Below are 71219 nucleotides of genomic sequence, written 5' to 3' on the forward strand. Positions count from 1 at the left end.
AAAAAAAAAAAAAATACGCATTTGCATACAAAAACACGAAATTTCCGGCGATAAAAAGTACACGATTTTACTTCATAAAAAAAGATGAATAAACAATTTTAAGTAGTTTTAATATTTTACATTGGTTGATGGAAAATTAAGCCCAATGTAACATGGCCAAAGCAGCGCCAATTACAATAATGGAAGAGCTAATGAAAGCGGCACCATCGCGGGCAACGGGGATTTGGGTGCTATTGGCGGAAATGAAGTTACAGCCGACACCTTCGCAGGTGAAACAGTTCGTTTCATCCACGCAGAGTTTGTTAGCTTGAGCGGAGGACAGGCAACCGCGTTGGAAGGAATTTGTTTTGTTCTTACCTGAAGAAAGTAAAATGTATTATATATCAATAATTCAATTTCTTATGGACTATGAAAACAAATAACATACCATCGTTTCTAACGTAGCATTTGTCGCCCAATTTGTAAGTCGGGCATACGGTGGGTCTGGCATAGACATTTGTAGCACAGTCGCTAGTCGAATTACCCGTGCATTGCAGACACTGAGAGCGACTCTGCGGGAAAACGAGACGATTGCAACCTTCAGCAAAGGAGCAAATCAAGCACTGCAACTCATTATGGCAAGCAACCGCGGTGGCGTTGTCCAACTCAGAAGCGCAGCCACGTATCGTGTTACCGTCTGAATGGTGGAAAAAATAAAGATGATAATAATTTGCTAACATTTAAAAAAATTAAAAAGTTCTATGGCAACTCACTGAGTACTCGCGTATAGCAAATGGATGTGTTCACAGCGCAAGTTTTAGCCAAATAATTTTCGGGATCTGTTGCACATTTTGGGTCGGTAGCAGAGTTACACTGCACGCAGGCATCTAAAAAATAAATTGATGAAAAATAGATTTAATACGGTTGGCATAAATGATATTAACTTAAGGGGTTACATGGGTTTACGGGTTTTAAAAAATCGAATTTTTTCATTGTCTGTCATTTGTAAAAATGTATGCTAAAAATCCAATTTTCAGATTTTTTCCTCCCTCCATGTTCTTAGTTAAGTTTTTAAGTAAAACTCTTTAGATGATCTTGTAAGGAGTTATCTTGCCAACACGGGTAGAGGAATCACTGGAAACGGCGTCTCAATGGCCGAGTTTTAAAATATTTTTTTCTCAAAATTTCTTTATTAATAGTAGATATATGTTTGTAACAATAAAACATTCGAATAAAATATTTCATTTTTTATATGAGAAATAACTGTTGAAAAAAGGCTGTTTTTACCGGAGGAAACCCATGCAACCCCTTAAGGATTATATGCACTTGCAAGTCCAAAAAATATGTTTTTTGTTCACGAAATTCTGTTTAAAATTATCTCAACTCCAAAACACTATTAAATAAATTTCTCACCGACTTTGAAAACAAGGTTTCAAGAAGAACGCCTTAAAAGTTTTGGGGGCAATTACACAAAGTAAAAAATCCTTACAAGTAGCAAAACGAAGAATACATTTTTGAAAATAACCTCTTTTAAGCTCATTTAATTTGGAACATGTTCCATGTTTACAGAATTTCATTACGTAATAGTTTCAAAGTTCATTTGTAAATATATTAATGCAATTATTTGTCAATTTTTTTATCATTCCGGAAATGACCTAATGCTAATGCAAACGAACATTTTGCGTTGTACTACTCATATCTAGTTAAGATAAGCGCTGTTTTATCTCAGTTTGCCGATTGTTTCAGGGACTGAGTTTTACTAACTACCAGTGATTGTATTACTAATAAAAGTAACTAACACTACAAAGCACGTGCATTTGTGGTTAAAAATGCGCTTTGCAGGGCAAAAAGCTTATAGGTGTGGCTATCGATTTGTCGCTTTTGATTGTTATCAGGAATAGCGGTGCTATACATATTGCTTTTTAATGCCACAAATTTTCTGAACTTTCTCATGCGTAGCTCAGCATTAAAGTGAGCCAAAAAACAAAACTATTGAATTTATGGCTAAAGTAAACATATATAATGTGAAATAATATCCCTGCAAGGCATGATTTTTAGCAACTTTTTTAAATATGTCGTCGTTTAGCATGCAAAGTTTCTTATATAAATAGCGGTCAAAGCCGTCAGTATCTAAGATGCTCCCCTAGTACAGAGTACGACACCAGATTCAGCCCAAAAACTTTGAAGCATGGCGATTCGAGTATCATGGTTTGGGCTGTATGAAAGCCCGGTCTAGGCCCAAATCACAAGATTACTGGTATAATGGACCGATACACATACGTGGATATAATGGAGTATATTATGATACCATATGCTGAAGAGGACATACCGCTGAGAAGGATATTTCAGCAGGATAATGACCCGAAGCACACCAAAAGGGTGGCAGAGGAGTGGTTTCGGGTCAATGGAATTGAGGTCATGGATAGGCCAGCTCAATCCCCTGGCCTCAATCCTATTGAAAACCGTTGGGCAGACGTCAAGAAAGCCGTGTGGAATGATAAACCCAAAACCAAGAACAACTTGTGGACCGTAGTGCAGCAATCATGGCAAAGCATACCACTGAAAAGATGCCAGAGTCTCGTAGATTCTCTTGATAAGCGATGTATTGCTGTTATCAAAAATCATGGCCATGCCAATTAAAAAAAAAATTAGTACTTTACTACTATTTTACTGCTCCCAACAATTTTCATACATAAACACATCTTTGTAAACAAACATATCTTGCACATATTTAAATCTAAATATTTTTAGTAATAAACATAACCTGGAAAATATCATCCACTTTTACATTTAAATTTATGTTAAAATTGTTTGACATATTACATAATCCACTACTATTTCAGTGCTCGCAGCTGTATATAAAAAGGTGATCACTTAAGCTCTGTTACCAGTTTAAAACATTTGCTCCATTTCTTTTGTTTTTTTTTTTTTGTTTTCAATAAAACCTTTTCTCGTTTTTATAACTTTGCATTCTTTTCCATTCGATCGCTTCTGTTTCATTACTAAGTATTTTAAGTCCGAAAAATACAAAAAAGTGAACCCTAAAGCCTGTTGAGTTTGGTACTTAAAACACAATTTGTCTAATTAACTTTTTAAGCTGTTTGTCCGAATGAAAAAAACTATTTACCTAAACGTATACATAAATACATACATACACAATGTATAGGAAAATGTTTATATATGTATGTTATTTGCTCTACATGGGCATTAGTATGTGATGTATGGTATTGAACATTGTACACATAGATTCGATATAGAAGTCACAGATAAGATTAGCTCTATAAGTAAGTACACATTTTTAAATTTGGAAGTTATGTCACTTTAGTTTGCTTACTTAGTCACTATTTTATTTAAAAAAAATAATAATAATTAATTTTCAAAATACAAACTCAATATCTGTATAATTCATAATTCTGGTCTCCAAAATTGCAGTTTGAAAAATAATTTCACTTCACTACCATTTTCATTGCATGTTTATATGCATATATAACAGCATATAAATGTACATTTATATCAACCCATATATTAACATCAATTTACCACCATGCACATATGCCAAATAGGCCACAGCTGCTATCACCAACACGTAGTACTTCATTTTTTATAAATAACTTTCAATTTAGTTTAATAATTATAATAATAATTCGAAATCGTAATTCCACCAAATGCTTCCTTACTCGTTAGACTAAAATCGGTAACTGAATGTCAGCAGTCGAAGTAGTTATCAGCACCTGCTAATATGTAACTGTACATGTCCTCTTTATCAGTTCTTTGGCTGCGATAAGAAGGTAGTAAAGATAAAGATAACTTACTCACTCCATTTGTTGCGTATTTCTGTGTAAAAAAAATATACATTTTATGTATGGTGTTGTGGTGTTTCGAAAAAGCTTCATAACTGTGTCACATATACATTACAAATTATTTGTCTTTTTTAGAAGGGTTGCAATGTTGGTTTATAACTTCTACTTCTTCTTTTTGTAGCATTTATATCAACAAATAAGAAATAATTGTGTCTGCGGTTTGAAATAATTCGACCAACGGCGATAAAATGAAGCAAAATCAAATAGTTAATAGAGGGTTCCATATATTTAACAAAGTTTTTAAATGTTGTATAAACTGAAACGTTCATTTTCTAGCGTTCTTCAATAACCAATACCGTCGAAAGCTTTCATAAAAAATAAATGTGTCTACAACTTTACTGGAGCATAGCGTTATTAAAAAATTTCTTAGCCGCTGTTTCAAAATAGTTTTTAACCGGAAATGAGGACGTCCATTTTCACGGTGAAAAATTATTGCATTGTGTAAAATTGCGTAAATTCCGGTCGTTTTCCGGCAATCGCTCGCTTCGATTTGATGAGTTTTTGCGGGTTCTAGAAGCTCATAATCAAGCACGCTCTTCTGATCCCACCAAATACAAACTATTACCTTCGGGTCATGGATTATAATCGCCTTTGCCTTTCATTTGGTTCGACAAGTTTCTTATAAGATGTTTTGCGTTTGAAATTGTCGCAATTGATCAATCCACCAGTCACAATCTAATGCATAAAGGAATTCTTTTTGTAGCATTTCTGACATGGTAAATCGGTTTTTAAAGTCTCTTGGCTTGAGCTCATGCTTCCAGTTTCTTATCTTCAAAGTTTTGTGGCCGCCCAGAACTTCGGCTTCCAAGCCAAATTTTATCAGCTAAAACATGCTCGCTCTAACCTTTCACAAATATAAAATGACTTTCGGCTAATCTTTTCTACATATTAAAGTAATGGCAAAGAACTCGCCGCAAAAACACTCTACCGGGCCCAAAGTTCGACATATTTGAGTAAAAAAAATTGTTTACTACGCAAATTTCACGAATATAGTTACAAACCCAATATATTTTATTGAAAATTGGTGACTCGCTTACTGGCTAAATTGGATCCTTGGTGGTCTGCTTATGCCGAAAAGAAGGAAGAAGCCAAAAAGGAGGAGTCGGAGTCCGAGAAAGACGATGACATGGGTTTCGGTCTTTTCGACTAAATAATAATGTATACCGCTCACTTTTAGATAGAATTTCCATAAACTACATGATCGATTTGAAACTAGTCTAGTGTTATCATTCTCATTACATCATTGTGGGTAGCTAATTTGCATTTAGACTAGACAGCTAACACATTCACATATGTATCGGATCAAAAACTTAGCCCTCTCTAACCAATATAATGATTTTCGTCTTTTCTGTTTCTATTTTTTCTATTTTTCAGTTCTATTTTCTATACTTAAAGAATGTGACAAAAAAGTGCACGGAAATTGTAATTTAAATTCTTGGGGTAAATAATATTTCAATAATAAATAATAATAATAAATAAATAAATAAAAACATCTCTCGCGAACCCGTTCAAATGAGTTTTTTCTTCAAAAAGATTACGATTGTGAACGAATTTAATGCCAAAAACGCAATGAATACCATCGATCAACCACTGTATTCACCAGATTTGGCTCCGGGGGATTTTTCTTGACCCTCAAACTGCCGCTCCGTGGAACCCATTTTCAGTCGAACTAATCATCAGATCATTCATAAACCCACGTCTCGTGATCAACAATGATGCGCTTTATTATCAAGCATCTCTTCTGCAGCATCTACTCGACGTAGGTTTTGCAAAAGATTCTGGCCTTTTGGTACGAATTTAGTATTGACACACAAATTTTACCCGAAATATTCACCAAAAAGTGTTGATTAGATAGTCGATGTTATCAGTTCAGAACAGATATAGATCTGATGCCAACGGGTTGTTTTCCAAGTACTGTTCTATAACTTTTTCGATGTTATTATAATTTTTTTTTGTACCATTCAAATATTCATATTCGTGACAAAGTAGCCTCCCCAAAACACTTTTGCAACTGTTTCAAAGATTCCGTAGCCAATGTTCCATCGGAACACTCAGTATTCCAAGCAAAGTCGTTCGACTTCAAGGTAAAAATCGTATGACAGAACTTTCAAACAAACAGCTCCTAGCAGTCCTGGTGAATACCAAAGCAAGTATGTTGGGTGTTCTTCTATTCACTTGTCTAAATATAATTAACTGAATAAACTATACCAAATAACTTCCCCGAAGTGAGATGCTGACAACTGACCTAGAAATTCTTGTTAAATGTAATATTTTAATTTTTTTCGCATAATTATTGAGTATTCGACTATTAAAATACTCATCATTTATATTTCATTATTTATAATTTAATTCTAAGAATTAAATAAACAATAATATTTTTTATTCTTATGGTTTCTCCTAACATTTCTTTAAATGTGATTGAACACTTGCCATTACCTTGGCACTTGTTAATTTCGCATTCGTCATTGAATGCTAGGAACTTATAATAACCGATAAACTGTCCAAATATCGCGTCATCTGTGCGAAAGTAAACTTGGAAGTGTTTTATTTGTTTATCCTATCTAAAGCAAATATGCAATAATATATATATTTATGTATATATATTTATATATATATATTTATATATATACTTTTATACAAAGCAATCCATAGAATTTGAAGTAATAAAAACGGAATCTAATCTGCAATTTCTACCTGTATCGATTTCGATATTTTGTGCCAATTCGAAAAGTTAAGAGGGTCTTCATTACATAGTTTTCACTGTCGCTAATCCTTAATAATATAATATTAGTATACTTCTTTCTCGCAAATATTTCAAGTACTGCTTTATATTAAAACTTATTCTATAGAATACTTTAACTTAGCTGATTCTAGTTTTTAAACGATTTATAGTACATTTTTTGTCCAATATACACAAGAAGAAAATATGCAGAAGCAGCAAGAAATCTTATTCTTCTTCTGAGAGTAGACACCTCTTACGCGGTTATAGCCGATTTTTGGTTTTTTTTTATCGCGTGAAAAAAAGTACCTAAAATTCGGGCTTCTAAACCAGAATATCCCCTTAAGTGCAGTTAGAATTATTTTCTCCAGCAGCAGGTTGAAGAACCCGCACGTTAGGCAGTCGCTCTGTCTGAAACACGTTTGGTATCGCACGGGGTATACAAGATTCAGACATCGCGGGATAAAGGCAGCTCATTTTCGTGGTGTTCGCTGAAGCCACTGCAAGCCATTTCAATCGAGACTTATAAGAAGTGTATAGAAAATTAAATTGGGAGCTAGCATGATTGTATTGGCTACGGAGCCTGCTTTAAAAACGATATCAAAGATATATATTAAAATACGTTTAAATATTGGTTTTTTTTTTTGTCGATCCGGGTTAAATTTGATCAGATGCTATGTTTCTAATATTGGAAAGTGTTAAATAAGATATTGACTGATTTTCATGGGGTATAGAACGTGTCCTCGCAAAGCTAACTCGGTTACCAATTAGTTAATTAGTAATTTCATTGAAAAATATTGAATAATTTAGATATTTTTGATGAAAGTTAGTTAGTTTGTGAGGGTCTTATGATCGATTATATAGGAGTTCTTAAGTACTATAAATGGTATACCTAAACAAAAGCTCTGAGCGGCTCGTTTAGCGTTAACGCCGACGCGACATCCCTAAATAAAGTAGCAACTTTAAATTAAATTCTCACTTAAAGTCTTAAATTAGTATGTACAAAAGAAATGCAAAACTCATTATTTCATTAATAAGTACTAGCATTCAACAACGCGCGATAAGAATTTTTTCAGAAAAATGCAATTTCTTGGTTTTCTGCAACTAACTTTACTTCTTAACGCGCTTTCAACACCGAATATTTATTTATAAAAAAATATGGACATGAGGAATTTTGACAGTAATTTCCCCTTCCGACTTTATTTAGATTCGGAAGTTAGTCCCGTAAACTGACTACCTTAATGTTGCGATCCACTTTTTACTTTAAATACATTTTTTCAAGTTTGCTAAAAATTTTCAAAGATACCGACATTTTCTGCGTTTCCGCTGAATGTGGTAAAATCTACATTTTTTCACCACCTTCCACAAAGTGACACTTGCCAACAGCTGTTCGAATTTAATTGTTTACATGGTGAGAAAACTAACAAATTTGCCGATTCAGTCTGCTGCTTCATTAGTGTTAACCAAAAAAAAATTTGAATTAAACACGAAAATAACAAAATGACATTTCTATTATGTATCAGTGATTTGTCGAAACACCAGGAATTTAAAGAAATTGATACAAATAATAATGTGAAAGTACTGCCAAGAAAATTGCTTTGGGACCGCGTAATATCCTTGCGAGCAAATAATCACATCACAAGTACTGACACAGCATCTAATGATAAAAATCAACGTATATTGAAACGCTTATATATCGAGATTGATGGCATCAATGCATTCTACCTCTTACGGGAGCTGCAACAATTGACACAACTACGCCTACAGTTAAACACGAATCCAGCAATGCGTGGTATTGATATATTTTGGTTGCAATTAAGACCACCAACCAAAGAAGTAATTGACTACAAATGGTGAGCAAGTTGTTTGCATTATAACGTTTTATTTCTCAATTAAGTACATTAATGTGTAATTGGAAAATAGGAATCGTATGTTGTCACACACACTGTGGGAGCATATCGAAGTGGAATATCTAATGTCCTGGTTATCTACACTTGGTGGCGGTTACTCTGCTCTTGGAGAACAGTTTAGCAAATGTGTACGTTTTCCGTAATAATTCACAATTATTTATATTCAAACATGCTCTATATTTACTAGGCGGAGGTTGCCGGTAAAATATCTTTACGTCAATTCAATATTGGTCTAAGACTTGGCGATCCATTCCTACAAGCCAGGTGCAAATTATATTATAGCATATCACTTATACAAACTGGTCAACTAAGAAAAGCTAAATATATTATACGTGAACAATACAAATTCGCCAGAAAGCAAAAGGAGTTCGACGGTCGTTTAGTAAAAATGTGTCATGGTATATGGCTACGGCTGCAATACGAATACGGATTGCGCTTAAAGAGTAAGAAAAACTAGACGAACGCCGTTTTAGTGAAAAATTTATATTTCAATAGTGTACAAAAATGTCACTGTTGCTTTAGTATTGAGTTCAGTAAAAAGAATCACATTAAGTTGATTGAATACTTGAATTCTCCTAAAGCTTGTATGTAAAATGGCAACAATAAAGTGGAAAATAGTTCTGTACTTTTATTCAATATTTGTACAAAATTTATATTTTAGTTTTACTCCCAGATGTAGAAAGAGTTGCGGGGATTAATGTTGGTCAGTTGTAGCGGATAACTCATAAATCTTCCGCAGAATAATGCGACTCTATTTTTTTATAATTTCGATGACCGGAATTACGCTGTTTTATATCCGGTTTTAGACTTTCCATTTTTTATGAATTTAAGTAAAAATTTCCCAAATTCTCTAATAGCTATAATGCACGATATTTTGATTTATATTTAATCCGTAGTTATTTATTTTGCATTGTTTGACGAATGTACACAAACTATTCAATATATATTTATGTATTTATGTATAATATATATATGTATAAAAGTATTACGCATTTTTTCAGGTGTATGTTTATTAAGCTAGGGTGCCCATTGGGTCCCAAGCAGGAAGCACAATTGGTTCCATGTCAAAAACTTTAAGAATTTCGGGTGGTACGAATGACTTGTCAATCACAACTTCGAAACCGAATTCCTTAAACCATTCAGCGGTCATAACCAGATAACCCTTTTCACCACGGTCCTCACCCCACGAGTTTTCAACTCGCAATTTCTTTACTTCACCATTTTCCTAAAGAGAAAACCAGACAAATTATTATATATTAAATACATATAGGAAAAGCATTTTAAACTCACATCTAGGGAGACTGCAGTGAATAACATGGCATGGGTCATGGCTGATTCTCCAAAAATTAGGCGATCGGCCTTCGACAAAGGCGTTTGAATATCAACATCAAAGACTAGTTTAAAGTCATGTCTGTTAAGAGAAGAAAATATAATATATGTATTAATGCGAAATGTTATATTTTTTAAAATTTCGGTACTAACACATCCAAATCCTCAATGCCCTGCTTTGATGCAAAGCGTTTACTGACTTCACAACCAAACCAAACGGCCTCACCGGCTTTTAAGCTTTCAGCTACCAGCTGCAGTAGCTTCTCAACCGGTTGATTATTATAAAGCACTGGGCGGCCACCCACCACATTGCCAAGGCAATCCACTGTGTATGTTTGGTCGTAAAAACTGGATGGGCGTGGATCATTTACTAAACATACCTGTCGAATCAAATCAAATCCAATTACTGACTTTAAAATCATTAACAAACGAAAATAAAATTACCTTATGTTCCACATTAAATACATTTTTAACATAGTTTTCGTAGAACTCCAACGGCGTCACTGGCCCAATGGATTTATAAGCTTTGGATTTGTCATAATACTCCCAGGTGAAGCGTTCTGATGGAATGCCCAAACAGATACCAACTATTTTGTAGATACTAGCCATCATTTCATCAATCTTTTGAGTAACCTCTTCCGCGCTAGGATTTTTAGCCAAAAGATCTCGTAAGACTTTGGCATATTCACGTAGCTAAAAGACAAAATGTCAAATTGATTCAACTGTTTCTTGCACACATTGTTTTCATAATATATTCACCTTGCTCTTCAATATGGCATTCATGCGCATGCTTGCCTCACAACTGTATGTCTCTGGAAAGCATTTCTTTGGCATTAAACCATGTTTGGTTATTAAATTAACTAACATATCCCATTGGCCGCCATCTGAGGTTGGATCCTGATACAACAAAAACAAATAGCGAATTAAATTCAATACAATCATAAATATAACAGTAAATAATTACATTTAATAAAAATGAAACTAAACGGCCGTCAACCACTTCTTGGCGCTGAGCTGTCTTCACAATATTATTGAGAAAATAATTGCAACGCTCAATTTTGTCCCAATAAAATAGGTAACCCTGAGAAAATTCAAATTCATCTATATTTAAACTTTTCATAAATGGCAGGCGTATGCAATTTAGCGCAGCAAAAAGCCAACATCGGCCGGAACTCTTTTGATTGGTAATAGGTTTGCCTTCGCTCTCCACCTGAAACAAAAAATTAATAGCATTGGAAGTTACTGAGAAAACCACGAATTTACTTCTTTCGCTTACCTTGTAAGTAAATATATGATTAGTAGTTTCGAGGGATTTGCGCGACAAGCACACATCAAATGGATCCACTCGCGAGCAGACATTCTGTGCAAGAATGTTCTTCGGTTCGCTGTAGAAGTCCTTACGCCATTTGTCCAGTTTCTGAGGTGTAATCGCATTTGGATTGCTGGTAGTGGTGTTGATGTTGGCTGGAAATAAAGTTGCGGCAGTAGTTGAGTATTTTGCACGAGTAATGCCCAATAGTTTGTATTTGTAAGTAAATATGGTCGGTAAACGGTTTGACAGTTGTTGACGCCGTATCGTAGAGGCAAAACGTAGTGCAACTGAGACCAACCCACCCGACAAATGGCGAACGCATACAATCGCCAAGCCATGATGGCAAACACATTTTCATGCATAAAGGAATGGAATATAAAAATAAACCAAAAATATATAGATTTTAAAGATTAAATGTCTAATTGGCTTTGTTTGAGTGATTAGCGTACAAAAATTGTAAAAGAGTTAAAATTTTGGTTGTGTTTGCCATAATTTATGTACATGAAACTTGCATAGTATATGATTCATATGATGTATGTATGTACGTATACACAAAACATTCAGAATCATATGTTTTTTATTTGTGCAGCTTATGTTCAGTTTCTTTAATTATTTCTCTCTTGACTTTTTTCTTGCCAATGTGCAGTTGGAGGTCAATAAACTTCTAAAACAAGAAATTGTGGCACACATTTTTGAATTTTAAAGTCCCAAGGTCATTTCGCTTTTGCCATCATGGAGCAAAAATGTGACTACAGTTAAGACTGTGTGGTTATGACTTATTTCGATGCTTTGGCAATGTATGTATGCCTGATAGGTGGGCGTATTAGCGTTGCAATTAACATTATATATGCTATTGTTTTAATTTAATTTCATATATTGCAATTAAAGCTATACTGTAGCTAATTATTATCTATACAACTTTATATAAAGTACACAGAGATTACAGATGGCTGATAAAACAAGTCTGTAGTAGAAAAAAATTATATAAGTCATGTTTGTAAATGGTTGATAAAAATGTTGCCATAAACAATTTATACAATCTTATCTTAACTGCACTTTGTGTATATCGGTAAAAAGGAGAAAAATCTAAATATTTAATTTGTATGCACACAAGGAGAAGCTAACGACTTTTTAACCAAAGAATTAGGATAATAAGAAAAGAACTCGAACTCCATATTTTTAAAGGTCTCCGATGTTATTCTTCTGGGTTTTACAAATTTCGTGGCAAATAATTAAATATTATACCCTTTTCCAAATTTATACAATGTAGACATATAAATTTCGTTCGGGTTTTTTTACTTTCTTAATACATAATTTAAATATTTTCTAATACACTCTTCAACCATAAACTCAGTTTTAATTTTATATAAGCTTGTATATACATATGTATGTATATGCACATGGCTTAGACAAATATACTGACTGAAAAATACTTTAGTCATAAATTGTATGATGAGATTTTAAAATGCTTTGTGGGATGACTTTAGCACCGCCAATTAACATTGCTCACAAAATCGTCGCTCTTTAAACAAAAAACCCACGCTCGGTTAATACTAAAGACAATTTTCCGCATTAACTTGTGTAAATAATAAATTGCAAAATAATAATCTAACGAAGTTTTGCGTAGATTTTAAATGAAGTGTTTCTAAAATGCATAAATAAACGCCAATATATACAAACAGCGATAAACAAGTCAGCAGCTGAGGCATATGAATGACAAATAATACAAACACAATATTGTGACTTTAACAATAAGTAAATAATCGAAAGGTATTGCACAGACTTAATATGCAAAAATTATAGTATAGAATATTGGAGCGTGGGGCGTTGCATACCAATCGATCAGTTGGACACAGTTTTTTATCAATAGTTCATTTTGACAACAAGACGTTGAAATAACAGATGCAATCACCTACTACGAATTAATGACCAAAGCTTAACAAAAAAAAAAAAAACAAATATTTTACGCTGGTGGCGACAAGATTGCGATGTATTGATTGTAAATACCAGCACCAAAAATGTGTTTCAATTGTCGTTTCCACCACAGCTGCCGGTAGAGATTCGACATGTGTATACTTATATATTGCCGCCGAGTGCAACCGTTACAAATGAAAACCAGTTTTTTGATTTGCACGTCAATATCAGGAAAGCACGGCAACAGACAAAAACACAAAACCATTAAAAATACTGCGAAATCGGGCAGTAGAGTGCTTCTAAACCGTGATCGTACAGCTATCCGTGATCGGCAGCAAGACAAAATATAAAAACAAAAGTGAGTAAACAAAGGGTTCCGAAAACACATGAACGTGTGTTGTATACATATTATGTATGTTCATGTGTATAGTGAATGAATGTGGTTGCACCCCAGTCAGTTGGGAATGAATTTCTACATAGTGCCAGAGCAAGCGGGGGGTGTGGCTGTTGAACAAAGAGCCAGAGCCAGTTGGCGTCGCGAAGCTGGCTGAAATTGGCTCTTCACTACACGACACCAACACTATCAAACCCGCTGCTGCTTTTGAGGATGTCATCGTCTTGCAGTCATCTAAGCAAAGCGCTACGCAGAATGGAAAAAAATTAATAAAGCACACATACACATATGTAAGTAAAGAAAGTAATGAAATGCGGCCGCAAAATACAACGGAAGCAAAGTAAAAACAGCAATTCACTTCGCGAAATTTCAGAGAAATTTTACTTTCAATATCCAGCATTGCTACTTTCATTTTCATGGCTGTTTACTTGTTAACCAAAATGAAAGGATATTATTATTTTTATTATATGTATGTACGCCTTTCTTTTCCCTTTGCTGAGGCTTACGTGTGTGTATGATTTCATAATGTGCTTAATTAATAGCACACAAATTTACTTACACATTCTCCTTTTTTGTTGGGATATAAAACGTTTAACTTAGTAAATGAAATATGTTACAACGGTAAATGCACTTTTAGCTTAATAATTTTCGGGCTAACACCAAAACGGGGAATACAAATAAAAAGAAATAAATCACTTTTACTTCCACGATAAGCAAGTCAACAACAAAATGAGTTGCGCGACCGAAAACGACAGAACAATGACCAAAGAAACACCAAAATATATACACTTTGACAACAGCGCCCGCGCCAGTAGTGCATTTTACAAAATTTTCCCGGAGAGAGGGGAAATAATTATTAGTTTATAATTATTTAAAATTTTTGGTTTAACTTAAATAAGTTTTTATTTTAGTAATGTATATAAGTTACTGAATTATATTTAGATTATTATACAGTTTTCATAAAAAACCAAACAAAAAAAAAAGATTTCATTTCAAATTCCCAGATTGTATCAAATTACATTTTTGATCTAATATAAATTTATTGGTGTTTTAGATTTCTTGTTTAGGATTTTTAAGATAAATTTATATACATATATATTTATTTTAATATCAACTGTTCGAGTTCAGTGGTATAATATTGATTACGCAGAGAACGTACATTCGGCACACCCTAAACCTTCTCTATATTATACGTCCTCTGGTTCAGGACTAAACATGCTAAAAAAAGGTTTAACTGAGTGGCAACCTTTTTTTTATTTTATCATAAACTGACAGCACTCAATTAAACATAACAGCAAATGTCATTAAAAACACGAATTTGCAATCTTAAGTATTGTCAAACGGGAGTTTTAGAAAAGAAAGTAAACGTAAACAATTCGTCTGTCAAATTGATTTTCATAAACAAATAGCAGCAATATTGAATATTGTTTAATGTCTCGAATTTGTTATTTGTAAAGCCGTTTGCGGAGAATGTCTCTGCGGTACGTTTGTGTGGAGGTGCGCCATAACCTCCGTTGTGCCAATGTATTCCTCCAGTTTGACCACAGTCTCACTGAAACGGAATTCTTAAAAATTGTTGTAGAAAACGATGCACTGACCTTTCGAGAATACTCAACAGCGACCCGCGTGGCGCTCGGTAAATTTTTTACCGCGGAAGCACGTACTATAAGTAACTTGACTGTAGAAGAGTGCAATGCCAGTTTTCGTTTAACTATAACCAGTGAACCTGCCCAAGTTACTACTGATAGTACAGAAAATCCAATAAATAATAAAAGAAAAATCTATATAACTCCAAAGCCAAATATTGAAGAAGGCAGCCAGCACATAGTTTTGTGCAAGAATTGTAAATGTGAACTGAGTACTATACTTCAATGCCAAAGAGTTCGAGAATTTCCCTCTGGATCTATAGACGTAAACGAATTTTTTTGTCATCATGGACCGAAATTCGATGAAGTTTTGGTGCCACAATTAACTGACTTCTTTTATGGCTTTCAATTTGTTGTACTTAATTCGGAGTTGGCACAACAGCAGGTCAAAATGAAAGATAAACATGTTTACTGTCGGCGATGTTTGCAGTACCTGGGTGAAAATGTACTCAACGATAATGCAATGAAATTATGGATGGACACGTTGCTTTTAAAGTGTCAGATTAACGATAAGGATGATACAATAATAAATATTGTTAACGAGAAAGTCACTCCAACATGTCAGCTTTTACACAAAATTATTGAAGATACGGTAGTTACAGATGTTGCTGGGGAACCATTGCTTCAACAGATTCACTTTTGTAAAGTTTTGCTGGAAGCCACCTTTCCGTGCCGGAAACGCAAATATCTGCTATTACAAGTGTTGGAAAAGCATTTACAGGTGCTACGTAACACAAAACCATTGGCTCATGGCAGCCATAATAATAATAATGTGCTGCAAGTGCAACTTGAGCAATGCAAAAGTTTTAAATTACTGTACAGACTGTTGGATGAAACAGAAGACGAAGGTGGAGGTGATGACAAAAGAGGAGAAAAAGATAGTGGTGAGACCAGCAGTGCCAGTAGTACTAGCAGCGATAGCATGCTCCTGAAAAATTGGAAAGAGGATATGTCTATACATGTCTTAAAGGTATCACCTACACTCTTTGGCACACTACTAGACGAGTTGGATGAAAATGCTTTATTGCTTCCTGAATTGTACCGCTATACGCACGACCATTTTCAACTAAGTTATATATTCTACGAAGATTAGGAAAATAAACTTAAGCTTTGACATTAAACATAAAGATGTTACCACATATTATGTAATTATAGCGGCCGATTTAAATATCTTAAGTGTCAATATATGTATATACTTATATCCTTTTTTATTTATGTTCAAGAACTTGCAATACGCTTACTTGGCTAAGATTGTAATTAACATTTACTAGTATGATTTGTCTTTAAAATCTTTACACAATCAGGAGGGTATAATTTTAATTGTAACAATTTAAGAGACTTGATAATTTTTAATCTCTAACATTAATTATTCATAATTTCCCAGATATATTCTTAGGCAATGATATTTTGTTCGTGCCAGAGCTAAAAGGAAAACTATTAGAATTCTAATAAAAAAATGTAAGGCTCGAAAATTTTTCAGTTAAAAAAAAGTATGTTTTGTTTATAAACTAAAATGCTCACGTTGACAATCATGCTGTTTCGGCGTATTCGGAGGATCACCGCCGCCTCCAGATTGCATGGCTTTTGTTTTTGTGGTGTGCTCTTTTATAATAGTTGGGAATTTACTCGATTCCTTCAAGCGATTACAGAAAAATGTAAATAAGCGAAATCTTCTGTGCGCGAATATGTTTGCAAAATTTTAGGAGAAAATTGAAAACAAAGAAAATTTAATAAAAATGCTGTCGTTACTGGTTTGTTATGTATGCCGTCAAACTGTTTAAAATTTTCGAAATACAATTATGTGTGATTCAATCTTTAGGTGTCATCATAATTCAATCATTTAAAGTGTTTAGGTTTCTTTTGTTTTAAGTACTTTGGTGTCATATTTGAATTAGCTATATTTAATTACAGGGGATTTTAGGTTTTTTCTATTGATATTATGGGTATCTTATACAAATATAACTACTTTTTGTTACTTTAGAAGCCTTTAATTAACTAGTAAATTATTTTCTTCACTTTGTTGTTATTGCTCAAGCAGACAAAATAATATTTAACCAAAGGTTACCAATTTGCTTCTTATTTTTTCTGCCATCAATGCTATTAATCTTCTTTTGCCACCGATATTTTGAATATTTTTTGGGGAATATACACAAATTAATAATACAGATATTTGAATATACTTAAATTAGTTTCTTCGCAACTGTCTCTAAGCTTTAAATAAGAATAGTTATTCTCTCATATGTATTTTGCTATTCTATTAGTTTGCATCCCTATTAACTCATTCTTACTTTACTTTGCCATACGGCTCATTTGTTTTGATTGTTCCGACATTGAAATTTCCGCATTGTCGGCCTTGTTAATTAACGAGTCTAATTTGTCTAAGTGTGAAGTCATTTTTTTCTGTATATCCATCTTCGCTGTCCTAATTTTCTCCGTTGGTATGATAGGTTTTATTTCACCTTCAAATTCCTGATCTCGCACATTACCAAGATCCTGCGTACTATTTGTGTCGGAGTCGTTCTTCTCATCATTATGTTGACCACTAATGCTGCCTCCCGTTGCGGTGGTATTACGTCGACTAGCAGTTGCGGAGGAGGATGGTGTACCATCTGGCAAATCTACTGAGCCTCTCGCAAATATATTTGATAGACTACCACAAGCTGTTTGCTTGAAGCGATTTAATTTCTGTTGTGTCGATGATAATATTGTGTTCAACTCATCCAAACGCCCACCTACATTACGCATTTGGTCTTCCTGCTGTTCTAGAAGCTAAAAATAAAATTTCCTCGCATATAATATATTGCTTACTAAATGCATGCATGTATGTATGTGTGTGTGGGTAAATTGCAGCTCATTACCGCAGCCTCGGCGGCCTCTAATTCCTCTTGTTCACGTTTCAAACGCTCGGCCCGCGCCTTCTCGAATTCCTCCTCATTAGGCTTTTCTATGCCTAACAATTCTGCTCTCATACACTCGTATTCGTAGGTGCCTTCAGCCATTCCGAAATTGCAGTTTAGTTTTGATATATTTGGAGTTAAGCGTAAATAAAATGACGTTGCGTACGTTCCGTGATGTGGTTTAATGTTCAAGTGACAATCTTTATTTTGAGCAATTGGATCGATTATTTTGTCGCCACATGCCTCATACACCCGTAGCGGTCAAGGGGAAATAGTGTGTGTAGAAAATGAAAGCGTTGACGGTGTTACACATGTCAGTTAAATAGTAATAGATGTAGGCAGGTCAACGCATGCGCTAATTTCGTCATTTAAATTTAAGGTTGAATGCTTAACAATAATAATTATTTTATATTTTTATGTTGCTGTGAAAGTAACTGCGATTTATAAAAATTAACAATACTATTTTTGCTTGTCTTTTTTAATTACAAAAACTTACATATTTCAAATTAAATTTCTTATATTAAAGATTTTTATTTTAATATTCACTTAACTAAGTAGATTTCAATTTACATACACATGGTACATTGGATCAATCGTTATTTTGTTCATAAATCTGTATGTATGACTCTGTAAGCGTGATCATGGGTGGCAAAATTTCCGTTACATGCAAATCTTGCATTTCATACCACTGACCGTTGGCTTTGTGCAAAATATGCGCACGATAAGTGCCCTTTTTCGGCTCACCATCATGCACGATATTTGCTACCAAATTATATTTGGTATTTTTGAGTTGTTCACGATTCTTCATTGACAAAATATCGCCAAAATCCACGTTTCTGCAATTGTTCAAAATTTAAAATTTTTAAACAAAGAATAAAGAAGTAATAAAACTACTTACTTAATCGGAAAATTGACAATGGTGGGATTCTTCTCCAGGAAGAACGTATTCTTCGTGAAACGTTTGATATATAGTATAATATATTGTGGCAAACGCGTGATTTCGAAGCGCTTCAAAAAATTGTCTTTATACGTGTTATACTCTTTTTCGGTCGTTCCATTAAACTTTGCGAGTAATTGATAAAGGTTCACTTGTGGTATGATATTTTCGCGGAACTCGTCGGTGAACAGCGGTGGCGGGGGCAAGTCGCATGTCAGGTATAGAAAATTAGAATCTTCACATTTCTCCTGATATTCCTCTGTAGCTAAAAGTAATGATTTCTGCGTATCATCCAGCTCTACCGGCGGAATTTTGCGCGTATAAATTTTCATTTCACCCAAAAAGATTTTGTGTATGATTGAAGAATCGGGCTTTTTGTTGCCTTTCAGTGCACGATGTAGTGTGTGCAAGAACCAAGATAGAAAATCAATAGGATCACCTTGTTCCGTTATTTGAAAGCTCTTATTAGACCACAACACTACCGCCTGCAACATTTCGTGCGGCGACACGTGTGCTTTAAAATTTCGTGGGTTCCACATTTTTCGCATAAGTTCACCGAAACGTTGCACTAGGTTAAAGATAGAATCACCAGGTGGTCTTTTTATTTTCGCATAATTCTGTTCACGCAAGTAGTAATCACGTAAAGGACCCACGTGTGATAGCGCGTGCAGCACCACGTTACAGTAGTCGTTCGCTTTTATGTTATTTAAGCCCACAACACCGGGTAGATAAAGCGTGCCGTCGACTGTGCGTGAGTACTTCGGTTCGGAGCGATCCAGCTGTCTTATATCTTTGGGTTCAAAAGTGGGGTTCAGTACATATTTGATGTCGTCTAGCGAGGAGTCAATAATTTCATAATTATCTGGCAGACAGTAGAAACGTAATGTTTGTAGATTGAGAAAAACATGATGCGCCTCCGATACGGAATGTGTGTAAGCGTGCGTATTTGTGCCGCGCCCTTGGAAATATTTGCCGCACACAAGACAGGCGTAAACGTTTATGCGGGTTAGCGAGATTGAACATAACTTTTCAAAATCAAAATCCAGTAAGTGGCGATTAATCGTATCCAGATATGGACAAACACGATACTTTGGATTAAATGCAGACGGTTCAAGTTCTATAATTAATTCAGTAAAATTTGTAATATTTTCGTCAAAACAAACGCATTGCTTAGTTCTTACCATATTCATCATGCTCTTCCTTCACCTTGCCATTTGCGGCTAGCTTTGGCTCTACCTTCGGCTTTTTAGCAACCGGTTCAATACCTGTAGGAATTAACAATTGTTTTAAATAAAACAGAGTGAAAAAATTGTGCTTTTATATTCATAATTACCATTTGTTGACATTATAATGCTTTAATCGGCGTTAGTTATAGAATTGTTTATAAACTAGAAAATTGACGATCAGCTGATTGCGTCTAATTGGACTGTTAACCAGTAGTGTTTCGCCGTAATAAAAATTTCCCTAAAATATTAGAAGAGGACAATATTGCAATATATGTGCCACGATTAGAAAAAAAAAATTATTTATAGGTATATGTGTAATAAAACATAACATCGCAAATGTTTGTGTTGGTAAAAATAACAAAACAAAAATATACCCTAAAATTTACTAAATACATATAAATAAAAATTACAGTCTGGCATCCTTATTTCGGATAATAGCATAAAAATGACTGGTCAGGCGGCTAGTTTACAGTTACTGTGAGCAGTTATACAAATTAGTTGTTCTTTAGCAATAAAAGAAAAATTGCATAGTAATTGCCGAAATAATATAAAAAATTTATCAACTTTGCTGGAACAAGCATAAATTGTCATCTGAATATCGCTTCCTCTTTATAAACATACCACAAGTGAGCGGAGACATATTTTTTACTAAAAGTAGAAGATCTTCATTCCTAGGTATGCACGTGGAACAAACTAAGGAAAATATAATTTATTAAAGAAAAAGGGTTACTTAAGTTGAATGTTTACACATTTTTTTCTTTTTTTTCCAGGTGCTGGTGCTCGGAAATGTGGAAATTATGAGAAATTGAGGGGTTTAAAACGAAGTAAAATACAAATTTTGGATGCTGTTGGTATTAGCAAAATATTTTATCTCTATTGTCGAATATTGCAAATCGAAAATTAGCTAATGCCCTGCTTATTTTACACTTTGGGTAATTGACGGGTTTAAACCGAAGTAAAATAAAGGAAATGTGAGGCTTTTGCTGCAGTAAAATATTTTATTTCTATTGACGAATATTGCAAATCGAAAATTAGCTACTGGCTTGCTTATTTTACGCTTTTGGTACAAATTAATTAAAATAAAACTCTATAGTTGTGTGGTTGTTTAATTTATTTTGTAATTATTTATTTGTATATTTAGAAAAAGTAATTTTAAAAATAAATATGCTTATTTAAAATTTGGTAGCGTTCTCCTTATATTTTATTGAAAATTTCCTCAAAATTCCGCAAAATATCTAATAAATGCGGTATTTCGTTTTAAAACATCTGGCATCATTCGGTCCGGATAAAAATGCAACAACAAAAACTTGCATAATGGCACCCTACTGTGCGGTTATGGGCGCCTGGTGCATATGCTGCATTTACAAATTCGAATTCGCGGCGGCATTTTTGCAGGGCGGCTGCTTGCTGGGCACTTCTGGGTGCCTGGTGTAAATGGGAGTTGCTGAAATTTGGCGTTTGTGCACATTCACTGCGCGCAGCAGAAGTGTTGCATACTTTTAGGGGTTTTATTTATTTTCTCACCTGCGGGTTGATTTTCGTGTAATTTGCAATAAAACACATAATAAATGGATTAGATATATCAACTAGACTTCTTTATTGAAAATTTAGGTTATAAAATAACATTTTTTCTTCAAAGTAACAACCAACCAAATCAATTGAAGAAAAATATAGATTATACATACATTTTATGCAGATGAATTGTAAAATATGAGTACAATTTTTGACGATTTATAAAAATTACTGCAAAAATACATATGTATATATATTAAATTTGATACATACATGAATTTAGATATTTGCAAGTACGTATCTGTGTAACAATTTGCAATATTTTATTTAATTAATTTTCGTTGATTTTTCGATAAATTTAACTAGCTTGTTCGTATAAAAAGGCACATTATCGGTAATGATTTTCTTGTTTTGACTAAACTTTTAGAGACATACATACATATTATATATTCCAGCAATGCTTAAAACATTTTTTAGCGCTCTAAACAGCTGTATATAAGTAAATACGTCGATTATTTATAAATTTGATACAATATATGATTTAAAATATTAAAGAAATTTCAAATAGCTTTTCGCATATTACAAATTGTTCATTAACTGCAAACAATTTACCAAATACTTGCTGCCATCAAAATTGCATACTGCTTTAAAATTTCTCTGCTTTTCAATACTTATACTAAATTAGTATATTATTAGTAATATTACAGTGAAACCAAGTATGTATTTCCAAATAAACCCCAAACCGCATTTTCGACATCCTTTTTTAGTATGGGTTCACGGCCGCCAAGCCTACGCGCCCTCCGGCGCGCGCAAACACCGGCTCCGCATAGCTGTGACGATAGCCTTTTCCAAGATTGGCGATACCCTTTGTATTCGGTATCGGCGCACCGGTAATGGGTGGCGGCGGTGTGGGTGAAGGATAGTAATCTGTATGTTTCTCAGTTTGTCGCCGATTCGTGCGATGTTCTGTTGGACCTGCTGCGCGCACATCAGGCGAGTACTCACGTCTCAATGGTTCGCGATGTCGCTCGCGTTCGCGTTCGTCGCGTACATGTGGCGCGTCACGTGAGTGATCACGTAGGGCGCCGCGCTGTTCATACCGGTATGCATCACGGTAGGGATCACGACCATCTGTCATGTCGCTGGAGCGTTCACGCATTATGCGATGCGCGTCGGGTCGTTTGCCTGCCGATTCCCGTGGTGCACGCATATCTGGCGCGTGCTCTTGAAATGGACGCTCTCGGCCATGTTCGCGCAAGTGATGTTCACGTGGCGGCATCATTTCGCGTGGTGGTGGCATGTGGCTCTCCTCCCAGAGTTGACCGCGTGATCGTGAGCGCGAACGTGCAGCGATTGGTTGCGGTGGTGGCGAGTCATCGAGGCGTTCCTCATCACTCCAGTCAGCATATGAACGTCCGCCATCTGCGCGCTCAACTGAACCGCGTCGTCGTGGTCTAAAATCGGTGATGTCTTTCTCTTCGGCCAGATCGTATCGACTACCAGTGCGTTCCATAGCGCGGAATTTGTCCTTGGCATCTTTGAAGCGATCTTTGGGGGTGACATCGGGTCGCCCGTTTGAGTGTGCATATTCCATTGGCCGTCCGTCATCATTGAGCCGCTTTGTATACGATGATTTGCTATGCTGTGAACTGAGTTTTGTGTGGAGCTCTTCCTTCGGTGCTGCTACTGTCACCGGCTCCACTGTCCCATCAAAAGCCTTGTAACGCATGGCAGATGACTTCATCATCTTCTCCATGCTCTGTATATAGGGTAGGCTTTCAGGTTCGCGGTATGGATTACGCTCATTGCTGCGCGAATATTGCTTGCGCTCGCGTTCACGTTCCTTTTCTCGTTCGCGCAAACGTTCTGGCTCTCGATCGCGTTCATTACTGCGGGTGTGGCTTAATTCTGAACGCTCTGGCGAGTGTGTAGTACGATGAGCAGCCGCATATTTGTTATGGCTTGCGGTTTGTTCAAAGGGCAGATCGGCTGGATCGACATAACGATGACGACCGCCATAGCGATGTGCTTCGTCGACAGCAAATGATTTGGACTGTTTCTTTGCGGCGTATTGGATGAATTTTTGTTTATCTGTTAAATTTTCCTTGCTATAGTTGGAGGACGGATGCACGGGCATATGATCGCTAGCCGGATCCGAGTCATTAAAGTCCTCCCCATCATCTGGTTTGTGTTTTGCTAAACGCGGATCTGGCGTTTCACGTTCCAGAGAAAGTTTTTTGTTTAATAAACGATTGATTTCATTGTATTTATCAGTGTCGCGCAGCTTTGGATGCTCGCGCTCGCGCTCACGTTCGCGTTCGCGTTCTCTATTGCTGTTAACGCCGCCACCGCCGCCTCCACCGCCACCATCGGCGCGGCGATGATAATCTTGTTTGGTCTCGGCCTGCATGACGCGATTAAATTTCGCATCGTAATCAGCTGGGCGCATTATGATTGGCTTGATTTCATCCTCGCGCGACCAGCTCGCGGTCGACGGGGTCTTCGAACGTGGATCGCGTTCGTGTGGGGGTCCAGCGATTTTTTCACGATGCGCGCTTTGACGCGGCGTATACGGCTTAGCAGGTAAATCACGCAAATAACTATCCTCTGGTGGTTGAACGGCGCTCTTGCGATTCAATTGCGGATGATGTGGAATTATGGGCGGTGAACGTTCCATAGCGATCTGTGACGGTTTGAGCGCGATCACTGAGTTATCTGCTTCATTAGACCACTGCTCATCCTCTGCGAAAGAAAAAAGATAAGAAAAGAAAAACGATGTTAGTAAATTACTTCAATTGAATTTATCTTTACTAAACTCACCACTCGAACTATTTAAATCCTGCCGCTCTGGGCTTGGCGCCAAATCGGAACCGATGCCCGATGAGCCGCGCGAAGAGACCTGCTTGCCCCCGACAGGCACTGCTGTCTCATTCGGTGTAGCGCCGCCCACAATCAATGCATTGCGACAGCGCCGAAGCTCGATGGCTGTCAAATTACCCTTGGAACGATGTACTGTGTCGTAGTCGCGTGGTGGCAGTAACAAAGGCGGTCCATTACCATTCAATTTGGCACGCAGCTCTGCGGCTAAGGAGTCGAATAGCTCGCTAGTGGGCTGTGGCAGTGGCAGTGGTTTTGTGGTCGCCGTGACTGGCGGTGAACGCGAAACGGGCGAACCTCCACTATGCTCTTCGCTGCATTCGGATTCGCGTGTACTATTGCCGGTATCGCTGCCCAGCGACGAGCTAAATCGTTTCGGTGAAGAGTCATTGCGGCGCTGTTGTTGTTGTTGCTGATGTAGCAGTTGTGACTGCGGTTGTTGTGACAAATAATGTTTGGACTTGCTGTTGTTGTGTTCGTTGCCGTGACCATTGCTAGACATGTGGGCTGCAGATTTGCCATTGCTGTTGTTGCCGCCGCCGCCGCCGGACGTGGGCAATGGCGGCAGGATGCCCAAACTGCAAAAGTAAAGGAAACAAATGCGCATGAATAGCAGTGTAAAAGGAATTACAAATAAAAAAAAGAAAAGTTTACAAAAAGACATTGCAATGTGGCAAGTAATATTATAAATCGGCGACACGTCGACAAGTAGGTGTGTGTTAAGTGCTAAAAAAGTTACGGCACAAGTCACACCAGATTACCAAAAGCAGTTGCAATGACTGCCCGCCAGCTAGTGCACTTCCGTCACCTGAAATTTATGTGCGTCTCCAAGCATCGACACTTGCCGAAGGGCGGCATAAACAATGCCCGACAAGTGGGCTTGCAGCTAACATGAACGGTTGTTAGTTTGTTAGGATGGTAATATTTTTTATTTATTTTTTAGTATTGTAAAGAAAATTTTAAAACTAATCTATTATTACTGTAGTTGAAATGTATCAAAGTTGTTTCAAAGAATAAGAAAAGGAAGAAGTTTAAGTGGAAGGCTTTGAGTAAAATTATATTCAGATCATTTTGGGATTACTGAGGGGCTTGGCTACCACACGTTCAAGTCTTAAGAATTAAGGGAGCTAAGGTTAAGATATCTTGAAATTTTAGTTCTCAATTTCCTCCACAGCGAGAGTATTTGTGTGTCATGAAAGTGTGCACGAAAATTGTGGCATTTTTTCAATTTTTGGATTCATTAATTTTGGTTTATATTTTGTTTACGAACCATCAGACTTGGATCGAAAGTTCTGAATCTATTGGAAAAGTTATGCTGACTACACCGATTTTTGCGTATGAAGCGATGGCTTGGGCTTCGAAAGCGTTGCAGGTTTTGGTAGGACTTTAACTAACAAACCTGCAAAGGCTTGGCTGCATCTGCCAGATGGCAGCACTACAGGTCATGCTGGAACTCACACAGCTCTATTTAGTAATCAAAGGACAGAAAAATGTGTGATATAAACCTCACAGGTAACTATCGCAATGAAAATATCGTCATATAGGGTTTCTCCGGAAAGTAATAGGACTAATTTTCTTCCACCGTGACTTTCGCAGCGTGCGCGCACCGAATGGATTCGGTAGAGGGCGTTCTTAGCTAACGTCCGAGCGGCTAGTCAGTTGTCTACGAGCATCTCAAGAGTCAGGACAAACATTTTCGTGCGACGTGTTTCTGTGAGTGGTGCAAGCCGAAAATGCAGCGTTCGTTGGAAGAGGTACGCGATTTAATTCTGTGTGAAATTCGGATAATTTGCCACAGAGACGTTTGATATATCAAGCAGGCTTACTGAGATGTTGCTTTAGCAAGAAGTGGTGTGTTTCGGTGGCACCAGACCTTTTTGAAGGGCCGGGAAGAGGTCGCTGATGAAGACCGTGCTGGGAGACTCATAAAAGGGAAGAATGAGCAAATCCAAAGTGGAAACTATGCTCATAGTCTTTTTTGACATCAAAGGCATCGTCAACCATAAATTTCATCCTCCTGGACAAACCGTCAACACCAAGTTTTACATGGAAGTCCTCAAGAGACTCAAACGAAGGGTCAATATCGGGTCCGACAAGACGTCGCAGCCTATTGGAAGTTGCACCACGACAACGTCCCGGCTCACACCGCCTTTCTTGTGAACAGCTATCTAACCAATGCCGGCATCCTTGCCTGAAAAGGCCGATGAAAGGCAAGCATTTTAAGACGACAGAGAAGATCCAAGCAGCACGCTCCTCGGCTCTCAAGGCTATTCCGGAGAATTCCTTCCGTGACGATATCAATGCTTGGAAATCGCGCTGGCAGCGCTGCATCGACGCAGAAGAAGCCAATTTTGAAAGTTCTTAAAGAATTGTAAAGATTGGTTCAATAAATTTTTTTAAATCAATTCAGTGCTTTAACTTTCCGGACAAAACCTGTATTAGTGATAAGATTTCGGTTCCAGCAAATGAGAAGCTTCTTGGAGATGAAAGGACGTATGCGAACTTTCGTGTATATAAAGACGTGTAGACAGACCGCCCTTGCTAAATCGACTCAGCTCTGCATGCAGGCAAAATTAGTATACCCTGTTCCGGGAATAAACAGTGCAGCCTTACGTTGAACTAAAAAAGCCACAATTCGATGGTAGGCTGGTAGGCAGTAAAATGTTGCACCTAAATGCGCGCAGTACATATGTATTTACATACATGGATTTATATGAATGTAAGTTCGTTGCGACATTTTCCACAAACGAATCGGCAATAACTCCGCTATCTTCTCAAATTTGCAATTTACGAGCAAACAATCGAAGAGCAAGCAGCAATCAAATGTCGCCAAGCGAGTTAAATGCGCTGCTCACAGCCGAGTTTAGAACACTTTACTTACATTACTTCTTGTATAAATACGCGGATTAAGGTTAAGTTGTTGTTTTGGGTTACCGTTTTACCGTTCGTTTTATATAAAAGTTTATTTGATGCTTTTAAGCTTTAATATCACTTGCTCATAAAATCGCACTGGTTGGTAGTAGGTGCACGAGAACGGCCTGCTGCACCTTAAAACAAATCAGCGCCGAAGTGATTACATCATTTGCTCATTTAACCGAAGATTATGGATGTATTTATGCAGGTATTCAAGCATGTTTGTTTGTGCAGTAATATGCATGCACACTGCGCTTTTGGCACTTTTGTGTGGTCTCAGCCAGTTCGGCGGTCTTGTCGCAATGCCTAGTCTAGCCTCACTTGGTGTGCACTGGTTGGTTTTGGTCTTTTTTTGCGTGTTTTCCTGCTGTCTTCTGACTGTCGTTTCATGTTGGCGTTTGCGTTGACATTTTCAAGATGCCATTTGTGAGTTGTTGGCGAAACGACGCCAACGACATTGTATGAAGTCAGTATTGAATTTCAAATTTGTGAATTATTTTTAGTTTCATTACAAATGCCGATTTGGAATTCGCGATCTATTTGTGGGTAGTTATTGCAGACAAGTTTCCCATAATGTTGATTCTAGGTGGATTGAAGTGATTTGAAGAGGTTTAACATATATGTATGTGCTATGTATATCTTTGTAAATTGTATAAGTGTATGTGTATAAAAAAATATATGACATAAACTGAGCTAAATAGCAGTTCTTTGATGAATTGAAGGGGCTAGAGAAACCGGAATTGGGCGCTTGAGCGGCCGCAGACGCAGCTGAAATGATTATGTCTCATTTATTCTCCTATTAAGCCATTAGACATTCAGTCAAATATCCATTTATTTTAAAGTGCCAATCAGAAAACAAGTTCTTAAGCTGACATTTTGGTTTTTTTATAACAATTTGACGAATATTACATAATATATATTCGCTGTTTATAAAAGAATATCGTCAGCTAAAATACAAAATAACGTAACATCACTTTTCATAAGTTTACAGTATAATAGAAGCCGTGCCTATTGCAACACAATTTGTCTTTTTGTTATAAAATGGTTATATTTTAGTTATTATATCTGACAACGATTTTCGATTCTTTTTTTGATGATGCGTTGTTTTGTATTTTAGGTGACGATATGTATGATTTTTAATATTATTTCTAAGTATTTGGCAAATTTTTGAGGTCTCACAGAAGACTTTACCGAAAAATATTTTTTTTTTTCTAATTTTCAATCCTTTGATTGGCACAACTTTTTTATATTCGGGTGAAATTTTATCTTCATATATCTATTAGTGTATGAATATGTTTGTTTACGACTGAATGAAACTACGGCTACGGAACCGTTGAAAATGTTATAAAAGTGTTTTGGAAAATCTACTTTATCAAGTACACACGCGTTGAATAGCACAAAGCTTCTAGTTGACGTTGCAAAGTCATCGCAAACTTATCTCATGCGAGTCGTCCATACACCTCTCTTACTCGTAATGACGAAGAACCAGTGGGACAGCAGAGAGATAGTAGTAGAGGAACTCAACACTTCTTATGGAGCAACTCAACCACTTTGGTTAATGTTTTGGGTATGAAACGTGCCAATGCAAGACTCGTATCAAAAGACCCGAATCTTTTGAAATCAATCCGCTTCGTGGAACCCATGAGTCCATTGAAGTCATTAAATGCCATTCTCAGAATGCACTGGAGGCCATTCCAACTACGTTTATAACAATTGTATCGAAAATTGGATTAAAGATTGGCATGATTATATTGAGGAGTCTATTTTGAATGCATTAATAAATATTTATTATAAAAACAAATGAAAATGTAGCTTTTTGGAATTCCGGGTAAAAGATCTGTAGAGCGATAAAAAAAAGGAAAATATTGACCAGGACCATAACGTACTCGTAAGCAACCATAACATCGCTAATGAAAAAAAGGCTGGCAACCAAAAGAAGCTCAATGTTTGGTCACCACATGAATTGTCTGTGAAAAATTTAATTGACCGAATTAACATCTGCGATTCTTTGGTGAAACGAAATGAAATGAAGCTCAACAAATGGTCATAAAGCCAGGATTGACGCCTCGAAAGGTTATGCTGAGTGTTTGGTGGGATTGGAAAGGAATCATCCACTATGAGCTGTTCCAGCCTGGTCGAACGATTGATGCTTATTTTACTGTCAACAATTGATAAGATTGAAGCAAGCAATCGAAAATAACGGCCAGAACTGGTCAACAGAAAGGGCTTCGTCTTCCATCAGGACAAAGTTAGACTACACACATCTTTGATGACTCGGCAAAAATTTTGAAAGCTTGGATGGGAAGTTGTGATGCATCCACCATACAGCCCTGACCGTGCACCATCGGACTACCATTTGTTTCGATCAATGCAGAACTCCCTTAATGGAGTAAAGTTGGCTTCAAGAGAAGCCTGTGAAAATTACTTGTCGCAGTTTTTCGCCGAGAAACCAGAAAAGTTTTACATTAATGGAATAATATTTTCTCTGTAGCGGAAAAATGGCAAAAAGTGGTCGACCAAATTGGTGCATATTTGGTTCATTACAGTTGTTTAAAAAATAATATACATAAGTTGAAGTTTGATTAGAAATATGAAATTATTTTTTAGACTAACAATATAATGCTTAGTCCTGTTCTTGATTTGTAAGTTTAATAATGTTTGGAACGCTAACAAATATAAAGTAAGCCTTAAGTAGAATTTAAAGATTTTGAGGACTCTGTATCTTTGCTCTAAAACTTAGTAATTACTTATGAATTGCTAAATGATTATTTGTACTCGTTTAAGAATTCAAATATAAATAACAAAAAAGTTATAAAAATAATATAGAAAGCTATCTTTTTAGGACAGTTGCACACCATATAACAATAGCTGTGCTGTATTTTCTTATAGTGATATTTAGTTATCATATAGTACATATACATACATACATATGTACATAAATTCCTCCCACAGATATTGAGCAGCGCAAATTCGCTTTTGATTAACTGTTGTTAACATATAGTATTATTGAGGAATTTCGCACATTCTCAACATTCACAAATCTGAATCATTGCAAGAAATTATTAAACAAAGTTGGGTGTCAAGTGTTAGTGTGTCAATTGGTGTCAAATGTTTTTATATATTTTTGGTTGTGGTTTTCACTGGCGCCCACTTTGCACAATTGATGTGTAGGAAACATGTTGGCAGAAAGGAGAAAGCGCTAAGTTATTGCTTGAAGCTTGAAAGGAAAAAAATTGCGCCCACAGGGTTGAATCTTAAGAAAACTTGAATGCACACGACAATTGCAAATAGAAAATAATATGCTCATTTGTATATATATATGTATATACATTAAGGTGTTCCAAAGTATAAAGGAATATTTTTTTCTCGAAAATGAAATCGAGTTCTTTTTCTAAATGGGTTTATTACATATGTAAAAACTATTATTGCGACTGAATCATGACAATCCACACCGACTTGATACTGAAAAATATGTATAATCAAGTATATAATACATATCGCCACCCAAAATGTAAAATAACGTAACATCACTTTTCATAAATTTACAGACGAAGGAAAAACGTTTTAATAGCAACCACTCATATTGAAAAAAAATTTGAGTTTTGGTTATAAAATGGTTATAAAATGGTTATATATTGGCTATATCTACAGCAGAAGCTGAAAATTTATGCTACGTATATGTAATACGATGTAGTGAATCGTATGCAATAAAAAACTCAATTTTGATTTTGGTATATGTCCATATAAAATATTAAGTATTCTTACACGTGCCGCTGATATTTTACAGCGCAAATATTATATGTATTCAGGGCGCATGTGAAATTATAGAAAAAAAAAACTTAAATATTATAACTGTACTTGTAATCAGCACAAAAAAGTATGAGCATTAAAAATTTCCGTCATATTGCGGCATTTTCAACGTGATTAATTATTCAACTGCAGCTGGCATTCGTGTTTGCTGACTCGCCATTTAGACAATCGACGAAAATGCAGCAAAAACTACACCAACAACATAGACTTCTTTTCTTTTCTAATCTCCCATTATTGCCACAATTAATTAATGACCCTGTCATATAGATGAACACGGCATGCAGTCTAATGGAATAGCGGTAAATAATGCAATGAAGTGAAAAAAGTCCCAAGCGCACACGAAACTTGTCGCAAAAGCCGTTGCATGCCACACCGCATGAGGAAGAACCGTAAACAACGTCAGGCAGTTGCATCATAAATGACGGGGATTGCGGTAACTTGCCTATTTTAAATGCCGCCGTGTGGCTGACGTGTGTGTGGCACTACAGTGCAATCAATGCTCATCACTTAAAAAGCCAGTTGGTTTTTAAAACAAAAGTTTTCGAAATTTGCATATTATTTTTGAACTGTTAGACTTTATTATTGCAAGATTTGCAGCAATAATCACTTCCGTGTAAACAGCCATTGCTGCGAGGAAGAAAGGAAAAATGTCTTTGTGTTATTGCCATACAAATGTGGTGTTGTGTGTGTGCACGGCCACAACTCGCAGCCATAAAATAAAGTTATGCTTGCGTTTCTTTGTGAATTTTGAGCGCCGCCGCTTTTATATTGTTGTAGAAAATTGCAAACAAAAATATAAATAAATATTTCTTCACGCTTTCAGTGATAACTTGCATGTATGTATGTGTCTTTGAAGCGATTGTGCAACAATGTGCTTCCTCAACCCCAACAAACAGTTAATCGATGAATAAATCGCAGAAATTTCGTATAAAAAAAGATGTGCACAAACTCTAAACATCTTGAAATTTCGTCACCTGTGCACAAGCAACGCAGATTTTTGCAGATATGCTTTGGCAACTTTCACCAACGGAGATAAAAGACTTAAGACACAAACTTGCCTGAGTGTCACTGCGTAGAAGCATAATGAAAATTGCGTGTACTCACCGTGTTTCTAATTCCTCAAAACGTTTTTGATTTTCTGGCCGATTGATTAGTATTTGGAGCTGTTGATGCAACGCCTCGGCTGTTGACTCAGAATCGCAACGGTAGGCGTGTACGTGCAGTGGACATTTCGTTGCCGGATTATAAAGCAACAAAACACATGCAACGATATCATCCGTTTGCACGGAGCTGGTTATGGCACTGTGTGGTATGAAATGTTTTGAGGAGCCCTGTTGAGTGAATATATTATAATTATATTTATAATTATATTAATTTATAATTAAAATATGGAAGTTATTGTTCAAAAATATTTATTGTAAAAATACAAAAACAAAAAAATAAAATACAAAAATAGTTTAAAAAACTCATACAAAAGCTTGGTTTTGATCGGCCAGATTGTATGACAGCTATATGCTATAGTAGTTCGAACTGAAAAATTTCTTCGGAGATTGTACTGTTGCCTTGGAGAATAGTTCATGCCAAATTTCGTGAAGATACCTCGGCAAACAAAAAAGTTTTCAATACAAGAACCTTAATTTGATCGGTCAGTTTGCATGACAGCTGTATGCTATAGTAGTCCGATCTGAACAATTTCTTTGGAGATTGTGGCGTTGCTTTGCATATTAGTTCATGCTAAATTGCGTGAAGATATCTCGTCAAATAAAAAAGGTAAGTTTGTATGACAGCTAAATGTTCTAGCGGTTCAAAATCGGCGGTTTCGACAAATAAGCGGCTTCTTGGGGTGAAAAAGGCGTGTGTCAATTTTCAGATCGATATGTCAAAAACTCAACTAGTTAAGGTCTAAATATAATTAGTATCTAAAATGTAGTAACGAAAGTGTTGTAACTTAAATATTTTATAAAAATCTTGTCAACAAAGAAAAACTATTTTCAGCTTATTTAATCTTATAAAATTATCTAATTAAAAGTAATAAATATAATTAATTAAAAAATTACCAAACTTTTAATAGTTTTCAGCTAGTTTCTACAGATTTTTATTTCACTTTAACCAGTTATGAAAAAATATTAAAAAATTTCTTTGAAACTAAACTATCTACTGCCACCACTCTTTTTAACAAAAAACAAAAAAAAAAACATATTGTATATCAACAGCATTACCAAATTCCTGCCGCAATAATCATTAAAAATTACCTATTTCACAAAAGTTTATCAACTTTGACTCACCTGCAATATTTTGATACCCTTGTGGGAGACCTGCAGCGTCACCTTGAGCGGCTCTTGGCCGCGTGACCGATCAATCAGATACGGCAGCACCGAGTTGATGACACGTGTGCCGCGCAAACCTTTCGCCTCCTCGGCGCCCAGAAACCAAACATAATAGGATGCTTTTTGTACATCTCTTCGCAGGCGTAGAGCCATTTTTTATATTTCTTTACTGTAATCTTGTGACTTGGCCAAAATTCAAAAAGCAATAAATATGCCTTATGCACCTTATGGTTGCCGGCGTTGCTGTTGTTATGGTCGAGCGTAGGTTGTTGGTTGCGAACACAGCAAAATTGTTTCTGCTTTTTATTTTATTTTTCAGCTTGTTGTGCTATTTTTTTTTTATATTAAGTGAGTTTCTGTGTTTATGTGGCAGTCAGTTTTTAGGTTAAAAGTAATTACTCCCGTTGAAAAAAAATCGAAGGCAACTGGAAATAGGAAAAAGAATGAAAAAATAAGTTGATAATATTTATTATAAAATTGTGTTTATATTTAAATGTTATCTAATTTTATATATATTCTTTATGATAAGAATAATTTGGTTTTCTTAGGTGATATCATAAATAATTTTATTGAAGAATTGTGACAGATTCTCTTATATGGACCATTATATGGTTATTTTTATATCTAAAAGGAACTTCAGTTGGATTGCAACAGCTTTTGTAAAGTTCTTTCCACACTATGAAAGCCCTTTAAGAGATTACAGTACTTTGTTTGAAGTATTTATTTATGAAGTGTGCTTAAAACACGAGGAAAAATTTCGTGGCCTACATGGAAATGCTAATTAATTTTCTTTAAATTGTTATACTTTCAGCGATTGTGGCTCAGAGTAACAAATATATAAATTTATTAAAAAAGTGTCTGTCCAACAATAACTTATAGAAATGTTTAAGAAATGAGAAAAACTATTGTATATATTCTTAGGGTTCCTATTATAGGAGTTAGCAGATTTTTTCAGAATTCGTGGACAGTTTCAGAAAACCTTTTCTCAAAAGGAATAATTTCAAAGAACAAAAAACAGTGGGCGGCTACTTAATAAAGTTCATAAATATTTTGATTGCTTCAATGGGTTATAAATGACGAAAAGTAATTTTTTCATCCAATACAGAATTCGAAGGATACAATAATGAAAGAATATGCATCCCAGGAATAAATTAACTCTATACCAACAGGTGTATCTAAATAGTGATTTGAGCATTGGAAGATTCTTTAAAGAAGTGTTTTTATTTCGCCTAGGTTAGTATGAACAAAACACAATAAAATTCTTAAATAAATAAACAATTTTAATAAAAATGGTTACTTAACATACTTATTGAATACAACATAATTTTGATGGATGATAGAGTCAATCCCTAACTTCCTCAACAAGCAGGCAAACGTGTCAATGGAATAGGGGGCGCTTATGCTGGCAATTAAAATACAAAAGAAATGGCATAAGAACTTCAGTAGGAGTGATAATACTGGAGGAGAATACTATACAATGACTATTGTGGAAACTGTTAGATGATAGAAGTAGAGGATACTACAAAACATCTTCTATGAAAATGCAAATCCTTCACTATCGGATGAAGGATTCTTGACGATGTCTAGAATTAAAAATTGATAAAAAAAATTTTTAATATATAAATTGGAGTAAAAAAATTTAATTTTTTCAAATAAGAAGCTGGTATAAAAAGCATTAAGGGGAACTCCTAGTGTGATAGCACAATGTGGTAATTTTTGAGATTAAAAAAAAACTACTGTATCAATTGTTTTAAAATCTTAAGGACATATTTATACATATATACTATATTACGAACACACAGTAAAATATTTGAAAAAATATTTTCTAGATAAACCGATAACAGAAAAAAGTTTAATTTTACTTTTTGAAATGACAAAATTCAATTTTTGATCAGATGAGAAAACTTATATGTCATTATGGGAATCACATAATTTTTTTAAATTATAAACTTGATATTAACATTATTTTCTATTCAAAAGAAAAATTATTAAATTAAAAATAAAAAAAAAATTGAATTAATTTAAAATATTTTTGTTTTTTAATTTCTAGTTCGATTTTTGGGATAAAAAATTGGTTTTTACTGTTTTAATCCGGCATTTGTGTTCATTTTAAAAACATTTTTGTCTATGATTTTCGGAATACAAACAAAATTTAAGGTTAACTCCATTGTATTTTTAATGCAGCATGAAATAAGGTAATTTGAAATTCAAAACACACATTTTTTCGATTTTCATAATCAGCCTGGAATACATTTCAACACGATATTTAGGAATAAAATTTTAATTTTTTGCGCGAATTTTTAGATAAAAATTTTCATTTTTAATTTTTCAGTTCAGTATTTGATTTTATCCCAAAGGGGATATTTAATTAAGATTTTTGCAAAAAAAAATTAATATAAATGTTAGTTCAATAATAATAATGATTTCCCTCCCACTTGTAAAGAATTTTTTTAAACAACTGTTAATTTTATTTGTCAGCATGATAACGTTTTGCTGAATATTCTGCATTCATATTTTAATACAATTACTGTGCAAAGGTTTCAGCCACAAATAGCCTCTTATCATTGTATTAATATTAATTATCACAAATTGTTATGGCTTAATTAAGCTTTAATAGCATTTAACAATTAACTTTTCAATGAATTCATTAATTTTATCCATATGTCCATATATTTGCTTCAATAATAATTCATTTTCAAATATATTTTAACGTTTTTTATTGTCACGTTTTTAACTGTCACTCTACTTACATTGGCTTGGAAATTTAATGCCAAATCAAAAGACTTAAGGCACGAACTTGATTTGGTAACGCCGAAAAAATTGAAAAAAAAAAACACTTTAATATATGCATATAAAATTGTAATTATGGAAAATAAACTGAAACTTTGGCACGTACACACATTTTTTTATATTAAGTTTATTTCCTGTTACACAAACACACACACTCACATAAATATATGCAGCTAATTAGTTGGCGCGCATAAAATTAGCATAAAACACACGAATGCTGCCAAAAATAGTTGCGGATCGCCGACTTTAACTTATGCGCTCGTGTTGATTTGTTGATAAACATTAACACTTTATTTGCCTAAACAAGAATGAGGCGAAAAGGAGGAGAAAAGAATATATGGCATAATTTGCATTTACAAGGCAGAGAACTTAAACAAAAATAATGAACAGCGACACAAGAAAGGCGAGCAAGCAACACGGCAAGACAAATATTGACACAAAAACAACATTAACAATAACAACAAAGACACTAAAGGCTTTCCTGTGCCGCAAGCGATTCGCGACAGCTATAATAATCAATAAATATTAATGCGATTGCTGGAGTATTTCGAGCTGACCGACCGTTTGTAGGCACATACCCCGGTTTATATGTGTGTATAACCCAAATAATTGCGCACGAAAAAAAATTGTAGCTTTAGAACACTAATTGTGAGGCTTATTTAGTTGCATGCTTTCTTTTGTAACCACATATATAGATTATAACGGTTAACGCTGTGACGTGACGTTGTCACTGGGCCATACCGCGCTGACAATTGACACAAGAATGGTAAACACTTTGACACAACACTTTTGTTGTTGTAGGCATGTTTTCCAACACAAATGATGCGTGCATATAAAAAAAACAAAAACACATTACAATTTTATTGTAATTTCCCGAAAAATTTTAGTTTGTTTCGGAATAATAATATTATTTTCAAATAAATTATATTGATTAATCAATTATGTGATACTTTAGATATACGATTTTAACTTTTCCACAACACACGCTGACCGCCACGAAACTATAAAGTATTTACGGAAATTTAATATACACGAATAAAGTTTGTAGCGCACAAAATTTTATTTAAATTTACTTCACGCCGCGCTTGCGTGCTTCTGCTCATTTCACTTCAAATATGCGCCGTCGAAATTGTAGACGAAGCGAGCGTTCGCCAAGCATGTCTCGATCGTGCTACGACGAGTGATTAACTGAGGTGATTTCGATAAATTTTTGGGTGGTTTACCGCTTTGATGGCGAACGCGCTGCTCAATATCTTCATGGCGAGCAATAATAATAGCTGAAAACCAGCTAGTCAAGCGGTCGATACTGCCCACAAGTGGCGGAGAGTAATAACGCGTACACACACATGCAAGTAAACCTCTTCATATGCGCATATTTATGTCCGCCGAGCGAGCGCGTGTCCACAAATCGATGGCTAAGAGTTGTGGTGGCAGCCAGCGGGAGGAAAGCGTTGTGTAAAGTGTGATCAAGCATCGATCTCACCAAGCATAGTTGAAACACATACACACATATGTGTCCATATGCTAGCTGCTTGCGTGTTTTGCCTTGTGCTGAAGAAAGCTGAAAGTGGAATTTTTGCTTGAATTTCAATTTTTTCTTGCGTGTTTTACGAGTTTCCTTAAATGCCCGCTGATTTTTTTTCGGTGGAATGTTTTTGTTGAAACTAAAAGTTGTCGACGCTTGTTCGGTGGCCACTCAACGCTTAGGACGATGCTGTCGATGATACTTTATGATAATTTCCAAGCAATGTAGCACCGTTGCTCGTTTGTAAGTCTGGCTTGTCGACCAGCGTGTGTTTTATTGCAAACATAAGTACCATGCTCGCCCACTTGCTTGATCTTTCTGCGTAGCCATTGAGCCATTGTAATTTGTCTACGCATTGTTGTTAATATAAATTTGAATAGTAATTTGCATTTCATCATGGAAAGACTTACACCATTAAATTTGAAGTTTCTGTGGTTTTTCTTTAAAAAAAAAAAGTAGAGAACCTCGAAATGGACCACCCTTTATAAAGGCAGAAGAGACTCTTTTTGAACGTGGACCGTGCTCGAAATTCAAATATCAGCTCCGAGGAGGTTGTCATAACTCGATTGAGGCCTTAAAAAAAATGCTGTGTAAACTCTTGTTCTCACTATGTGTTATCCTGAAACACAAGGCAGCACACCGTCTTTTTGGAAATAGAGATTCTCCATGTCGATTTTTATCAAATTTCGGGGGAAAAAAAGTGCTTCATTTCGGAAGAAATAAGGACCGACGAAGCCGCCGTACCACAATCCGCATCAAAATATACATTCTTAAGGATGCAAAAGCGTTTCCTAAAACACGTGGATGTTAATCACCCAAATAGCGACAATTTTGTTTGTTGACGAAGGCATTAAGGCAGAAAAATGGCCTCATCTGAAATTATAATTTTTCATTTTACAATAACCACCGGAAAATATAAATTTGCATAATAATCTGGAACAATTTCCAAGCGTACTAAAGTAAAACCTGACATGCTGAAATGGCAAACCTTACTGACCTGGACTGGACCTGACTGCATGACCTGGATGACAACTTATCTGAACCTTACCACCCTAAGGAAGACTAGAAAATCGTTACAACAAACAACAAAATTTAACACAAGTTCGTTTATTAACATGGCCGCCACGAGCTGTCATATGATAGTGTTATCCCCTTTTTTTTTGCAATCCTTGATTTTGCTTCTCAAAAAGCTGCAATTTTCTCAGAATCACAATTATCGGATCGCTATAGAATATATCAAAATGAAATGCTCTCATGGAAAACTTATTTTAGAAATGATATCTTTAAGAAATGTGGCGTAGATTTTTCTCCTAGCCAAGGCTGCAATATTCGAACAAAATGTTCAGATTGGTTCGATATATAATATGTTGTATATAGTTGTCTTATAAACTGATCGCTCAAAATGAAGTTCTTGGCTAAAAGCTATTTTATTTGTTCATTTGATTACTTTTCAAATAAAATGTCAGGGAAATCTTACGTTTTATTAGCCTAAAGCTTTTATTACTCTATTAAAAGCTTTACATTTTATATTCTAATGCAATTAAAGGATTTTTTCAATATCTTCGATGTGAGGCCATGTTATTGCTACTTTACTACGAACATCGACTGCCATATTAATGGAAGATAACGGATATTATAACAAAATATGATTCACGCATTACGATTTTTGGCAGTTTTTAATTAAAAATTCATCCGCCTTAAAAATTTCCCCAAAATGAAGCTTGCGGAATTGCGCTTCTTAGAGTTAAGCACTTAATTGATTCAATTAAACCAAATATAATTTGAGTTTAAACAGCCTGACTTATAAAAGCGCATGCTGCCATGTTAATCCCGCCCCGAACAGCTTTTTCAGATAAATATTTGTATATGTAAAAACATATATTCATATGTAAAATTTATTTTAAGCGACTTACAAATTTCACTTGTCAGTATAAATTGGCACAAATGCGCACAAAAGTTAAACTGAAATTTCTAATAAAACTATAAAAATATAGTATAGTGTATTAGAGGCTAGAGCAGCTGTCCAACTTAGCAAGCTAAGCGCGCAATTAGCAGACTCATATGCATGCATCTGCCCACATTGCCACACTGTTTCAATTTATGTCATTCCGAGTTAAATTTATTTGCCACAACAACAGCCATACTTATGTATGCAACATATTTTTATAGAAAATGAATAATAAAAATTGAACTGGCAACCGCCATCAACATTTCAAACTGTCCGATTGAGTGCATGTACTCGTTTGTGCAATATTTCGCTTGCAGTCCACTTTTACTGTGACACTACTGCGTTGTTGTATTTAAAATCAAAAGCGGTTGAGCGCGTTCATCAGCAGCTTTCTGCTTTTCGCCGCGTGCTGACTTATTCGTTTTTGTTGAAGCGCTTCTCTCTTTAATTTCGGCTAATCTTGCATTTTGCGTGCGCCGCCGCAGCAGCAGCTGCCGCCAACCTGTCGTTTGCCCGTACGTGTTGAGGTTGTGCCACCGCTGTCTGCCATCGCGATAAGCACTTGCAACGGCACTCAGCGTTGCTGGCGAGTGGCGACAGTGAAATGCCACCGCACCCAAAAATCAAATTGTGCGCAGATGAAATTAGGCGCCGAAATGCTGATTTATGTGGAGATATTTGCCACATATGTATGTGTACATGCAGTTATGCGTGCCAAAGGAAAGCGGCTGAGTGAGGTTAGAAATAAGCATGCGAGGCTAATAACTTTGCGAGTATATGTATTTACAACTATTTTGCGAGCGCACGCACACTTTTAGGTCGCACATAGCTGTTAAGCCGCCGCTGCGTACTGACTAGTTTAAGCTGCATGGGACGGTGTAAAGATTATACCACGTTGCAACATTGGCATCACTTTCATGTTCAGTCGAAAACAACTGCATTACCGCCAACTGGACATTGCGGCATTTTTATCTTATCGCCACTTTGCAATTAAAATAACTACAAATAAGTCAGTCAGTAGGCGCTTCATGAGAAAGTGAACCAACCACTTACAATCTGCGGTAAATCGAGATTTAAAAATGCCAGTTTTTATACGAAATTTTCAAAAATGTGTGATAGCACATGATTATATTCCTACAATACACAACTATATTTCATTATATAGTAAAATGAGGCTTTGATGCTTTTGTATAATTTTTTTTCCCAAAAAGAATGGAATTTGTTTTCCAAAACAAAAAATTGTTTAGCAAACTTCTTACTTTTCGATTTCAATACATCCACAAAGCAATAAACTTACAAAATTAAGTTAAAACTTGGTTAGGGTTAAGTTTTAAGGGCTATAAAATTGCCTAACACTTTATTACAGGGCTTTGTGATTTATTTTGAGAGATTTTTATTAATGGGTTAGGTAAATTTAGAGCCCTAAATTTTAGATTCAGTCTAATCGGCTCTCAAAACTTTGAAGGTTTTTTCGAAAAACTGTTTTCAGAGCCGTTGAAGAAAATTTCTCCGAAATGGATAAACTGATCGGCTTAAATTTTTACATAACGTTCTTAGATATATTTTTGTAATGGTGGAAAGAATACAAGTTTTGGTAATAATTATATTTTTTAAGCCACTCTGGAGAGTGAACTTAAAAAACAAATCGATTTATTTTTGGGAAATGTAAATCTTGTACATTCGATCTTCATCATTGCACGTATTTACTTATATATTGCAATAATACATTTTTTTGGTTTTTTGATTTTAGATAATTTTAAGCAGAAAAATGTTCCTTACCGGCAGATGCTTTCTTTCGGAAAACCTCCCGAATATCAGATATTGGCTACGGGATCAAGAGGAACCAAAAAATTTCAAAATAAATAGCAGTATAGTAAAGTACATTAAATTCTGTAAATATACATTATTCTTATTTACCTATTAAATATTTACCTATTAAATAAAAATTCCCTTCAAAAAAAAAAAAAAAAAACAAAAAAAAAACGCTTTTTCGAACTTGCAAGTAGATATCACCCAGTAAAATATCTACATCTTCAAACCATTCTAACAAATTACATGCCGTAAATTTTTTTCTATCTACATTTGACAAACCTTTTTAAACGACAAAACTATTCCCTACAAATGCTACAAGTAGTAGTACGCCGATTTTACTACCAGGACTATTGAAAATACAAACAAAGAGAATTGAAGACAAATATCATGCATTACTCATACTTTATGGGAAAAATATTTATTGCCACTCAAGGCTTGGCGCTCACAGCAAAATAGAAATTTCGGCAAGAGGAAGCAGCTAGTGAAGTTGGCCGCTGTTTGCCGCAAGCAACACACACAATTCATCGCATCACTAATTCTGTAAAGACTCACCAGCAAGCGAGCGAGCAAACGCAGCAGTGTAATTGGCGGGCAGGCTGTCGAATAAAATGGGATTTTTCTTGCTATTTTTGTGGCGCAATCATTCATGTTATTTATAAAATGTATTTTCGCTGTAGTAACTTTTGCCACTGGCCCATTGCTTATCTCTGCTAGAGATGCCGCGCTGGCTTTGTGCACGCACACATAGCCGCTGATTCGAGCTGGCTGCGTATTTATTTTGTTTTTGTTGGATTGTAAAAAAATAAGACGCAAAATTGTTTTCAAACAGAAAGATTTCACTTACAAAAAGCTATTGGCAAATTGAAATTGTTTATTTATATAAATGTATATGTGTGGGTATGCATATATGCATATGTGCGCATGTTTTTTTATCAAGTTACGCCTGTCGGATTTATATCAATTAACTTCGTTTGCGAATATGTTTGTTGTTGTATTTTATATCGTTACGGAACCTGTTGCCATCGGTAATTAAATTGAAAAATAACCCAAGTGCTTTGGAGAAACTCAAATTTCTTACTATTAGGTCAGCGTGTAAATGGTTGGGGTCTTTAGGGAAGGGTTAAATGTGACAAGATCGGTCGTGCTATTTTATTGTGGATTTTTGTTGTTGGAAATTTGATAATGGGAAGATTTTCGAAAATTTAAAAACGGTAATATTGTATGGTAGTTGTGGAAAGTTTGAGGATATATTTTTGTTTGTAAATAAAATTAAATAGAATTATCATATAAAAAAAAAACTTATTTTACAGAAATTTCAAAATATTTCCCATTTTTTATGAAAAATTTATATTTTTAAATATTAAAAATAGCAAACTTAATTTGCTTGCTTTTGTGTTCATTTACACTATTTAAAAAATTCGAGTGCTGATATTAAAAAAAAATTATGAACTTTTGAAACGGGTTCGTTGCTAAAGTCTTTGAATTTTAATGGAGAAAATCGAATTTGACTATGATCGTGGTGGTTGTGGTTAAAATCCAAATGCGGGAAGAACTGACCTTGTCAGTTGAATGTGGAGTTGCATTGCAATCGGGTGCCGGACCCAAAGCACGGCAGAGGGTTTAGATGGGCCTCGAACCCGACCAAGGTGGTCAGTGTGTCTATTCCACACTGTCAATTGGTACTGAAAATGCTTAGCATTCTCAGGGCGCTGATCAACGCATTGATTTGAACCGCTGTGCTTTTGAGCGCAGCTACCCACGTTAAACACACCGTACGTTTACTATGAAGCGCCGTATTTACATATTTAGTTTCAATAATTTATGCAGTTTCTTTCCCAATTACCACACACACACACACACCCAATGAGCAGATTGGAGTTACCTCCAAGGACTTACTTCTCCCCGTGGTACCAGGTTTAAGTCTTTGGTCTAACTTTGTAGCTTTTGCTACTACCAGTTGAGTCCCCAAAAACCCAATGACTGATTGCATTTGATGCTGTGACAAATGCCTTATATTTTGTGATATAAATATAAAGCTAAAAATTTGACTTCCATCCGAATATTATAGCACTTATCTGACTTAGACCATGTTGACATCAAAACATGGTCTCTAAAGCCTGACATAATGCATATGGCTTTTAGTCGCCTCTTACGACAGGTATGCCGAGTACAATAAAACAATAACATAAAAACGATTAGTTTTCAATTTAAATTTTCTGCGCCTAAAAGCAAAAGAAATCTGCGCCACCTTCTCACCGCCAATCAAATTCAAATATTTACATATTTAGTTTTAATAATTTATGCAGTTTCTTTCCCAATTACCACACACACCAATCATAATTGCCGAGCACAATAAAACAATAACATAAAAACGATTAGTTTTCAATTTAAAATTTCTGCGCCTAAAAGCAAAGGAAATCTGCTCCACCTTCCCACCGCTAATCAAATTCAAATATGGACTGCGGCTGCCGAACTGACACAGCAGCACCAGTAGAATAGTATAATAGATGATTATCGCTGAGAAAATGACTGATTATTACACCGGCAGGTTGTGCAGTTGACTAATAACTCCAATGGCTGACAGCAGCTCGGTTGTGTGACTGAAAAACTGACTTACTCACTCAGTGGCTGCCTGAGACAACGTCAACATCAAAACATCATAGTATGCCCCAATTGGTTCGGCGTTTAGTTTATGTTGGCGCCGAAGAGAGAATTTCTAAATTCAATACACCTGAGAATAACAAAAGAGAAATGCGAAAGTTGCTGACTGCTTACGGGTAAACAGGTGGGTTGTCGACTGGCTGGCAACATTTGGCTTGGCGGAATTCCATTGATGAATGCGCATGCGCAACTAAGCTGAGCAATATTACTGTCGGCTGGCACAGATTCATTCATTCACTGCAGCGTGGCGCAAGCAACAAGCAGCAAGAAGTAGTTATTGGGAAGACACAATATTGAGACAGAAGATCGGGTTGGTAACAAACAACAAATGTCTGAGGCGTTGAAGGAAAGTCAGCAATTGTGTGACAGTTGTTGCTTGCTGCCGCTCTGTTTGCGGTCTGGCACAATTAAGTCACCTGCAACTTGCCACAAGTTGTCAAGCTGCTTACGCTGCGTAGCGCCGACATTGGGAAAAGTGCACTAATTCAATTTAAATTTGCGAATTCAGCGCAGGCACTCAGCCAGCCGGCGTAATTTCATGCAATTCTAGTTTGCTGGCATGCAGTGGGCCTGGTGCTACTAGACGCATTTCTTATTTGCAGATAGATATACATACATATTTTAATAACATAATAATTTTAAATTCGTCAACATGAGAAGCAAGCTTAGTAAGCTCTTGTTTAGCTCTAATATATTCTGAGTTGACAGACTTTCATCGCAGACGATTTTCTGACGTTGTTTTACAATAAATTTCACTTTGTCACATTGCAATTTGTTTGTGCTGCAGTTTAGAATCAGTGAGCTTTACTTGTTTAGTTAGGAAAATATATTATATAATATAAGAAAGAGTTTCAAAGTGCCTATATTAAGAGGCGTTAGTTTGAAATACGAGGGAGTTGAGGTTTAACATTCAGAAAAACAAAATGAGGTCAACTCAAGATTGTGAACGAGATTGCCAAAGGCTTTGTACAGTAGATGTAGTAACCATTCTTAGCGACGGTAAAGCTGCACTTAAAGTAATCTCTGCATATGAGACGAAATCGGTATTGGTGCGGGATTGTATAAAACGGCTGAATAGTCCGTCGGAACGTAATCAAGTGCACCTCATCTGCTCGCTCCGCAACATCTACTAACATGATTGGACCTGAAGCCTTTATCGTGGTGGGTCCTTATACCATAAAAGAGCTCTTCCACAAGGCATATAACATGGACCTAGCTTCTTGTGCTAATTGCCGGTTCTGCGACAGGGAGCCTGAAACTCCAGAACAGCTGCTAATTGACTGACATAGCAGTCTGAAGAAGCAGCGTAATTGCCCTTTGATCTATGGGATCACATCGCCTCACTAGCTCCTAGCAGTATATTGGAATTGGAATGGCGGTGAAATCGTCTTATCAGTAGATGGGACTGCAATATAATTTCACCATGATCAGGAAAAGAACAGCAAGAACCTGATAAAAATATAACTAATGCTCGAGACTACAAACAAAATTAAACACCGTTATGATAACAGATTCTGAGTTGTATTATATATATAGTAAAGATATGGAAGAAGGCATTTGAAATCAAAGCATGTGGTTAAGAGCAGTGTACTCGTATAGGATAAGGATTGACATTTTTACTTTTTCGATGAAAAAAGTATTGTAGTGTCAAATGTACTTGTGGTAAGGGATTGTGGTAAGGAGATTGAAGTAGATTGGACTTACGAAAGAGGGATATTTGTTGTGGAAAAAGTAAATAATGTGTTTACAGGCAAATATTTGAAGTGTGAGCATAAAACTCGACGATAAAAGATTTATTTTGAGTTCATGTTTAGAGAAAGTTATTCCCTTCGTAAAGAAATCAAAAATATATATCAACTAGTGGATCCGGCTTTGCTGTGGTATTCGTATAATAAACTATTTAATACATTGAACATTTTAGAAAAAAATAAAAATAAATTTATTATGAATATTTATTGGTTCAAATCGAATTTAAAGCTTCCAGATTGAGCCTTAGGGAACAGAAAAATGAGATTGCGACTGTGTGCACATTTTTTAATATAAATTATCCAAAACATGTTTTGAAAATTTTATTTTCTCTTTAACGTTTTAAATCTTTATTACTTCTTTATTATATTTCATATATTTATTATTGTTATATTTCAGTACTAAGTCACTTGCTTTTATTGAAATACAAAAACAAACAAAATAAAATTTGAACAAGAAAATTGTCAACCTAAGGCCGCAAACATACATATATTGATTGCATAAAGTCATAATCGAAAAGTGGCCGTACATAAAAAAATGCGCGCTCCATTGAAATAACAGCTCGGCAAGCAGCTGCAAGTTGCTTGCATTATATGTATATTGCATAAAAACTACAACAACAACAACAATAAAAATTCGATGACCGCATTTTTCAGCAGTATTAAAATATTTGTGGCCACAACTAGGCATATTGGTATTGCTGCTGCTGCTGTTGGATGTTGTTGTTGCACATTGTTATTGATTTAACGCCGGTGTGTTTTATATATTAGCGCAGCGCCACAAAAGCAATTCATATTTAATAGCGAAAAATTCATAAACGGCGCGCAAGTGAAAGTGTTTAAACGTGTTTGGGGTTTCCGGTTTTGATCGAGCGATAATTTTTTGTTGGCTTTGGGTGTTATTTTTATTATTTTTATTATTTTTTTCACCTTTTTAACTTAATTTTGCTTTGTTGCATTCAATTTGATTTTATTTAATTATCTATTAATTTGTTATTTTCTTTTTTATAATTTTTATCATATTTACTTTATATTTACTTTTAAGAAGATACTTGCTTGCTTACGCGGTTTTGTAATTAATAATTTGAAGCGATTCACATAAATACATATATGTACATATATGGCAATTGATAGCTTTTGTTAAGCAGCACTGGAATTTGAGCGCTGGAAATGATGGTATCTTTTTTAAAGTACAGTTACCTGTGTAGGCGTATACTTGACTTGAAATCTAACTTTTTGTATCTGTCTAAGGTGGGTCTATTAATTACAAAATTGCAAACTAATGTGGGTCGTGATGATTAGGGAATTGTTGATGATGAGAAGAAATTGTAAATTCATACAATAGGTGCTTCATAACAGATTTTTATTTTTTTTTAATTTTTACTCTCGCAAATAATTTTATTTTATAATATCATTCAATGGCTTATTTTTTATACCTTCATGATTTTGATGGATCAATTGATATGTAAACTATATGCTATAGTACTCCTATGTGAATATTTTTGGTAGTCGAAAAAGTCTTTTCGTATTTTGTCAATTGATGTCGTTGTAGTCGTATATCTCCAGTGCTACTAATCACATTGTGTCACACCATATATTTTTGGAAAATTATTATTATTCAGGGAAGTTGAAAAAAGTTACAGCTGTTCAAAAATGAGTGAAAATAATGAGCAATTCGCTATATTTTGAAATTTTTGTATAAAAAAGAGAAGAATGCCACGCAAGTCAAATTTATTAGTATAAATATAAAAAAATAAGTTGAAGTTTGATTAGAAATACGAAACGACTTTTTCGACTACTCAATATTGAGGGATTTTGTGAAGACACCTTGTAAACTAAAAAGGTTTTCTATATAAGAACTTGATTTTGGTCGGCTAGTTTGTATGGCAGCTGCATACAAACAGTGCAAACAAAGTGATCCGATGATAGTGACCCGATGAGATTCGCTTGCTTGAAATAGACAGCTTTGTGGAGAAAAAAAAGTTTTTGAACATCTTTATATGTAACTATAATAGGAAGTCAAATGAAAATTTTTCAAAAATATTTTGAATCGATTGATTTCGACAATTGACAAATTTTTAATATGATTTTGTACCTATATTTTATATATTATATGAGGGTACGTACATATCTAAACTTAAGAAACTAATTTGTGTTATTGTTCCTTTTGTGCTCCTACGAATATATAGAAATAATTAGTAGTATTATTTGGCAAAACTATATTAAAAATTTTATATATTTATTTTATGAGCTATTTGCCCAATTTGCAATTATTTAATTGCAGTTTTTTGCGCAAATTGCTCACCGCATGTTTAAATCCGCCTTGTCGACCATGCTTATTTATAGGTAATTACATAAATACGTATATATGTACATATTTCTTTATTTCCTTTTAAAACCCGTAACAAATTCTAAGTACACTTTCAATAGCTTTTCGATGCCTTTCAAGGTTATTGCAGCAACCAGTATAGACATTTTGAGTAATGCCTTGTAGCAAACGCAGCAAGTTCGTTGCTTGAATCTTTTGTATTGACCACATGCACTGGGAAAAAAAGAGTACATATTTACAATTTCTGAAAATTTAGCTCGAAAATAAACACATATTACTCCAATGAGCAACGAACAATGCCGCTTGCATGGCTTGTCTTCCACTTCAAGCGCTTGTTGGTTGCCTCAATACTTGCGTGACCTTTTGGTTTAGTTGTTTTCACTGTTAAACTACTTAATTAATTAACCGAAAGAGAATAGAGAACAACATTTGAATGCCAACGGAAGTTGAATTGTGGCAAGTTCGCACAAAAAACGCTTAAGAATAACGTAAATTGCTTATAATTAATGATCACAAGACCAACAACTAATGGCGTTAAGAAGAAGGAAAAGAACGCCAGGTCACGAGCTAACGACGAGTGCTAGTATGGTCTTAAGCGTTGTGTGGCTATTGCGCACGCGTGTGTGCTGTGAACTCTAGCAGCGGAGCGGTATTTAAACATTGCAGATCGTACTCACATACATGCGCATAGAAAATCATACAGATATAGAAATACATAGAGCACAGTGTTTATAAGTGAATTTGTACGTTTGTAATAAGCTAAAGTCGCTTAAAACACCTGTTGCGCCGTTAAACGTTCTTTTCTAATTTGATTTTTTCTTGCTTTGTGTTTTTGCGTTGTAAAATTTTTGAAACACTTTCGGCATTCGCTGCACTACTTAAGCGGATAATGGTATTGCGGTCAACAGCTGTGCACTGCAAGACACTGACTGCATTTAGAAATCTATGAGAGCAACATATATGTTACGTATAAAAAAATGTACATTGTATGTATTAACAAAGCTAATCTATATATAATCTTGTCGAGTACGTTGTGGCGTGTTGAAATAGCCGATAGCAAGTTATTGATTTTTAGTTTACTACAAATTTATTACTTCTACACATTTATGTCTGTGTGGGTTAAAGAGTAGGTCCTAGACTAACGATTTCAAAATATCGAAATTTTGTTGCCACTTAAAAATCGGAAAACACTATGGTAATAGAAGAAAAATGCAAAAAGTATACGAGACTTGAAATATAAATGCGTTTAGAGCAGTCAGATAAGCGCTTATAACTTTAAACGTGGAGATTATCGAACATATACTATGAACATAATATTCGCAGCAGTATTATCTAGTACTTCACGTTTAATCTTTTTGTTAATATTCAAGTTCTTATAAATGACTTTCAAATAACTTTTTCGGTAAATTTTTTCCAAGTCTTCTTAGCTCCTAGTTGCTGGCAAGTCTTCAGTAGAATAAGATGTCACATATGGCAAGACTTCATATAAAGGTTATAAAGTTTGTATCAAAATATCAATAAAAAGATTTATACATTTCAATACATGTTTAATAAAGCCTCCAAGAGCGAAATTACATTTACTTTTGCTTCCAAAATAAGTTATCAAAATTAAGCATTATTCAATGATTTAGACAGGGCTAACCCTATAAGCATAGTTTTAGTGAAGGAAATACCTTTAGTCAACGTATAAATAATGAAAGCATGATTTTTTTTATAGACTTGTCTATGTTTGGAACTAGCCAATTCCTCAAATTTAAATTTTTTACATATTTTTAAGAAATTCGAACAGTTAAAAATGTAGTATAAAAATTGTATGGTGATAAAGGTTCTTGACTTTTTTTTTCAATCGTCTTCCACATATCCAGACATTACGACATTATTCTAAATTGTATCAACACTTAATTTTTGAAATTTTCCCGTATTTTTGTAATGTTAAAGAACTAGTAGAAAAATTGGTAGCAAAAATAGTATTTTTATACCTTGTACAGAATATATCAAGTTTGTCACGAAGTTTGTAACACCCAGAACGAACCGTCGGGGACCCTATAAAGTACATATATATATAATATAAATGGTCAGTACGTTGAGTTCACTCTATTTAGCCATGCCCGTCTGTCTGTCTGTCTGTCCACAGGTTATTTTCTAAGAAGGCTTACTATAACATATAGCTGCCATACAAACTGAACGATCGGAATCCAGTTCTCGTATGGAAATCTTCTACACTTGACATAATATATTTATGAAATTTAGTATAGATTATTTTTTAAGGCAGCAATGTAATCTCCGAAGAAATTTTTCAGATCGGATTCCTATAGCACATAGCTTCCATACAAACTGGACACATAGTTACTAAAAGAAATGCACCTGTGAAGGTGTATTAGCTTCGGTGCAGCCGAAGTTAACGTTTTTTTTTCTTATCTTTCGTTTTTATTTCAAAAAATACCTGATATTCATGGGTATATACTAGAATATTCCTTCCAATTTCAATTTTCAAAAAATATATAATTGACTTTGTAACACAAATAAATCTCCCTAATTTTTTTCCTTCTTGGATTTTGAAAAAATTGCTAGATATATAGCTAGCAAATATTTCCAGGAATATCGTGTAGGTGGATCAGGAAAGTTAAAAAAGATGAAGGGTTTCAGTCTTACAAAGTTCAGAAAGCTCAAGACAGGACTTCCAAAAAGAACAGCAGTTCAGCAAGCAATTTGTAGCTATGGTAAAAGAAGCAGCTATTTTGTTACAACTGAAACTATCAACACTGATTTATGTACCCAGGACTGCTTGCAAAAACGGCTTTTTCCATTCATAAGACGGCATGAGATGTCCACATTTTTTTGGTTTGACTTGGCTTCATGCTATTATAGCAAATCGGCAGTTGAGTGGTATGAGAAGCTCTTCCTAACTGTCCGGAGCTCAGACCGATCGAAAGATATAGGGCGCTGTTAAAAAAGGTTATGTAGAGCACAAAACAAGTTGCTGACACTAAAAATTTTTGAAAAAAATGATTTACAGAATATAAGCGTATTAATTTTTCTCCAACAAGTACCACTTTAAGACCATTATCGGCAAATATTACCTTAAAATTTGTACAGAGAGGCTAATTATAACAAAGATATCTGAAGTCAGCAGAAATTTCTGCAAAGGCAACCTTGTCATAATCATTAACACTTTGTATGAAAAAGCTAACAGCTTGTTAGTATCTTTTAAAGAATACATTAACTCGGACGAAACCTATCCCTATTTGAGCTTATGCTATCATTTTTTATAACATTTTTGTAGAAGTGAAATAATATTCTTCTACAAATAAGTTTTGGAAGACAAAAACATTTATTCTGTTACTATAAATATAAATGTTAAAAATTTCTTTAATGAAAGGCTTTAGGTGATTGTTTCGAAGTCATTGTAAAACCACTAAGGGTTGAAAAAAAAATTCAGATTCTTTGGCAAACAGTTAAATAATAATTGAGCGATCACAAACCGGTAAATAAAATGAAGAATAAAGACATAGCGATATTATCTTAAATTTCGTAATTGTTTTAATTTGTTTTGGCAATAATATTATCTACCTGCTTGCGGTCTGCTTATGGCATTTTGAGCACAATGCTTATCTCTCTTCGTGCACAAACAAAATATATTTATTTTTTTATTATATAAACCAGCATGTGTCTATGTCGCTTCCTTTTAAAGTTTTTAAGATTCGTTAACGTTTTGTCGTTTGTTTTGGTTGAACGCCTAACTGCTTTGCTTGGCGTGTGACCTAAATTACACTGTTATGTGACTCAAATTCATAAATTATCTGCCTTGAAGTTGTGTTCTTATTCTTTGTTCGATAATTGTGTACTTAATGTTGCTTGCAAGCAACACTTTGGTTGCTAAAAGCTATTACATTCTTATTGTTGTCATTTGTGCTTTCAATTGTGCAGTCAACCTGCACAGGTGACTGCAAGTGGTGCGAGCAATCGGCATAAAATAAAGAAAATCCAGTAAAATTACAAACGCAAATAGTGTGATAATATTAAGAACGCGACAAAATATTTGTACCGAAAGAAAAAAATTAATGGTTTTAATTCGCTGTTGTAACTAATGCACTTACATACATATGTATATAATATTATATTACAAGTGTGATGGTTTCATTAAGTAATTAATTCGTGGGCGTCAAGGGGACTGAAGGAAAAATACTACTGAAGGAAAGCACACGGTGTATGGTTAAAGGGAGTTTCGGAACTGACTGCAAGGTCAGGATTAAAACAATGTCAAAATACAGCTAACTTCTTAAAAAATATTTAAAATCATCAATAAGTCAGGTTCATTATTCTTATAAGGTTAGCAATTTTGCCACCAAAGTCAGCGGCTATCATCACGTACTCTTGACTTTACTAATTATATTGGGCAGTCGATAAAGTTTTTTCATATTTAGTCAGTATATATCGTTGCAGTCGTATATCTCCAGTGCTACCAATCACATTGTGTCATACCATATAGTGTTGGAAAGGTGAGATTTTAAGCTTAATTTAACCATTTAAAAAATTTTATTCGGGGAAGTTGAAAAAAGTTCAAAATAAGTGAAAATAATGAAGGAATTTGCAATATTTTGAAATTTGTGTATACAAAATTTGTGAAGTTTACGGAGATGATGCTGTATCAGTTCGTGTAGCACAACAATGGTTCGGTCGCTTTCATTCTGGAAATTTTAAAATTTCGATTTATACTGATGAAAATTTTACACTGATGAAATAATGCCTCTATGCGAAAAACAGCAAAAAGTGGTCGAACAAAATGGTACATATTTGTTTATTTATTTATTATGACAAATATTAAAAAAAAAACGTTTAAATTTGTGTAGAAATACGAAGCGACTTTTGCGACTACCCCATAATATATCAAGCAAGTAGCGTAATTCTTGGTGGCATCTACATTCTATTATCAACAGACACGCGATTACCTCCAATGACACCTCAATTCTCACTTAAATGGCACATTAACATTTAACAGAATTTTTCGGTAGCGCAAGGCACCGAAACGAAATGCAACACACGCGCATGAAAAAGTGATAAGCAAAGATACAAGGGGCAACGGCAGAGGCGGGAAATGAAATAAAGTGTGTTACTTAACCGTTGTTACGGTCATTGACTCTGCCCAAACACAACAACAATAATATAATAACAACAACTTTAGCAGACAAACGCACCTACTAATAAGCAGTAAACGGTGGGCAAGCGACGAAGGGCGAACATTTTCAAATTTCGCAAGAAAAATTTGTTTATTTCATAATTTATGATTGCGATGAGCTTACATACTATATGTGCACATACATGTTTTTAAGTAACGGTGAAACTTCATGTGTGAAAAATAAATAACAAAGCAATAAATGTTGGCCGTGCGCAATAAATAATTTTCGCTGTTTGATCTGGCCATCCATTTGCAATCAACAAAGTCGGAGATTTGTTAAAATACGCTGTTTACAAGCAACGCCCATTTTGTATTAATTACTCTTTTGGTACATATGTATGTGTGTGTACATATGTGTGTTTTGGGTTTTCGACGCATTTTCGGCCACTTGACAGCCGTTCGCCATGGTCTCTGGTTTTGCTGTGTCATTGAACTTGATTGGATGCGCCGTTTTTTGTTAAGCTAATTTGTTTTATTGTGTTTCTCATCTTTAAATTTAATATTTTAGCTTAAGGTTGAAAATTGTTCAATCAGCTTGCGTCGCTAGTTGTATTGTTAATGAACTGAAATTCACATGAATGACATGTTTACAGCAAATATAATATTTTTTGTAATTTGAAAGTCAAGAAGGTTATATTTCTTTAATTTACTCAGAGATTTTCCGTTGAAAAAAAAAATAATAATAAAATAATATTAAAAATAGGGAAGTTTCTCCTACAAGAAATTGGATCGTTTAGTTTGTATGGCAGTTATATCCTACAGTGGTCCGACCTAAAATATTTGGTTGGAGATTATAGCATTGCCTTAGACAATATTCCATGTGTAAAATTTCAAGAAGTTAACTTGTCAAATAAAAAAGTTTTCTATATAACTTGATTTTGATCGTTCATCGTCGTCCGATCTAAACGATTTGGGCACAAATTATGCCGTTGCTTTGAATAAGGGTCTATGCTAAATTTCAAGATGATATCTCGTCAAATAACAAAATTTTCCATCAAAAATTCGATTTGGAACGATCACTTTGTATGACAGCTATATGCTTTAGTAGTCTGATCTGAATAATTTGTTCGCAGATTGTAGCACCGCTTTGGATAATAATCTATGCCAAATTTCATGAAGAGATCTTGTCAAATCAAAAAGTTTCCCATGTAAGGATTTGATTAGGTTGAGCAGTTTGTATGACATCTATGTGCTAAAGTGGTTCGATAATGACGGTTTCTAAAAGACCATTTATATCAAAATGTTCATATACAAAATTTTAATACCCTCAAATACATGTTTAATAAAGTCTGAAACAGAGAATTTCGACTCTTTTTCTTTATTTCCAGAAAATATTATCAAAGCTTCGTATAATTTCCATTTCGATGAAAACTGTCTGCATCAACTAAGCAAGTGTCTTGTTAAGTGTAAAATAGTTTCATTACTATGAAATAGTTTATGCATAATTTTGGCTTAATAATCACTATATTAGTTTTATAATGCATCAAAAAATATGCGAATGTATATATGTATGCGTTTTTGTCTGCATATGTGTATGTTAACAAAGAAAAATGTATTTCACGAAATATTTTTTGTTGCTGTATTATAATTACCAACGTTATAACACTCCATCAAACAATAAATTGCCGCTGCGTAGCGTGAAGTTGTAGCTAACACCGTAGGCTTTGATGTTGCACGACAAGACATATGCAACAGTAAGGCTGTGGCAATTGCAAATTACACACATATAAACAATATATACATACATAAGCATATTTAAGTCCATATGGTGTATAGAGGCATATAACTAAATATCTTATGCAGGAAGAAACAACACAATGGCGAATTAAAATATTAGACACATTTGCAACATGAATGAACGTGATGCATGCGTGATGAAAACTACGCGCAGATAAAAATATTGCGGAAAATTAGCAAATAAAAAATATATGAAATTATGACAAAAGCATAGGGAATGTATCTATAGTTGTCCATTATTATTTGTATCTACAAATTAAATGCTAGCAATAAAAGATAGATTTGATAACCTAATAAATCATGCTCAGTGAGTGCCTGATTGCCAAGCAAAATTAGAAGAAGAATATCAATTATGCACGTATGTGTGAGTGTGAGAATAAATGGAACAGTAAATGTGAAGAGCAGTCACTAAGTGCATAAAAAGTGCTGTTGATCTGAAACTGCCGTGCTTGCCAGCAATTAGAATCACTTGCGCCTCAGAAGTTCAGTCATTTTGTTCTAAACATGTACACACACACACTCAAACACTTATGTAGCAGAAATAAAATGTAAATACAGTACAAATAGAAATCGTTAGTGGCCCGCTCATTTGCCTCGTTAGCTAGTCGCTCGTGACAGTAAGCAGCCATCAGCAGCGCACCGTTAACTGCATGCGGTTTTAGAATGTATTTCACTCATGTGAGCGGCATTCTAATGTTCCAGACATTTGCAGAAAAACGCTAGTTCATTCCTGGGTATATTCCCGCCCGCTAAGACCGTTGAGCACTATTATTTACAGTGAGCTAATGGAGAGTTATCATGCGAACTGTTTCTTACAATGTTCTTTTTTTTGGGTGCTGGTGCAAATTAATTAGATGCAAGTTTAGTTGCCGTAAGAATTGATGGTGACAGCAATTGAAATCTTTATAAATGGCGCAATTGTAGACAGCTTTTTTTTATTTGAAAAAAAAAGGTAGTGGGTATTTCAGAATATGTCAAATTTATTGAAGATATCTTAGCTAATAAAAATGTTTGTACCCACTAACTTGACTTTGATCAGTCAGCATGAGAGTTTGGGACATAGAGGTACCAGTTGGCGTATATACTGAAGGACAGACATGAGTGAAACGATTCAACTCGTCACGCTGCTCATTTATATATAAGTACATACATTACAAAACATTTATTCAGCAATTTTGCAAAAAATTATCCTATTGTCATTCACTGCTCACAAAAAAATTAAAATAAATAAAAAAAAAAAAACTGCAAATAAATGCCATAATAAATTCAGCTCATTTACGAATGTGTGTGCATCTTTTGCCAATCGAAATCGAATGCATTTATAATTTATAATTACACATGAGCAAGCCAAAAAGAAGAAATTACGAAAACGCAAATAATTTCGTGTGCAATTTAGAAACTCCCATAAGCATATTATAGCAATAACAACAAAGACTGCACACAAGTAATGGAAAAATTATAAAGAAACACTTATGTATCCACGTGTCTTCACTCCTTTATTGTGCATTATTATTATTTTTGTTTTTGTGACATACGTATCGAAGGAAGACAAGGCCAAATGCTATGCCAAATGAATTTTCTAATTTCTTGGCATGTTTTCAATTTAACCAAAGCACGCGCCTTTCGAAATGTTTTGTTGAGTTTTACAATTCCTTTAACAAATTGATTGAGTGCTTGATTGAAGCGAGCGTGCGAGTGAGTGAGTGAATGCGCAATTAATTCAACAAACTCACGGAAAGTGCAGTACTCCAGCGACAATAAACGGCTGTCGGGTTGAAATGTTTGAAAGCATATCAAGGCCAATGTTGATCAAAGTTGTTGAAAAAAAACCAAATTGTTTAATTGAAATAAGAAAAAAAGTTAAAAGGCGGTAATGTTTGAGCATCTGTAGGGTTAGTAACGGTAAATGTTGTGAATAAATATTATAGGGAATATTTGACATTTTTATATTAAATTTTCATATTTATTACATTAATTGCCGAGCTGATGAAAATACATGTTTTTATCATTTAGGTTTTTTTTTATTATTTTTTAGAATTTTGTTAGTTCTTTCTAAAATAATGACTACATTATTATTAAAAAAAAAATAAACTCCTTAAGATAGACAGTTTTTTTACAAATATAAAGCAGTGTTAAAACCCGCAAACTATGCATAATCATTTTTTATTTCAAAACCGGTTACTTTTAAGCTACTTTGGAATTTTCAAACTGCTCTCTTTAAAACCCATAAAATGTTCGTGACATCGCCTACAATTTGCAGCTTATTTTACTTTTTGTGTATTTTTGTTTGAATTACAAATAATTTTTTTTTACATATTTCCTTTACTAACACATGCTGTTTAACCTTCAAATGATCGCATGTTTATTTGTGCACTTTAGCCCTGTTGTGTATACTCTCATTATACCGAATTAAATTAATGTCTCAAGGGCCGCATTTTATAGATGGAGCTTAGATGCAATTCAATTACTATGAAATGCCAAAAAAAAAAATTTTCCTAAGATGAATTTTGAAAATATTTGATTTTAACCTTGTGTTTGACAAGTTTTTTGATTATTACAAAAATATTGGTTAGAGGACGCTAATATTTTTAAAATGTTCACTTAATAATATATTTTTTAATATTAAGAAAAAATATTGAAGATACCTTTCATTTCAGAAACTTTTATGAATATTTCGTATCAAAATATTCATGGTCTAGTCTTTTGCAGATAACCTAAAAATGCAAAGAAAATTGTAGTAGTTAATGCAAAGCAAAGAACCCGAAGAACATATGAAAGACTGGTACCAAAAAACAATCATTAAATATCTGTGTATAAAACAAGGACAACTGTCAACTTTAGCTGCCGAAGTTATGATACATAGGAACATTTTCATTGCATAAGAGAGTACAAAAAATCTTTATCATGATTTTGCCTGTCATGACTCGACTATGAAAAGATCTCTATCTTGATTTTGATCTTGAACAAACAGGCAGCGCCTTAGGAAGAAAAAACGTGCGCCAAAATCAGACTTACATATGTATATGTAGACTGAATAACGAAATTAAAGCCTAAAACGATATATGGGGTCTCCCATATATTGACAACTGTAGCTGAAGTAATACTGTGATACTATGCGCTATGTAAATAGAAGGACAGAAAAAGGCTGAGGACTATTGAAGAAATTGTAGATACTGCCTTTTTTCAAACAAACAGAAAATAAAATGGTTGTTACAGATGCATTCAACAATAAATGGCTGATTAACCGAAAACCCGTTCAAGCGACTATTACAGAAATCGTTTACTATAGAGGTAGAAGATCAATGAACGTGGTATTAATTAAATGTAATTTTTCTGAAAAAGCTAAAATATAACAGAGTCTTTGAATCTGTGTCGACATTGGAGTACATTTCCGGTCAGAAATAAAAATATTATAGGCACTATGCCTAAAAATGCTCAAATAAGCACTTTCTGTGTTTTAATCTATTCTTAGATTGCAATTTTTTTATGTTCGTATGAAGTTTAATCTCCGTATGTCAATTAGTGTGTGTTTGGCAACTGAGTGTTTTGATGCGGAAAGTTTGTTTCTTGATTTTGAAAATTAACACGAGTTGGCTTGAAATTTTGTGTTCCCAATAAAACTACCAAAAAAATCACGGTTGTAGAAATGTTTTGGATACTCTAATTGATAACGAACATAATAATTTGATTGGCACAAAGCATTCAGAGAAGGACATGTCGTCATCAATAGCTTGCCTCATGCGAGTCGTCCATCCACCTCAGTTAATGACAATAACATGGACACCATTAAAGACACAATAACTGAAAATCATCGGGTTAGCATCAGAGCGATATCAGACGATCTCAACATATCTTTAGGATCAACTCAACATATTTTGGTTAATGTTTTGGGTACGAAGCATGTTAATGCTAGACTCGTACGAAAAGACCTGATTTTTTTGGAAAAATGCATTCTTACTGGTGACGAGATGTGGATTTATATATATGACGTCGAAACTGTCCAATAATTTAGCAAATAGCGCTCCAAAAATTAGCTAAAACCGAAAAACCAAAATTCGCTGAAGGTACTAAAGGCCATCCCAGTCGAGACTTATGACAAGTGTACGCGAAATTTTATAAAAAATAATAAAGATTTCTATTAAAATATGTGAAAACTTAGTTTCTGGTCAATCCGGGACAGAAATTTATGATTGCCTAATGTGTAAAATTTCTTTTTTTTTTTTTTGGTAAATCCGGGTCAAATTTTATCAGATAGACACATTTATGATTGCCTAATAAGTTTTAGAGTTGCATTCACTTCTAATTCGATACAAATCTGCTACTTTTCCTTGAAATGTCATGTTAATAGTCCAAAGTATTAAATATAAAGTGAGGAATATTATGGATTTGACTTCAGCAAGTAAAAAAAAAAAAATGTGAATGACTTCAACTAATAAACAAATAAAGAGCTTCAGGAAAATCGTTGGTTTTTGAAATTTTTTTTTAATGACACTTTTTATCGCTGACAATGCAATTTTCCGCTACAATTGCATTTACAAATTACTACTTGTAGTTCTCTTGGGACAAAAGAAAATACATTTATATAATGTGATAAGTATGGCAACTGCGTACTACTGGTGTGTGCAGTTGCGTATAAAAATGCGTTATTTAATCACTAGCTACCAGTAAAAAACTCCCACAATTGTCTCAGCGCACAAGTAATAAAACAGACTGATAAGTAACTGCCCATTGTTGGCTTAAGTTAGGCTTAATTAAAGTGTCATTGCTGCAAATAAAAGTTTTTCTTACAAATTTCATTTCTTGTTGTTTGCGTTTTTTTTTTATGTTCACCTTTTTTCAATTTTTATCTTGCAATGCTGCTCGACATTTCATTGTAAAAAATAAGCGGCTACACGTTTTCCTACATTTGTATGTATGTATGGTATATATTGTAGATGTGTGTATGTATGGAAACGCGTATGCGCTCATTAGGCATTGTATGCACCAAAAATAGACGAATAATGAAAAGGTAAAGATTATGCGGCGCGGCATTTTAGTTATTATTTGTGTGTGATTGAACGGGAGCATGTAGGCTTAAGTACCATGCAGGAAAAAAATTTATGAATAGTATAACGATCTGAAAAGTGTGTTTGGAGTGTAGCATTGTCCTGTACAACAATTTGTGCCAAACTGCGTGACCATATTTTCTCAAATATAGAAGTTTTCCAAACAAGGACTTGGTTTTGATCGGTGATTTGTATGACAGCTATATGCTATAGTGATCCAATCTGAACGATTTGTTCGCAGATTGTAGTATTCTTTGAGAAATACTCTGTGCTAAATTTTGTGAAGATATTTTGCCAAATAAGAAAGTTTTTTATACAAGAACTTGACTTTCATCTACCAGTTTGTATGGCATCTGGACGCTAGAGGTCCGATCTGAACTAATTGTTCGGAGATTATAGCATTCTCTTGAGAAATAATCTGTGCCAAATTTCGTGAAGATCTCTCGGCAAATATAAATGTTGTTCATACAACGACTTAATTTTGAACGGTGAGCTTGGAAGACAGAAATAGCCTAAAGTGATCCGATATCGGTGTTTTCGACTAAAGTGATGGATTAGCTCGCGTATATACAGATGGACAGACTGACTCTCATCCGTGCTTGAATCGACTCAGCTCACCACGCTAAATATTTATATATGTATGTATTTATTTCATAAAGTTTTCGACGTCACCTTCTTGATGTTACAAACATCCTGGCAAACTTAAGGAGAAGACGTTTTTAGATAAAACCGCTTTTAAATTTGCAAATTTAGACAATAATCAATTCTCCTACAGGCCATGCACTTATATTGGTGCACTCAAGTATATGAGGGAGTCGATATGATTATTTACGCAAACTTGCCACAAGCTATATAAATATTGTATTTATTATTACCAACTAAATAGTCTTTTCACAAACAGTCACATTGTCTGTTTACTTCGCTTTCAGAAAAAATACCAAAAATTAAAAAATACCGCATAAAAAGTGTAAGTTGCAACACACACACATATATGCACATACACACAAATGAATTTTTAGTGATCTTAAGATCGCAACATTTATAAATTCATCGCGTACTTGCAGGCCGGGCACAATCACTTGTTCATGGCAGCGCATACTCGTACACACACGCTGACTTAAGTGGACGGCAAATTGTTGCTGCAGAAAAACACAAGTACGTCTCATGTAATATAAATAAGCCTGATTGACTTGATTTGCGCTTGACATGAAGGTGAAAGTGCTTTTCGGCGTTGACTTTGACTTATTTCGCTGGCATCTCTCTCCGTATATGTATTTGTATTTGCTTTGTATTGACATATCGCTGCCGTGTTGTTGCTGGTGCGTCACCAACAAAAAACAAATCACACACACACACACACACACACAAGAAAGCCACATATTATCAGCACCATTCACTTAGTCACTTCACTCATTTGTTTGCTTAGTGAAGTGATCACTTGATTTGGGTACGCAAGTGCCACCTGCGACTCATGCGCCGAATTTGTCGTTTTGTGGTTTTCACTTTCTTGTGTCGGAAAGAAAGGTGATTTGTTTGTTTGAAATGCGAAATTGCGATAAATGAATTTCAATTTATCAACTAGGAAAATTGGCTTGAGAATGTAAATATTTGAATTTTTGAGACAGTACACATACCTATGTACTTGTATGTGCTCACACGCGATTTCTAATATTAGATTCACAAAATGTGGGATATATGTGCTGTTTCCTTCTAAAAAAAATCACATCAGAAGGCAACGATAAACTTTTGATACATATAGACCATAATTAAAATACATACATACCCTGTCAAGAAAGTATCGGGTATCGAGGTTATATGTATATAGAGATCTAATAAAAATAAATGTATTTTAATTTTATTTTATTTATTTTTACATTTAGTGTAGCATAGTCTTCATCTCTGACGCGTTCTCAAACAGCTTCCACTTGAGCTTTCGTAAAGCTGTCTGAGAAGTTTATTTTGTAACTCAGTCTTTTAAGTTGTCGGGACTACTGTAGTATATTTTAGCAGAGGCCTGTGCTGCTGGGAAAGCTACGAAGCTAGCCTCTAATCCATTAGCAGGCAACTACACAGTCAACATGTACGTAGACAACCAATCAGTAATCAATGCAGTAACCTGGTAACGCCAGAATTGCTTGAAAAGACGGCTGTAGTGGTGAGTGTCGCCAGAAACAAGCGACTTTACTTCTACTGTCTTAATTGTCTTTACAATGCTCTGAACAAGAGCATGTCAATGAAAGTTAAAATTCTATGGAATGATCTATCAGAATGCAAAACTACAAAGGTCATGTGCAAAACGGTAGGTAAATAATACAAAAAGTTCCTGCTCACTCTTGATAGACGAGGCTCTAAGAACATGATTGGAACACTTTAGGGCCACAGTCCGATGGCGGCAAAAGCTTGCAAAATGGGGCTGACAGATGGAGATGACTGCAGGTAATGTCAAGAGCAAGGCACCAGGGAAACAATGAATCATCTCTTGTGAAATTCAAACGCCTCCAAAAATAATTGATTGGGTTTTTACTAGATCTTATATTTCATATACCAGGTTGTTCAGTAAGTTGCTACTAGCCCATTTCGTTTTTTGTTTAGTTGGTACACTCTTCATATCAACGTATGTGAAGTCATTCATTTCAAGCTGTCAATTCATTCTTTGTTTACAGACCACTTAGTGTCGCCGTGTCACAGTATTATTTTGGAAGGTGTAGGACCAAAAGAAATTCACGAACGAAATTATATAATGATTGTTCACTTATAATTAGAAAAGTAGAAAGATGTGTTGCTGAACTAAAATGTAGACGTCCAAAAAGCGCATCGACACCAGAAATTATAGCCATGATGCTCCATCAAAACAAGAGGCTAAAGAGTGGTTATGGTTATGGCATCAGTTTTTTGGGATGCGAGAGGAATTTTGTTTGTGGATTACTTGCAAACTGGTAAAACAATCCACCGTATTCACCAGTTTTGGCCCCCAGCGACTTCCATCATCTAGCCTCAAAGTGCTAGTGTCGTCGCTACTCGTGGTAAGAGCTAAAAATTTTCAAAACTAAATGATAAAGTGTGCTTTATAGGGGAATAAATTATATCGGAAAAATAATATTTTTAATATAAATATCGAAGAGATCTAGTTGGATCTTATGTGGGAAATGTTACTTATGATGTTATGATGGAGCACTAATCCTAATCAGCTGATGGAAAACTATTTTTCTTAAAAATTTTTCAACCCGGAAAAAAATGACAACAACATTGCCACTACGCCATATAAGTACATATTTAGTAACCAAACCCCTTAAACTATTTGAACAACGGGCAATTCCCTTGTTTTCAATATACAAAGAAAATAATTGCATAATTGTTTGGCTAAATCAGCTTGTAAAACAAGCGTTAGACAAATGTTTGCATTTAACGAAACTTAACATATTTTGTAAACTCTGCAAAAATACACGAATGCGTAAACAAGGAAATACAGGAAATCCAAATGTTCACACACTTGGTTTTGCAAGCGACTGCAAACGTTTAATTACAATGCGATTGCGCTGACCACTCGCCAAATGTGTGCGCATTTTCGCAATGATTCAAACGGCGCAAGGAGCAAGCTTACGTTTTCGCAAAAATTACGGCTTGAATTATTTTTTATTTTAATTTTGCTTTTCAAAGTGCAACACTTTTGTGCCACGCACGTACACCCAATGCTTGTTGGTGCACACGCACAATGTACAATGTACAGCAAAGATTGAAAGCTGCACAAGCGAAACGCCGAGAAAAGAGAAATGCAACAGCAAAACAAGCAACCTCTACAACAGCAATAGTAACAACAACTGCAATTGCTGAAAACAATGCAGCAGGTGCAGCGATGCAGCCGCTCATAGAGTTGCCACATTTCACAGGCGGGCGTTTGAACAAAGTGTGCCGTTATATAAAGAATTTCACTACACTGAGCGCTCGCTGCGTTGAGTGGCGACGTTGTGCTCGAAGCAAAGCATACAGGCAAGCTGGATCATGCAACAAATCCCGATTGGCAGCGACGTGAAAGTCCAAAGAATTGCGCCAACAACTGCAACGCTCCATGGTTTATTTGCGCTTGTGTATTTATATATATTATTTATGTATATGTATGTGTGTCTGTATTTATACCACACATAATTTTGCAAGTGAGGTGCACATAATGGCACAACGGCGGAATGGGGAAGGTGCACATGGTGCCACGTACCGCCAGCTCCACAGCAAACAATGCAAGTCAAGTGATTACGATGCAGTAATGTTACGTTGCTGCTGAAGAGGGAATGAAGAGCATGCAAAATTCACCCGCACAGCTGTTGGTACGAGCACATTCGAACAACAATAGGTTGTTTGTTGTTGGTTTTTTAGTAAAAGTTAACTATGCAAAAGCTTGAGTTATTAAAATGAAAAAATCCAATAAAAATAATGGAAATAAAAACATATAGAGTCAGTGATTTGACAGAGGAAACAATGAAAATGAAATATTAAAAAATTAAATTTGGCCACAGGTGCAAAGTTTAACTGTATTGGTGTTTTCAAGCGACGTGCTTCTTGAATATGTAAATAACATTAATAAATTATTTGGGTATTTTGGACGTAGCTTCTGAAAACAATACACTATAACGTAGGAGGATGCCTTATACTTAAAAAACCTGAGGATATATTTTTGAGGTATGTGCCATTTACGCAGAGACGCATTTTCATCACGCAAGAAATATTTCTTATATGTACCATAAAGGGTATACAAAGAGCTTTATCTTAATTTTGATCGGTAAACTGACTAACTACTATGCTATATAGTAGTACGAGCTTATAAATTTGTTTGGAGATCCTAGTTTTACCTTAGACAATAATCTGTGCCATTTTTTATAATGATTTTTTTTATAAAAAAAAACCGGGGTTAAGAATTGCGTAGCTAGTTGGAGAGAAAAAGACATGTACAAAAATTTCAGATCGATATCTAGAAAACTCTTTAATATGTTAATATAGGACTATAAATTGGCCGAAAAATCTTTCACTCGAACACTCCTACGACCAACTCATCAGGCCTAGCACCATATAGCAGGACCGGAATAACGAGGGATTTATAATGTTTGTTTTTTGTTCGTCGGGAGAGTACTTACTTTCAATTGCCTACTCAGTCTGAAGTAGCAAATCCGTTGAATTTCGGAGGTGTGGTCCCAAGTGAAACAATGTGCCGTTATAGATTTCGTCGCTTCAAAGGCGGCGATTTCGATATTAACGAAAATTATTTCAGCATTGGAAGTCACCCGCCAAGTAATTTTAAATAAATTACATGCGCTGGGAATGACTCAGCAATAAGGAACTTGGGTTCATTATGATTTGAAATCAAGAGAGTGATTCTGCAGCATGGGAACGCTAGGCCTCACGTTGTCTAACCTACCGTGTAACGTTTAAATGGGAAATCCTACACCACCCACCATATTCCCTAGATCTTGCATCGTTCGATAGTTATATGTTCCGTTAGATAACACATGGTCTGGTTCAGAAGCTCGTCTACTCACAAGAAGATATCGTAAGTGGCTTGGTTAATGGATAGCATCACAAGATGAACTCTTTTATCGTAATAGTGTTCGATCTTTGCCAAAAAGATGGGAAAAATTATGACTAGCAGTGGACAATACTTCGAACAATTCATTTGACACTATTTCTTTACGATAAAACTCCATTTTCATTAAAATAAGCAGCGAGAACTGATATTTTTTCTTAATAAAGACCCGCTTTAAAGAATCCATCAAATGCTTACATCATATCACAGCAAAAAATAAATATTTTTTTGAATTTATAAGAAATGTTTTGAACCTCATTTTACTTTCATGAAATTGTGATTTAACAATTATTACTAAGAAACTAAGTCCCGCAGTGTTTGCCTTTGGTTTTTGGTTGTGTAGTTTACGCCTGCTTTCGCCAACCAAGCCGTAATGCCCGTATAACATGTATATGTACTATACTCAAGAAGGCAAACTCAAAATGTTTCACCGCACCTTTTCGGGCGCCTTGCTTGGTGTGCTTTTTTCAAGTCAACTCTGTGCTTGCCTAAATTTTCGTTTACAGGTTATATTTTTTTCGATAACTTCTTTTTTATATATTTTTATTGCAATTGTTTGTGAGTTAAAGGTAGGTCTTTTGCGCTGTGAAGGACGTTCAGCGTGTGCCATATAAGTCATGTGTGTGTGCTTATTTACGTTACGTGTTGTGGTTTGATGGCGTTTTTTGTACGAATATTTTGACATTTTGACGATGTGGCGAATGCGGGTTTCGTTTTGGTCTCGGTTCTGCAGTTTTGTGCAGGAATGCGGTGCTTGGCTACACCCTCTTTTGGTTCGGTTGCTTTGATTTTTATTTTGATTTTTTATTTTGATTTTTGTTTCCACAAATCGAGCAAGTGTTTACGGAATTGTTGCAAATTACGTTTGGCGAGACATTTTGCAACTATTTCTGTTCAGAGTATGTATATATATCGAACGATATAGTCATTAGTGCACTTGCAGTTAGAAAAAGCTTTTGATAATGCTTAAGTGATATTTAGCTTTATCTGTGACCTAATCTTTATGTGTGCCCTAAAATTATCAAAATCTGCTTTACAACTAATTGACATAACTGGTGTAATGTTTTTTATTTTTTATTTTTAATTTTGACATTACATGCATTACACGCATATGCATTACACGCTTCTCAAATTGTTCCTACCACAAACGGAAAAATAATTGAATTTATCGTGAAAAAAAATGATAACTTATATTTGGATGAAAAAAATACAGTTTTCATGAAATTTTAGGTTCTGTGGTTTGATGGCGTTTTTTTGTAGGAAGGTTTAGGTTTTCAGAACTTTTTTTTTCTGCGTTAGTCTCATAAGGCTGAAGCCAATATCTCTATCTTTTCTTGGAAAAGTATGCAAGAAATTTGTCTTTTAAGCCCATAACCATACTCAATATAATAAAAATAAGAAGCATCGATAAAATTCTTTTAGAAATCATATCTGAAGAAATTTGATTTAAATTAGGTAAAGAGGAATTAAAAAAATATTTTAACGCTATTGATATCCTTCGTTAAAATTATATTAAAAATATAAAATTCGCTAGCGATTTGACTAAATGTCTTACTCAATCGGAGCAAAATGTACTTACTTAACTTTAATGTTCTTGCTACTTTAAATAGTTTCAACAGTTTCTGCTAACATTTTTCATATTCACTTAACAGCAAAATTCAACACAAAACCAACAGAAGTTCGTCGCTTAAGTCTTTTATAATAGTTTACAGCCATCAAAGCCAAATGTGATGTACAACTTGAAGTTATATATTACTGTATGTACATATATTATTTGAAGTTTTAAATATATATATCAGCTAATTATTACATCAAAATATTAAAAGACACTTACATGTACTGTGACAATACCGCTGAGTCTCATTAAGTTGTCGACAAAACTGCAACAGAAATAGAAACAGAAACAGATTAGTAAACTAAATTAATTAAATGATATTTTTAATTACCACTTAAGCTAGTTTTGTATGTGTATACTTTAACATGACAAATTGTCAAGCTGATTTTGCGCTCCTTTTAGCATAGAAACAACAAAATAAAATTTCGTGTTAAATAACTCGGTGCAACAGTTGCGTTGCGCTGCTGAAAGCAAGGCTGCAAAAAAATAAAATAAACACTAAAAAAAAAAGCATGTAATTACTTAAATCGCTAGTGGTTCCACCAACTTGAGGGAGGTTATGGAAAAATTGTGGCGGAAGGCTTTTGATGTACACACACATACTTCTTGTTGATGTTGGTGGATAATGGCGCTAGCCGCGCGCTATCTTAAAGTTGCTCAGTTGATGGAGTGTGCAGGCGGTTTCAAGTTATAGTTGATGTTGGCGATCATGATGATAATGAGGAGGGTAAGCAATTGACCCACATTCTCAGAGCTCAAGAAAATGCTGATTGTAATGCAAAAGCGAGCAAGCAAGGCATGCACTTGCGACTTGAAAGCCACAGCCTCAGCCGCAGTAAAAATCTAACTGAAACAAGTTGAAAAATTAAATCAAATACAGCGCAAAACAACAACAACAACAACAACAACAACAAAGAAGCTGAATAAGCAATAACACACAATGGTGGTGGGAAAAAATTGCAAAAACTGATTTCGAGTCTTAACGAAAAACACTGAGCTCGCCATTAATGCCATTTTTAGTTTTTGCTTGTTTTTTTCCCCCCCTTTTTCACGTTTCGTTTAGCGTCTTGCTTGTTGTTGCAGCTTCTTCCGCCCGCTGGTTTTCCTGTTTGATGTTGCTGTGCCGTAGCTTAAGCGATTTCTTGTGTGCTGTTAGCCAAGTACTCTAACTTCTATTGCCATTTTGATTTCATTATTTTACTTTTTACTGCCATGCCGAATGCTCTGTGATTATGCAACAGCGCGGGAAGCAACAAACAAAAACAACTACATGGAAAACAAGCACAGTTATCTGCGGAATTGCATCGGCGAACGTGATGCACGTTACCCAGCAAATAGTCATGGAAATCGTAAAACCAAAGCAACAACAAAAAGAACACATACATTAGTGGCCACAAATAACAGCAACTAAGCACCATTGTTACAACAAATATGCAATTACTGTAGCATCTAAAAGCAGTGGAAAAAATGCAATGAAATACACATATTTATGTATATAGTTATACATACTTACATTGCTTTACTTATATTTACGTACACATGTACCGTAAGCCAAGAAAAACTTTGAAACTTTACTGGACACTAAAAATCGACCAACAACTAGTTTAAACTAATGAAAAATAAGGAAAGGCTAAGTTCAGGTGAAACACGCTTCGTAGTTTTTATTGAGATAACTCAAATATTTGCCGATATATGCAGCATAAAGTCACTCGAATGTTCGAAAATTTTTATAAGGTCTACAACTTTGCTTCCGCCGTTTTATTGTAAATTTAAGGCTTTATTGTATAAAATAGGTCCCAAAAGTGTTTTCCCTTATTCCCTCAAAAAGCAATGTTTAATTAACACATGAAATGCTTTATGTTCTATTTTTTTGTAAACTAACAGAAGTTGCTTTACAAAAAATCTATATTTTTTTAATGCCTAATAGAAATCATATAGATGGTAGTAGTAAAGTAATAGTACTATCTATGTACGTGTTAGCCTCAGTAAAGCGTGGACGGGTCCTCAGCCGCATTTTTCTTGGAATTAAAAAAGAAAAGCTAAATTTCGGCTCGAAAAGTGACATTTTCAGTTGAGAATAAGTTTAGGATGCAAACAGATCTCTACAAATATTTTGTTGGGCTACTGTTGACACAAATGTCCAAGATCGATATAAAACGATTTAACCGACCAGTGCTTAACCCTAGAGATATTAAGTATATTGGGTTTCAGGGAAGTATTGACCTAGTTCAGCCCATTTTTGATACACAAACAAACTATTGCCAGGAAAGGATTTTCTCTGAATTTCAATTGTATATTCTATATATTGCCCGATATTATCGGAACATAATATATCACTCTATATCTATATCACTAGAAATGTGAGGAGCATGTGAGTTAGTATTTATTTATTCGAAATCATTTATTTGGGTCACGAGATATAATACCCTGGCTCCAATAAACCCTTCTCATAAAATTAAGGGGGAAATTTTTAACGTCTCTGGCATATTTAGTTATTGACTTATTCCGCTTTTAGTAGTTTTGGGGTTATTATCCGATCCATTTTCCCACTGTCGGTAGAAGTTCTTATAATATATGCGCTAAGCAAATTTGGTGGGCCACACTCACTTTTTCAAATAAATTTGCCCACAGTAGTCCCTTGCTATTGCTATCCCCTATACCAAATTACAGTTTTATATCTTAATTATAATTTTCGGTTAGTGGTGATTTGTGGTCGTGGCAGAGGCTCGATTACACCCATCTATGAACTCTGATGAACAAAACTATTTTATTCTATAGCAGCAGGTTGCAAGAGTATAAACATAGCGGTCTGTGAAAATAATACTGTTCACATTTTTAATTCGTCTTTATTAAGGAAGTTTTAAAGTTCTACACTATACATTGAATAAGTGGTAGCAACACAGTTATAGTATTGATTTTTCTTATTTCTTAATTGTCAATATACATACTGTGTTCGTTGTGCCATTTTTGCACTACCGAGACCAAATCAAACATATCTACGTATAATGCAAGATTATTATTTTCTGCTGCTGATACCTCACCAATGTTTCTGGATTCCGTTAAATTTATAATTTACACAAATGGCTCACCTCCACATTTGTTGTTCTTTATAGACAACAGCATTTTCCCGCTAATCCTTTTTGGCATGAAATCCTTGCAATATTATTATTTTTACAACACCACACATTTCTTAACACGCACACAAAGAAAATGGGCATGCAACTTTCAATATTATTCCACAATTGAATACCTTTCCAATCACTTTTACACACTTTAAGCTTTCTTTTCACCATTTTATACGAAATTTAAAACAAGTTGCTTTTCACATTTTAACAAACCTCTGTTTCAATTTAAATTTTCTCCACATTGAGTATTCAAATATTTCCATACATTCACACCAATTATGTGCACAAATTTTCACTTTTTATTCGACTAATTAGGTTATTTATTTAATTTATTAATGAATGTAAAAATTTTGTCCATCTCAGATACGCAATTTTCACTTAATGAAACGTGTTTTTGCCGGCACAGCACAAGTAACGGCACACACTCAGTGCATTTGCATGCATTGCTTACGGTTGCGCTGAGTATTACTCTCCTGCTCTCATTTATTTTATTGCATTTTGAGTTAGGGCTGTAACTTTTGTTTTTTTTTCATGCTTTTGCATTTGCATTCATTGCTGCGGATGCGGTGAGTATCATTCT

The 71219-nt window shown here is 34.9% G+C and overlaps 7 protein-coding genes and 1 long non-coding RNA gene across 9 annotated transcripts; 3 read left to right on the forward strand and 5 right to left on the reverse strand.

The window, feature by feature from the left end:
* Positions 1–41: 41 nt before the first annotated feature.
* LOC108965859 lies at positions 42–3680 on the reverse strand. Its single transcript, XM_018928527.1, has 4 exons — positions 3520–3680; positions 753–866; positions 428–676; positions 42–357 (listed from the first exon to the last, which is right to left on the reverse strand). Exons 1-4 carry the CDS (start codon positions 3575–3577, stop codon positions 137–139), a joined length of 642 nt encoding a protein of 213 aa, XP_018784072.1. The 5' UTR covers positions 3578–3680; the 3' UTR covers positions 42–136.
* A 4308-nt stretch (positions 3681–7988) lies between these two features.
* LOC108965904 (uncharacterized protein F58A4.6-like) lies at positions 7989–9121 on the forward strand. The gene is made up of 3 exons (XM_018928581.1): positions 7989–8411; positions 8482–8596; positions 8656–9121. The coding sequence occupies exons 1-3, from the start codon at positions 8059–8061 to the stop codon at positions 8923–8925; spliced, it is 738 nt and encodes a 245-aa protein (XP_018784126.1). The 5' UTR covers positions 7989–8058; the 3' UTR covers positions 8926–9121.
* Positions 9122–9340: 219 nt separating this feature from the next.
* Positions 9341–14184, reverse strand: LOC108965901 (bleomycin hydrolase). Its single transcript, XM_018928579.1, has 8 exons — positions 13977–14184; positions 11074–11261; positions 10762–11007; positions 10557–10694; positions 10242–10490; positions 9951–10177; positions 9759–9879; positions 9341–9693 (listed from the first exon to the last, which is right to left on the reverse strand). The coding sequence occupies exons 1-8, from the start codon at positions 13978–13980 to the stop codon at positions 9481–9483; spliced, it is 1386 nt and encodes a 461-aa protein (XP_018784124.1). The 5' UTR covers positions 13981–14184; the 3' UTR covers positions 9341–9480.
* Positions 14185–14715: 531 nt separating this feature from the next.
* On the forward strand, positions 14716–16630 carry LOC108965903. Its single transcript, XM_018928580.1, has one exon. The coding sequence runs from the start codon at positions 14888–14890 to the stop codon at positions 16154–16156; it is 1269 nt and encodes a 422-aa protein (XP_018784125.1). The 5' UTR covers positions 14716–14887; the 3' UTR covers positions 16157–16630.
* Positions 16249–18383, reverse strand: LOC108965905. Of its 2 annotated transcripts, XR_001993147.1 has the most exons (3): positions 17922–18383; positions 16585–17832; positions 16249–16485 (listed from the first exon to the last, which is right to left on the reverse strand). XR_001993147.1 is itself a non-coding variant. In XM_018928582.1 (2 exons), the coding sequence occupies exons 1-2, from the start codon at positions 18060–18062 to the stop codon at positions 17353–17355; spliced, it is 621 nt and encodes a 206-aa protein (XP_018784127.1). In that variant the 5' UTR covers positions 18063–18383; the 3' UTR covers positions 16249–17352. The 2 variants fall into 2 exon arrangements, 1 of the variants encoding a protein (XP_018784127.1); XM_018928582.1 differs by having other exon boundaries at positions 16249–17832.
* Positions 18384–18495: 112 nt separating this feature from the next.
* Positions 18496–20307, reverse strand: LOC108965900 (U4/U6.U5 tri-snRNP-associated protein 2). Its single transcript, XM_018928578.1, has 4 exons — positions 20231–20307; positions 20079–20162; positions 18859–20014; positions 18496–18796 (listed from the first exon to the last, which is right to left on the reverse strand). The coding sequence occupies exons 1-4, from the start codon at positions 20241–20243 to the stop codon at positions 18550–18552; spliced, it is 1500 nt and encodes a 499-aa protein (XP_018784123.1). The 5' UTR covers positions 20244–20307; the 3' UTR covers positions 18496–18549.
* A 306-nt stretch (positions 20308–20613) lies between these two features.
* Positions 20614–21117, forward strand: LOC108965906. The gene is made up of 2 exons (XR_001993148.1): positions 20614–20798; positions 20894–21117. It is a non-coding gene; the product is annotated as an uncharacterized LOC108965906 (long non-coding RNA).
* Positions 21118–22126: 1009 nt separating this feature from the next.
* On the reverse strand, positions 22127–33895 carry LOC108965863 (uncharacterized protein DDB_G0284459). The gene is made up of 4 exons (XM_018928531.1): positions 33521–33895; positions 32340–32566; positions 24456–25090; positions 22127–24377 (listed from the first exon to the last, which is right to left on the reverse strand). The coding sequence occupies exons 1-4, from the start codon at positions 33713–33715 to the stop codon at positions 22399–22401; spliced, it is 3036 nt and encodes a 1011-aa protein (XP_018784076.1). The 5' UTR covers positions 33716–33895; the 3' UTR covers positions 22127–22398.
* Between the last annotated feature and the right edge of the window lie 37324 nt (positions 33896–71219).

The sequence above is a fragment of the Bactrocera latifrons genome, unplaced genomic scaffold, assembly GCF_001853355.1.
Source record: "Bactrocera latifrons isolate USDA-ARS-PBARC rearing strain unplaced genomic scaffold, ASM185335v1 scaffold_15, whole genome shotgun sequence".
NCBI classification, from domain to species: Eukaryota; Metazoa; Arthropoda; class Insecta; order Diptera; family Tephritidae; genus Bactrocera; species Bactrocera latifrons.

What these genes read in the sequence shown, in the direction of transcription:
- LOC108965903 (XM_018928580.1), top strand. Translation starts at nt 14,888, where the DNA reads ATGTCTCTGCGGTACGTTTGTGTGGAGGTGCGCCATAACCTCCGTTGT.
- LOC108965859 (XM_018928527.1), bottom strand. Translation starts at nt 3,577, where the DNA reads ATGAAGTACTACGTGTTGGTGATAGCAGCTGTGGCCTATTTGGCATAT. An exon ending in TTTGGCATATGTGCATGGTG is followed by an intron (nt 867 to 3,519) that starts GTAAATTGATGT and finishes TTTATTTTTTAG; the next exon opens with ATGCCTGCGTGCAGTGTAAC. An exon ending in TTGCTATACGCGAGTACTCA is followed by an intron (nt 677 to 752) that starts GTGAGTTGCCAT and finishes TCCACCATTCAG; the next exon opens with ACGGTAACACGATACGTGGC.
- LOC108965901 (XM_018928579.1), bottom strand. An exon ending in TAGTTTCATTTTTATTAAAT is followed by an intron (nt 10,695 to 10,761) that starts GTAATTATTTAC and finishes TTGTTGTATCAG; the next exon opens with GATCCAACCTCAGATGGCGG. An exon ending in TATTTAATGTGGAACATAAG is followed by an intron (nt 10,178 to 10,241) that starts GTAATTTTATTT and finishes TTGATTCGACAG; the next exon opens with GTATGTTTAGTAAATGATCC.
- LOC108965905 (XM_018928582.1), bottom strand. Translation starts at nt 18,062, where the DNA reads ATGGCTGAAGGCACCTACGAATACGAGTGTATGAGAGCAGAATTGTTA. An exon ending in TAGAGGCCGCCGAGGCTGCG is followed by an intron (nt 17,833 to 17,921) that starts GTAATGAGCTGC and finishes TTTTATTTTTAG; the next exon opens with CTTCTAGAACAGCAGGAAGA.
- LOC108965863 (XM_018928531.1), bottom strand. Translation starts at nt 33,715, where the DNA reads ATGGCTCTACGCCTGCGAAGAGATGTACAAAAAGCATCCTATTATGTT. An exon ending in AGGGTATCAAAATATTGCAG is followed by an intron (nt 32,567 to 33,520) that starts GTGAGTCAAAGT and finishes TTCACTCAACAG; the next exon opens with GGCTCCTCAAAACATTTCAT. An exon ending in GGATTTAAATAGTTCGAGTG is followed by an intron (nt 24,378 to 24,455) that starts GTGAGTTTAGTA and finishes TTTCTTTCGCAG; the next exon opens with AGGATGAGCAGTGGTCTAAT.
- LOC108965904 (XM_018928581.1), top strand. Translation starts at nt 8,059, where the DNA reads ATGACATTTCTATTATGTATCAGTGATTTGTCGAAACACCAGGAATTT. An exon ending in GAAGTAATTGACTACAAATG is followed by an intron (nt 8,412 to 8,481) that starts GTGAGCAAGTTG and finishes ATTGGAAAATAG; the next exon opens with GAATCGTATGTTGTCACACA. An exon ending in GAGAACAGTTTAGCAAATGT is followed by an intron (nt 8,597 to 8,655) that starts GTACGTTTTCCG and finishes TATATTTACTAG; the next exon opens with GCGGAGGTTGCCGGTAAAAT.
- LOC108965900 (XM_018928578.1), bottom strand. An exon ending in GGAAGAGCATGATGAATATG is followed by an intron (nt 20,015 to 20,078) that starts GTAAGAACTAAG and finishes AATTAATTATAG; the next exon opens with AACTTGAACCGTCTGCATTT. An exon ending in ATTGTCAATTTTCCGATTAA is followed by an intron (nt 18,797 to 18,858) that starts GTAAGTAGTTTT and finishes GAACAATTGCAG; the next exon opens with AAACGTGGATTTTGGCGATA.